General features: G+C 33.2%; 3 protein-coding genes across 13 annotated transcripts; 1 reads left to right on the top strand and 2 right to left on the bottom strand.

The window, feature by feature from the left end:
- Positions 1-32,664: 32,664 nt before the first annotated feature.
- LOC125823813 (fasciclin-like arabinogalactan protein 21) lies at positions 32,665-33,898 on the top strand. The gene has a single exon (XM_049503201.1). It carries the CDS (start codon positions 32,665-32,667, stop codon positions 33,856-33,858), a length of 1,194 nt encoding a protein of 397 aa, XP_049359158.1. The 3' UTR covers positions 33,859-33,898.
- A 2,012-nt stretch (positions 33,899-35,910) lies between these two features.
- On the bottom strand, positions 35,911-42,600 carry LOC125823800 (protein TIC 62, chloroplastic). Of its 11 annotated transcripts, none has more exons than XM_049503179.1 (16): positions 42,353-42,600; positions 41,088-41,199; positions 40,917-40,989; positions 40,778-40,826; positions 40,494-40,670; positions 40,235-40,316; positions 40,048-40,120; positions 39,841-39,951; positions 39,043-39,195; positions 38,692-38,819; positions 37,851-38,024; positions 37,596-37,769; positions 37,362-37,514; positions 37,085-37,258; positions 36,821-37,003; positions 35,911-36,239 (listed from the first exon to the last, which is right to left on the bottom strand). In XM_049503179.1, exons 1-16 carry the CDS (start codon positions 42,510-42,512, stop codon positions 36,185-36,187), a joined length of 2,031 nt encoding a protein of 676 aa, XP_049359136.1. In that variant the 5' UTR covers positions 42,513-42,600; the 3' UTR covers positions 35,911-36,184. The 11 variants fall into 11 exon arrangements, with proteins under 11 accessions (XP_049359136.1, XP_049359138.1, XP_049359140.1 ...); XM_049503181.1 differs by having other exon boundaries at positions 37,085-37,208; positions 37,465-37,514; positions 42,353-42,534; XM_049503183.1 differs by having other exon boundaries at positions 37,596-37,719; positions 37,975-38,024; positions 42,353-42,534.
- A 12,117-nt stretch (positions 42,601-54,717) lies between these two features.
- LOC125823802 (mitochondrial pyruvate carrier 1-like) lies at positions 54,718-59,080 on the bottom strand. Its single transcript, XM_049503191.1, has 5 exons — positions 59,023-59,080; positions 55,842-55,952; positions 55,633-55,687; positions 54,856-54,988; positions 54,718-54,763 (listed from the first exon to the last, which is right to left on the bottom strand). The coding sequence occupies exons 2-5, from the start codon at positions 55,932-55,934 to the stop codon at positions 54,724-54,726; spliced, it is 321 nt and encodes a 106-aa protein (XP_049359148.1). The 5' UTR covers positions 55,935-55,952; positions 59,023-59,080; the 3' UTR covers positions 54,718-54,723.
- Between the last annotated feature and the right edge of the window lie 13,009 nt (positions 59,081-72,089).

Below are 72,089 nucleotides of genomic sequence, written 5' to 3'. Positions count from 1 at the left end.
TTTTTTTTTGTTTTACAAATTCTGGAATCAACTGAAGTTGAATTTCAAAATTTTATGAGCAAACGTACTTTCTGAAGTTCAACTCTAAAAAAGTGAAAAAAATTCATAATCAACACCTTCTAATGATAAGAGCAAAAACTATATATTATGAAAAATGTTTTCTTGGAAAATAGTTTATAGGAATAAAAATGACTTTCTTACTTTTTTTTTTCTTGAGTTTAGTATGTGCAAGTAACATATATTATTTTTAAAGTATTTAAATATAGTCTAGACAAATTATAAAAGGGTAAGGGTGAAGAACATAGATAGATCCAAATTTTAAATTTGTGAGTACAAACTCATATTTAAAAATTACAAGTTCATAAGACAGAGATAGATCCAAATCTTAAAGAATGAAAATAATGTCTTTTATGGAAATTATTAGTTATTTTTTCTATTACTATAATAGAATTATATTTTTAAAAATAAAATTATTTAGTGAATCAAACATATAAAAAAACATTTTTTTCCGAAAAGATATTTTCTTAACCAAACACATAAGGTAGTTTACATTGCGTCGCACTAAAAAAAAAAGGAAACAAATTTGTTAGTAGAGTTTCCTTTTTGACTTGCGTGTTTCATTTTATTTTTTTTAAATCAGAGAGTCCACACCAAATAAAATAAGGAAATGAGCCTAATATATCTTTTATCATTTAAAATTGATATAATCCTTATTTTGAAAGTAACTTATATATACCCTTATCATTGTACAAATGGTTTACATATAGCGTTATAAAAAAAGCTCACATATATCCTGCATATAATGAAAGTGAAAAAAAAAAATAGTTTTAAATTTATATTTTTGACTCTTAATTTTTTAAAAATATCATGTAAGGGTATATATGATCAATTTTGCAAAGTTTAAGGTATATTTTAATATTTTTATACATAAATTATTTTTTTAACTTCTTTGGTTATCATTATTTGAGTTTTCTTATCCTTATTTTTTTTTAAATTTCATTCTTTGGTGTAAAAAAATAAATAAATTTCATAAAATTTTAAAATATATTTTAACTTGTGTCAAATTAAAATAAAATAAATAAATTAAAACGGGAGAACTAAAACTCTTGCTGGAGAAGTTGATACGTATACTTCTTTTGGTTTGGAGGATAACGAATACCACGTGTGGTCTGACTTTATGCCTTTGGTCAAATCCTCTCTTGTTCATCACTTTTACAAATGTTTTTTAATATTAAAGAATATTATACTATATGATTAATTTAATTGATTTGGAACTTCTAGGGAAAAGAGAAGAAAGGAGGAAAATAATTTTTTTTTCCTCTTTGGGATTTTATTGTTTATGACAGCTTAGCTTGAATTATGAGTATCATTTTACTATTCAATCACGCACCAAGCATATTTTTTCAAAGAAGAAAGAAAAACACAGAGCTTATAGTTGAAGGGAACTAGGATTTTATTTTAATATTTTATCATTTTAATTTATGTGATATAATTTAATTTGATATAAAATTTAAGAAAGTAAAAAGGTTTTAAGAATTTATAGTTTAAAATAAATCACATTAAATATTTGTGTAGTTTTAATCATTTTATTATAATGAATATTTTTAATTAAATTAATATTAGATGTTAAAATATAAATTATTGTTTAGACTAATTAAAAATTAAAGTAAGTTATATAAATTGAGATAGAAGTATCATATTCTATCTCTTGTTCAAAAATGAAAAAATTACCTAAATACACAATTTATTTTATCATGTTCTCTAAAATTTTCTAACATTTGAAAAAATTACAAAAATCCTACTCTCTCTCTCTTGGATACATCATTTTACGTGACGTATCGAGACGTACGCGATGTACCGGGAAGTTGACTGATATATTCGAAATCGAAACGCGATGTATCGAGATGTATTCAAAGCCGGGACACCATCTATCGATACATTTTGAGAAGTATCAAAATATATTCAGATTCCACCAAATTTAAGAGATTTTTGTAATTTTAAAAAAAAAACTAAAACTAAAATATAATTATCTTTTACACTATCAAATTTATATAAAATTTCCTTAAAAAATTCACCTCCTCTTTTTCCCCTCTTGGACTTTTTCGTTTGCTTTTGATTACTTTCACTTTTCAATTCCCTTTTTCATCAAGTATCCTAAGCAAAATGATAACGAACAAGGTATCCTAGGGAGCAAGAAAATCAAGTCTAACTCTAATTTTGACTTAATTGTAATTTGTGGTAAAATACTCAGTCTCATATTTGAAGAATTCGAGTAATATAGTGTATTTTCTTGGTGTTATATAGAAGTGTTAATGGTACGGTTCAATCGGTTATATTTTAAAAATTATACTATCTCAAACTTTCAGGTATTTTATAATATATAACCAAAATTAGATTTTTTAAAAACAATTCTAATCATATCGGTTTCTCTTCGATATCGGTATGGTTGGATAATTTTCGGTTGTTTTTACTTTTAAAATATCTCCTCAAAATATACTACTATTAAAATATTTTTTTCTCAAATATGTTCTTGAAGAAACACTTTAATTCTTCACCAAGAAGACAAAAATGTAAAACTTTATTGCCGTATTGTTTGATCTTAAATATTTAATAAGAGTGTTTGCATAGGTTTTGTTGTATTGTTTGATAGAGTATCTATTACAATATCTTTTAATTTTAAACATAATTAAGTAAATGATAATTAAAGAGCAAAGACCCAAAATCGTCTAGTCACCAGAGGCGTTATATTTATATTTGAAAAATGTTATAAAATATATTTATATATTAAGTTTAACATATTATTAATACAAAGTATATTCATATACATGTAAGGTTATTCAATTTGGTTAAAAACAATTCAATTTTTTTCATAAATCAAACCATCCCAATTGTTCGGGACGGTTATACACTTGCATAAAAAATTACGATTTTATTAAAAAAAAACCATAAATCAATTCGATTTAGTTAAGTTCGATCAAATTTTTCATATTCGTCACGTTACCTCTTTAAAATAAGTATTCATCGAAAAGTAAGATAGTACGGCTTTGTTGATCTTCAGTGGTTCAATTAAATTTTGAAAATGAAAAAAAGGTTAAACATATTCTTCAACAATATGAAATTGAATAAAAATATGATCTTTAGTGGTTCAATTAAATTTTGAAAATGAAAAAAGATTAAACATATTGTTCAACAATATGAAATTGAATAAAAATATCTTTTGTTAATAGTTAGATCAAAAAATGTCTTTTGCAGTTAATATTTTGATTCAAATGCTCATATTATTACTTTCGGGCGAAAAATGCTCCTTTACTAATAAACATATTTTTTATTTTTTATTTTTAAAGAGCCTTTTTTTCTTTTAAAATTCTTAAAACTAATAAAAAAAGTGGAAAATACTTTTTTTTCTTCTTAAACTCCTTTAATCAGTTAAAATAGAATTACCATATATACTTTTGAATATAAGATTATACTAACCTCATTATAAATTTTCATTTTATAAGATTTTACAATTTTAATTAAAAAACATTTGTTAATATAAAAAGGGTCCAATAATAACTCCATCAATGCTATATTTATATTTGAAAAAATGCAATAAATTTTAATATTTATGGCATTGTGATTTGCATCTTAACTTTAAAATAAATAATACAGAAAATCACGGCATATATTTATTTAAGACTCTATACTACAAGTCATAAATATATTTTTTGATAATTATTAATATGACAGTTTAATTACAAATCCTAACATATTAGGATTATTTTATATTAGATTAATTTTATGTTTTTATTTTATTTTTAATTACAAATTGCAAAAGTAAAAAAAATACTCAAATCTTTTTACTACATTTTAGGGATTTGAAAGGAATTCTCAAATCTCTTTTCATATTTTTCTCCAAAAGATCTCATATATGCATATTTTTGTGTCTCCCATTTTTTTTTCCTGATTTCAAGGCTTAATCGTGTTTGTTTCAACTTTCAACCATGTTTTCTTCAGAATTCTCTTCTTTTTCATCCACCGCTCATAATTTTCAATTGTGTTTTTTTATTGGGGTTTTATTTAATTTTATTTGTTCTTTGTTTCAATTTGAAATCATGTCAAAAAAATTAAAATTTTCATTTACTTTTCAAAAGAGTTCGAGATTAGTTGAAGAGAATAAGAGTCTGATTGACATTGTTGTTGGGAGACCAAAAACATTTATTTTGAGAAAAAACACTTTTATTGAAAAATTAAGTGTTTGACAAATTAGTAAAAGTGCTTTTAAATGGAAGCATAAACAATTTTTCTGTTGTTGGGAAGAAGCTAAAAATTTATGCTTTTTAAAAAAAACAGAAGCAGGAACAAAAAATTATTTTTCTCCAGACTAAGATATCCTTTTCATATATACATAATTACATAGTTACCAATATATTTCTTATTAATTAATTAGCATATTTCATAAGTTTGGTTAAATTTCATTTAAGAATTTTATTTTTTATTTTATATAATAAATTTTATAATTTATTGTACGTTTATATATTATTATTTTATATATTATTACGTATTATTTTGTAGAATTAGAAAAAAAGGTAACAAGAATATTTTTTCAAGATTAGAAAAAAGAAGAAAAAAATAACAATTAAAGATTTCAACCTCTCAAAAATGTATAATATTGATTGAAAATTTAAACATGTAAATTTTAATTTAAAAAAAATAAAATTTAATTAATTTTTTTATAAAATGATATTTAAAATAGTTTTTCTCTATAAAATAATTTTAATATTAGAAGTACATTAATAGTTGTCTTACATAGTGGCTAGGGAAGGCGATATATCACCTAGGCAACAAAGAAGTGGAAGCAACAAAAGCAAAATGAAGACACATGGAAGACACCATAGTTGGGACAGTAAAATGACTGAGAAGTTTGTTCCAAGGCACCTACCGATGCGACAGGCAAATCAGAATCATTTGACAGTATCAATAGGTTCAACAAGATCCAATAAATCCATAAAGAATGTATGAATTATCAAGTGTTGTTGGATAGGTTTGAAGAAGAAGACAAGAGAAAAATACTTCAAGTTACTTTTGATGAACAATTAATCTTTTTTAATTCATGCGTTTGTAATAAAAAGTTTGAGGTTGATAACTCAACTTTCTTCTTGATTGGCATATTTTTACATTATTTAAGCATCCTCATTTGTAATGTCATCATGTAGTTTGTTACAAACTCTGTGTTTATCAGAAAATACGTAGTTTTCTCTAGCTCTTATTTTCTTCATGCTTGTTAGGTAGTAGATGTTAGGTACGTCATTAGGATTAGTAAGGTAAGACCTAGCCCCCTTGCTTGCACTTATTCCTATTGATATTTTTTATGTTTAATAAAAGGCCACTAGACACTGTCTAGTGGTAGATTTGCAGAAAATAAATAAATTAATAGTTATCTTTTTTGTAATTTGACTCTTAAAAGTACTTTTTAAAAAGATTAGTCCAACGCAATTTGCTTATAAAAAATACTTTTCAAATAAATTAGTCAAACATTAATTGCTTTTTTCAATATCACTTTTCTAAAAAGTCATTTTAAAAAATGCTTCTAAAAATAAATTATTTTTATCAGTAATGCCAAACAGACTCTAAGTCTTTAGTTGAGCATCGTCCAAGCTTCAGATTTGATGGACTAAGAATTTCGAGAGAACATGTTCCCAACATTGAGAAGTTATCGAAGATAAAATCAAAACCAAGAGCGAATTAATAGACATTAAATGTGTTAGAAAATAGCTTGTTGGTCGTTTCTTTGTTGGGTATTTTCATTTAATTTTTAAAAGTGTTTTGGGAAACTTATCTTTGACAAGGCTATTTTTGTATTATTTTTTTACACTGGATCAATTACGCATAGCAATTTTTCATAGGGCGGATTTTTTAAGTATACAAATTAACAATTGTATTTACACCAACATAGCAATACTTTTTTTTTCAAAAGTAGAATTTAAATTTTAAAAAAAAGATTTTCCAAATCAGCCATGCTTATCCCACTTCCCATAAATTTCTCCAATAATTTTACCTTCCCTAATTTATTCAAATATGCTATATATTATCTCCCATAAATAAAGGTTTCCTACCAAAAACATAACTCCTTTCTCTGACTTAAAAAATCGGCCAAACAAAAAACGATTATTGAAAAAAATGCATACCAATAATTTCTCAATCCTAATTCAACACAACGGGCGATGGGACTCAGCAGGTAATTATATAAAAATAATTCTCATGATTTTTTATTTTGTGATTGAATTTGCTTTTACACAAATAACAATTTTGTACTTTTTGGTAGTTATTCGTTTTATATATTTTGTCAATTTTGGTGTAAATTAATTCATACAATTTGGTTGACGTTCGGGATCGTCCAAATTTTGGTGTAAGTTCAACAATTTCGTATGATTTTGTTGTACACTGATGTGTAAAATTTGTTTTTTGTTAAAGTTTATGTTTAATTAGCATGATGTGTTCCGTATGGTAGCAAATATTTTATATCAATAAGTTTTCAGTATGTATTTCTGTATTTGTTTAGGTATTTGATCTGGTATAATTGTCACTAATAGCTGACACCAAACAAATAGCCTGATGCATGATTTGGTGTATTGTTTGGTCAAATTATAGTATCTTACTTATGAACGTATATTAAAGTGAGTGTAGTTATAAATAATTTGGTGTAATTGGTGGTGTCAATAACTACAAGTTTGACAATCTATGGTATATAATTAGAACCTCGTAATAAAGTTATGTTACATATTTTAGTGAATTTTAAGTATGTGAATTGGTGTAAATAATAATGTGCAAAATAGTTCATAAATTTACTGATGGTAACCTAATAAAATCATAAATTTTAAAAATTGTTTTAAGGGTATGTAATCTTTGACTATTTTTTTTACGTTTATTATATGGCTAAAATATTGGTAAATACTTTGATATTTGTTTGACTGTTTTTTAAAATAATTATATGGTTAAATTTTTGGTAAATAATTTGGTATTTGTTTGACTGTTTTTTTAAGATAATTAAATGGTTAAATTTTTGGTAAACTATTTGGTATTTCAATAAAAAGCTTATATACCAACGAAAATCAATGTATGAACAAAGAATTTGTTATTTTAAGCAGGAAATTACGTGGATTACAATATTGAAGGAGTTATGTATGATCCAACCACCAAATACGAAGGCTTGCTTACAGCTATAGCTTCACAATTGGGAGTGGACACAACAATTTATCATTTGGAACTAAGGTATTTCGTGAGTGGTCCATCTCCACCAATGAAGATACATAACGATACGGGAGTGCAAGTTTATTTAGATCAAAAGAGATGCAATTCAGATTTCTTTTCAAAATATCCTTTATGTGTGACATGTGTGGACAAAGCTATGGAATCCATTGAGTACCAAACAAATGTCCAAACAATGCGTCAACATATTGTGGGATCCAACACACTATGTTTGACTAACATGGATCCAATTTTGGAATGTTACATTGAAGAATCACAAGGAACGGAAATAATTTCAAATCCTCAACACTATTTGGTGGCCGAGGATCAAGTTTATATAAACAAGCAAACTATATCGGAAGTTATGAAGCGATATGCATTTCTAAGAGAGTTTTGTTTCGTTGCAAAAAGATCAAGTCCTACCTGGTGAGTTATTATATGTTGATTTTAAAAATTATCAATATATTTTAACAACTTACCATGTATTAATATGCATGAGTTTTTGCAGTTACTATCTAAAGTGTGCTACAGAAAACTATTCATGGGTTTTTAAATCCTCATGTTTGAATAATTCAAAGTTATTCAAAGTGAGGAAATTCTATGATACACATTCTTGTCCATTGAAGGACCGGATTCAATCAAAGCGACAATCAACAAGTGGTGTGCTTGGGGCAATGTTGATTGAAAAGTATGTCGATCTGAAGACCGTTTACACACCAACAGACATACAAGCAGACATGCTAAGGATACATGGTATTTCATTAACATACATGCAAGCATGGAGAGGTAAAAAAAAAGCTTTCGAGACATTAAGAGGTGACCCTGTCGAATCATATGGAAAAATTCCAACATATCTATATATATTGGAGAAGACATATCCAGGGACAATTGTGAATTATAAAAAAAAGATGAAAATCATTTTTTATATTCATTTACAACACTTGATGCAAGTATAAGAGGCTGGGAGTATTGTCGACCAATAGTAGTCGTGGATGGTATATATTTAAAATCAACATACGAAGGCACAATGTTGATAGCTAGCACATTAGATCCAGGAGGTATTGTTTATACCATTACCGCAACTAGATTGATTTGTTTTATATATAATCAATATATGTTGTATTTATTTTGAAGATATTTGTTGTATAGGTCACATCTTGCCGCTTGCATACGGAATAGTTGATTCAGAAAATGATGATTCATGGTTATGGTTCTTTGAGAATTTTAAAAATGCATTCGGTGAAAGGGAAGATATGTGCTTTGTTTCTGATAGAAATAAGAGCATTTGGAATGCTACTGCAGCTATTTATCCCGAATTCAGACATTACGCATGTATATACCATCTATGGACCAATTTACTAAAGAAAACATATAGAGATATAGAAGAGGTTAGACCATTATTCTTCAGTTTAGCAAAAGCTTACACTATTCAAGAGTTTGATGAATTGATGACAAGGATGGATCAAATTAATCCAAAATATCGTGCTTATCTACAAAAAGCGAATTATGAGAAATGGTCACGCGCACATTCACCAGTAAAAAGGACTTGGACACTAACAAGTAACATTGCAGAGTCACTAAATAACGCTATTCTAGTTGGAAGAAAGTTACCAGTGGTACCATTGTTGGAATTTGTTAGAAAAACAATTGAAGCTTGGAATGAGAAACACAACGAAGAAGGTAGAAATACTACAACAACCTTGACAAGTAAATACAATGAAATGTTGGAGGACAATAGAAATTTGTCTCATCGTATGCTTGTAAGTATTAACAATTCTCTACTATGCATATTATGTTTTGGTTTTATTATTGATAATGAATGCTCTTAAATGAAGGTACGCGCATCAACAATACACCTTCATACCATTACAGATGGTGCAAAGAGGTTTACAGTATGTCTGAATACACGAATGTGTAGTTGTGGCAGATTTCAACATGATGAGATCCCTTGTAGTCATGCACTTGCAGCAATCAGACATAGGAATAAACATCGCAATGATTATTGTTCAGCTTATTATAGTAATAAGAATTATCAAGATACATATGCAATACCAATTGAACCCTTGTCTTGCGAAAGCACTTGGGATGTTCCATCACATGTCTTGGAAGAGGTAGTATTACCACCAATTACAAGAAAGCAACCTGGCAGACCTCCAAAAAATGATCGCAAAAAGGGATTCACCAAAGGAGAGGGGAAGAAGAGGAAAGTAACCTGTAGTGAATGTGGTATAGTTGGGCATAACAAGAAGACTTGCCCAAAAAAAACTCATGATAATTAGCTTTGTGATATTTTTGTTGTTATTTTTACTTTGCAGTTATACAGTTGAACTATATTACTTTTAAAATTGGTTTACTCTTGTTACAACTGGTACATAGCTTGGTATAAATGATGGTATATATTAAAACCAAATGTCATAATAATGATGGTATTTATTAAAACCAAATGGCATAATGATGATGGTATATTATCTTACATATGAACGTACATAAATTAAAATGAGTGCATTAATAAATTATTTGCTGTAATTGGTGGTGTAAAAAACTACAAGTTTGACGATCTATGGTATATAATTAGAACCTCGCAAAATAAAAATATGGTACATATTTTAGTGTATTTTAAGTATGTGAATTGGTGTAAATAATAATATGAAAAATATTTCCAACATTTATTGATGATAACCTGTAAAATCATAAATTTTAAGAATTGGTTTAAGGGTATGTAATCTTTGACTGTTTTATTTTAAGTTTATTAAATGGTTAACATATTGATAAAATACTTTGGTGTTTCTTTGACTATTTTTTAAAAATCATTAAATGGTTAAATTTTTGGTAAAATACTTTGATATTTCAATAAATGGCTTATGACTACACTCTTGGTTAACACTGAAACCAAAAAAAAAAAACACACTATGCTAAGATAAAAAATTGGTTTACAGATGAAAGAAAAAAAGTACCAAACTGGGTAAACACATTGGTATGTATACCAACCTGCAACTTTGAAAGAAATCCAAGCGATCATATAAAAGCATTTAATATAATTTTTCAATAATGATAAAACCCAATTTATACCTAAATTTATACCAAACTCATACATGTACAATCCAAACTCACACTATAAATTTATCACAATATTTAATCAAAAAAACAACCAAATAAATGCAAAATCACAGAAAAAATACAATATCCAACGAACTAAATACCATAACGCAACTAAAGTACTATCCAAATTACAAAAAAAATTCAAAAGCATAAAACATTCATGAAATTCTGTCTTAAGAAATGACACTTTTTACTCCTTGACCCTCCGATTTGACCGACGACCTTGGTTAGAAGCTTCATCTTCACTAACAGATTCAATATCAATTTTCATCTTTCCATATTCCCACAGTAATGCTCCAAATCTCAACCGAAGATTTTCAGCATTTAAACCCGACATAGATACGTTCCTATCTCCACGACACACATATTCAGCAAAAGCACAGGTATACAAACCACAATCCCTATAAATATTACCCAATCAGCATAATTAGTACAATACATAGTGTAATCAACAACAAAAAAGCCACATTATACTTACGTTGAATTGTCACATTGTTGTGGGATGTTTTCATGATTACCATATACCAACGGATCACCAACTGGCCTTCCAGCATAATGCACATCTGCATTCCAGTCAATGTCTTTCCTTAAAGCATAATAATCAGTAGCAACTAGGAACAAAGGTATCATTCTAGATATTTTTTGAACCAAACTTGTTACTGCATTGGTATGTTTAACCCCATAACCATTTAAAGAATCATAAATATATAAACACCTTTTTCTGATGGAAAAAACAACCAGAAACCAGTGGAATGCAACACTACTATTGACTGGAATGCATACATGATCAACATCCACCCATGGAATATTAGCAAGAATCCTATCACCTCTTATATATTGTGCAACCTCATGATGTATACTAATCAGACTTTCATCTTTGCCATTGGCCTCCCACGCATCATAAATTTGAACAACCCAACTGATGAAAAAAGGGTCAGTAGTAGTAACTCTTGCACTATTATCAGGACCATACTTGCAAAACTTGCGAAGATAATACATTATCACATCAACATGCTGCATATCAAGTTTTATTAGTTATCACCAAACAATAAAATAATATCACAACTTGATTGAAAGAATTACCATTATTTGATTATTACCTATTAGACTATATTTAAAATTATATGTTTGTGTCATTGTAACAATTAAACTATAATTAGGAGTCTATGTTTCTGTCAGTAGTTGATTTTCCTAACATACATACCAAAAACAACTGCCCCCATAGAACTAAATCACAGATTTCAGTGACTACAATGAAGCCAATTTTACTTACCAATCACTAAAAATCACAACAAAAAACAAATACCAAATCTTACTTTAATATAGAGTTACACAATAAAAAATTACCAAATCACTCCAAGGCTGCCCTGGATAAGCCAAAGGGTGAAACCAATCCATCAAATCCACCTTACCAACACCAAACTCAAAAGGAGGATCGATTGGATTTGAAGCAGCAATGAAGAAACTGGTTTTCCTATAAAACAAAATGAGTAGTTATAGCATATAAAGTGAATGAACAAATGGTAAAATACAATTACACAACAATACATACTTTCCACGTTTCTTGGATAATTTGCTATCAACCCATTTCTTAAATTGAAGGATAACTTCACTGTACATATCAAACCCCTTGTAATTTACAAAAGGATGCCTCCATAAACAGTACTTCACTGTGTTCACCGATGTGCCACCTGATTCACTTAAGTTTGTGTCTGGTGATTGGGCATACTTTCCTGGAATCTTCGTACGAACATGCTGAACTGGTGAGATAAATGAGTTTTCACCCTCAATAACACCAAACTGATTGAACTTTGTTTTTCCAGCTTTAGCAACTTCCAAAGGTGTGACACAAATATTTTCAGATTCAACATCTACCAGTGATGACACGTATGTTTGTCCAGTTTCAAGAGCAACCAACTGTGATTCATGCTTATTGGGCATAACAAAGTCATCCAATGTAGGAGTTTTTCTATTTATTTCAAAATCAACAGATACACCACCTATTAAGATATACAAACATCATTTATGTATCTATATTTTATGAAATTTTAAACACAAATCAGAAATGAACTAAAAATAGTTATAAAAAATAAATTTAAACTAACAAAAAAGAACTTACAATTGTTATCAATAACATGATTACGAAACGAAGATGGTGTCTGGACACCATCTTTATCTCCACAATCTTGCAAATGTTCATTTTGAACATCAACATTTCCTTTTCTTTGATCCTGAACAACAACCTTAATGTTCTCAATAAAAATAAAATTTTGAGTCATTCAACTATTACAATAAGACAACAATATAGCTAATTACGGATATATAATCAACAAGAAGATTAATAATATTTAAAATCAACACAAAGTATCCACATTAACATTTATAATAATCTTGATCTAAAAATTAGTTTATAAGTAAATAATAAGTCCATATATTAATAAGTAGACTAACCCGTTCACCACCTAAATCTTTGTTGGTTGAAACATCATTACGAAGAGATTTCAACTCTTGAATGATATATTTGAATGATGAATCCATAGAAGCCTTCATTTCAACAAACTTAGCATCTACATTTTTTTCAAGCTTTTCCAACTCATTACGAACCTAACAAAAATTAAAATGACATTAATGTTTCTTCAACCAAAATTCTGACAGAAAGTAAATAAAATTTATAATCATACCTTCACAACTTCTTGGGCAATTTTCTGCAAATCTTTATTAAATGACAAACTTGGATCACTTCCAACCTTTTGTGCAGAACTATGCGGCAAATCTTTAACATTCTGTCGAACGACAGAATGAGTCTGTAAATTCTGATTTTGCCTTACATATCTATCACGTTTACTCTTCTTATTGAATGGCATATCAGTCAAAACAGTAAGATTTTCCGACTCAATGATATGAAGCTCCTCATCCATGAACACAAGATCTTCAAATGTATACTAACACAATAATAATAAATTGTTAATATACACTACTCATAAAAAATAAAATTAATAAATAATAACAAAAGAACTTCTATTACCTGATTGCCGTATTTTCTGAACATTCCTTTCTGGAGATGGTCAAAATATATCTTGTTTTTGGATATATCCCAATTGAATATTCTAGGCGTTCGATTGGATTTACGAATTGCAATTGAACCATCAACTTTGTTACAACATTCATAAAACCAAATTTGCAATGCGAGAGGAAACTCTTCAAACTTCACATAATCCAGATCTTTTGCCATTTGACTCGATATAGAATGACGAAGATTAAAAAAGGAGAGATTGCCCCAGGGGTACGTAATGTACTGTCCCGACTCAACACATAAGAAGTGATCTTTTGGAATATGTGACAATTGTGGTGGAGATGACAAAATGAATGTGCTAATGAAATAAATCATAGACATATTAAAAAAATCTTCTTCCTGAATCAACCCATCTTCTTTAAACACTCTTATGAAATCAGCTTTCAAAACCTTATCAACAACATTTGGAAAGTAACGAGAAAGTAACTTAGATGTACTATTCTGATCATGATCAAAAACCATACACCCACCACACTTAAAACCAGTAATTACCAAAAATTCTCTAAGCCCAAAATGCATTTCTTTACCATTTATGTCAGACACAAACATGTCATCCCGATTGTTAGCTAAATGATGAACAAGACATCTAATAATCTGAGGTTGGACTTTCAATTGGGACAAGCCTAATAGATAACTAAAAGGAGACTCTTTAAACAAATGAACACTACCAATTTTTTCAAGTAGCTTTGTTATATCAACAAAAACATTGACATTTACATAAGAACACCAATGCGATTGTTTCTTCTTGATCTAAAAAAAATATATTAAAAATCAATAAATTGTAATAGTCATAAAATGCAAAATTTATAATATAAGCAAAGAAATATTTGCATAAAAAATTACATTACTTAACGACAGTAAAAACATACCTTTAGTGGTACTTGTGATGCATTTTTCCTTTTATTATTAACAAACCTAGTCCATTTTTGACTTAAACCATTCATGCCTTTGCTCACCGAACCCCCATCAACATTCTGAACATAAAAAATTAATTAATGTTACAAATCTTTCGATTCAGAATAAGATTCAACACTTGCATGTCAAAAAAAAAAAAATTCATAAAATAAATAAATACCTTTGAATACTGATCATTATTTACTCTTAATCTTTTAGAGAGGGGGATATCATCCTCAAAATCATTGTCATGTGGATAATGATCTTCTACCAATTTTTCTTTACCCTTCGATTTTGTATCAGCCCCATAATAATCTTTTTGTTGAACTTTGTAGGATGATGAAGAATTGATAACAATAAACTCATTAGATCTACCAGATGGTCTTGAACTGATCGGCGGGCTATCAACGATTACCACAGATTTGTTAAGTCTAGGACTTTTACGTGGAGTCTTTTCCATCGAACAATGGCAATTTTTTAGATTAGTTGTTTTGTGAAACGTTTCTGTGAGAGAAGATTAAATGTTAAGAAATTTGAAAAAGAAAGAGAAGATTAAAGGTTGAATACTTTAAAATCCGTCCGGTTGAGAAAGTTGAAGAAAAATATGGAAGAAACCCTTTTGACTTCCCAAAAGATTTTCAAGATTTTATTGAAACTATCACTCAACATTGAAAAGTACACCCTTTCTTGGTAAAAAATATTGCTTTATCAGAACAAAAATAAAAAACTAATTAGGATCCCAATGACTTCCACTATGCCTAAAAAACGAAAACAAAAAGGTAATGAACGTGTGAATTTGGAACTGATTAGGAGAGAGAATATTTGATAAATATTAATATCCTAATTATACTCCCTATAACATAGCACGAATTACTAAAAGTATGAGTGAGAAAATCTGTAAAATTAAATTAAATTAAATACAAAAATTAATGTTTTGTTATGTATGTAATTTAAAAACTTAGTTTGTAATTAAATATAAGTATATTGATATTTTGTTAATAAAAGACTTAAGTAGTATATTTCTGTAATTTTTCCTTTTTTCATATTGTAATGCTTTTAACTACAATACTTACATAGAGTGACTTTTCAGTATCTATCTATACCCATAAAAGGATGACCAGTTTTAAATTCGTAAAATTAGTATGATCAGTTTTTACCAATAAAATTAATATATAGAATTTAGTATCCTTAAATTTAGTTTAGTCCATTATACCAGCTTGAAATCAGTTTCTATAAGTATATCATACACAAATTTTGTTCACATCACATACAATGTTATGGATCAGCCAGCTCAAGTCAGTAGGGAAATTGAGAATGGGCCTGAGACAATTAGGAAAAGCCAACGAATTAAACAACCCAACAAAAAGCTACAAGACTATATCCTAGGCCAATGCAAGGACAAGCACGTGAAAAAAGTTGTTATATGTAGGAGTATGGCAGAGTAGTGGGTAAAAAAAGAGTGATAGCAACATTCTCTTAATTCTCATCTTATTTCTTCTAAGTTCTCTCACCTGTTTCTATCTTATTGTTTAGTATTTTTAATACTGCAATTGCTGCTCTTAGAGAGCTGAACTACCAAATTTCACTACTGTAATTGTTCTTCTTGAGTAATCAATTTAAGTGTTGCTATTGTTTCGTTATTTGAGTTGAAGATTGTTCCAATTGGTGCTTTAATTGCTTTGGACTTCATGGATACTTCTGAGAAATCGGATGGTGTTGTACCATCAGACTCTTTGACGAAACTTTCTCTTTTATCAACTCGTGTAGACAACTTGACTCAGTTAGTGCAGGATTTATCTCCACGGTGGTTGTTCAGTTAGCTGTTATTGATCCTGTTCATCCAAGGCAGATGGCTGTATGTTTATCTCTTGGATCTAACTCTTTTGGTCCGCTCACAATCCCACACAAACTAGCGGCGGTGGCTCTTAGTCGTTTTAATGGTCAACACGTTGAGGCACCCTACAACGCCGTCTCTTTTAATTCAATCTAAACCAACTGCTCCATCATTTGCCTTTCCCAAAATTCCCTTCAAGCGCCTGACGGCCTCTGAGATCCAGGCTAGATGAGACAAAGGGCTCTACTACAATTATGATGAGAAATACACTATTGGCCACAAGTGTAAGGCACTTCCTCAATTCCTCCTTTTGGAGGAGTCTTCTGAATCTTCAATTGAGTTGCCGGACTTTTTTTGTCCTGAGGATTTCCTGGCTGAAAAACTTCAATGTTTAGAGGTTCAAGCTCATTCTACTATTTCATATCATGCATTGTCAGGTGGTACTTCTCACATTACCCCTTGCTTTAATGGCCATGTCCGGGGTTCCCCTGTGCAAGTCTTGATTGATGGGGGAAGCACTGGTAACTTTGTGCAAGCACGAGTTGCCAAATTTCTGAATCTGTCTATTGACCCCGCACCTCCTTTTTCGGTGGTGGTTGGCAGTGGTCAGCGTCTTTGCTGTGATGGGGTGGTACGACAAGTCCATTTGTCGATCCAGGGTGTGATCTTGTGCTTGACTTATATGTTCTTTCGCTACATGGTGCAAATATTGTTTTGGGGGTATCTTGGTTGAGATCGTTGGGGCCAATTCTACAAGATTACTCTCGACGTCTCTTTGAGTTCTCCCTTAAGGGACAAAAGTACAACTGAATTGGAGAGCCTTCTGATAAGGCTCAACCTGTGCAATTACACACGTTACGACGACTTTTGGAAACTGAGGCGGTGTCTTATTACTTTTGCCTCTAGTTGTTTACGCGTGAGAGTCCCTGTCCGCCTCCTTATCCTTCTGATATGGACTCCCTTTTGGCTTCATATGAAGATGTGTTTTGCAAACTCCAAGGTTTACCTCCAGCACGCGAGCTAGATCATGCTATCCATCTCAATCTAGGGTCAAGACCTGTTAATGTTAAACCCTACATGTATCCCTATTTTCAGAAGAACATCATGTAACAATTGGTTGCTAATATGCTCACTGATGGAATAATTCGACCTAGCACTAGTCCTTTTTACTCACCTGTTTTATTAGTTCGAAAGAAAGATGGCATATGGCGATTTTGTGTGGACTGTCATGCATTGAACGTTATTACTGTGAGAGATTGATTCCCTATTCCAACTATTGATGAACGTTTTGATGAATTACATAGTGCAATTTTTTTGCTAAGCTGGATTTGCTCTCTGGCTACCATCAGATACGTGTTCGTCCCGAGGATATGGCAAAAAGGACTTTTCGCACTCATGAAGGACATTATGAATTTCTTGTGATGCCATTTGGCTTGTCTAATGCTCCTTTTACATTTCAAGCTACAATGAATTCGATTTTTCGGCCATTACTTCGTCGTTGTGTTTTGGTATTCTTTGATGATATCTTGGTTTATAGTCAGTCTTGGGGACATCATTTGCAGCACCTCACTCAAGTTCTCCAGATTCTTCGTTAGCACAAATTTGTGGCTAAACGTTCTAAATGCTTATTTTGGTAGCCTCAAATTGACTATCTTGGTCATGTCATTTCCAGCAAAGGGTTAACAGTTGACCCTTCTAAAATATAAGCTATTCAGCAGTGGCCAATTCCAACAAATGTTAAGAGGGTACGGAGTTTCTTAGGGCTCGCTGGTTACTATAGGCGCTTCATTAAGAATTATGCCACAATTGCTAGTCCTTTGACTGATTTACTCAAAAAGGTGTCTTTCAAGTGGGGAAATGCCGCACAGTTGGCATTTGAGACTTTGAAGAACAAGCTGAGTTGCACTCCAGTCTTGATGTTACCAGACTTCACACAGGAATTTCACGTGGAGACTGATGCTTCGGGCATCGGTATAGGGGCTGTCTTGTCCCAGAGAGGCCATCCTATTACATTTTATTGCCAGAAGTTGTGCCCTAGAATGCAAAAAGCTTCAACCTACCATCGTGAGATGTATGCCATTACAGAAGCAGTTGGTAAATAGCATCAATATTTACTAGGATGGCGTTTCACAATTGTTATTGACCAACAATCACTCAAAAATCTGACTGATCAAGTTATTCAGACACCTGAGCAACAACAATGGTTAGGGAAGTTGGTTGGGTTTGATTTTCATATTGTGTATCGCCCTGTGAAGCTTAACAAGGTTGCTGATGTGCTTTCTCGACCTGTTGAAGGGACTTTAAATGCCTTATCTATTCGAACTTTTGACTGGATTGATGAAATTCAAATGGCCACTCAATCCCATCCAGAATTGTTTGCCATTAAACATGGCCTTGAGCACTAGACTGCTGCTGACTCCGATTATGTCCTTCGAGAAGGATTATTATTTTTCAAAGAAAGACTAGTTATCCCATCTGATTCCCAGTATGCTTCAGTCTATTACAATAATTTCATTCTTCACCTATTACGTGGCATGTCGGGATCACTCGTACTTTTCATCGTCTCTTATCTAATTTTTATTGCCACCATATTCGGCGAGATGTGCGAGCTTTTGTTACTTCTTGTCAAGTGTGTCAACAAATGAAGGACATGAATCGCAGCCCTGCCGGCCTGCTGCAACCACTGCCTATACCGAACGTGGTGTTTGAGGAAATCGCTATGGACTTCATCACTTGCCTTTCGAGTTCTAAGGGAAAGGCGACAATCATGACTGTTGTAGATCGTTTGTCAAAATATGGGCATTTTATCCCATTGCCATCCACGTTCACCGCACATTCTGTTGCATTAGATTTTGTAGCCAATGCCATTAAACTACATAGACCTCCGCGCGTTATTGTAACTGACAGGGATCCGAGATTTCTTCACTCTTTTTGGCAGGAAATTAATAGACTCCAAGGCACCTCTCTAGCTATGAGTACAACGTATCACCCGCAAATTGATGGTCAATCTGAAGCCTTGAACAAGTGCATTGAACATAATCTGAGGTGTTTTGTTTCGGAGAGTCCTCACAAGTGGGTATCAATGCTACCTTGGGCTGAATATTGGTACAACACCGCCTTTCATTCGTTTGCCGGAGTGACACCGTTTTAGGTATTGTATGGGCGGGAGCCTCCTATTATTTCTCGTTATGTGTTGGGCAGTGTTGCAGATGATTTAGTCGAGAAGTACATGCTAAAGAGAGATGATGTTTTGGTGCTACTTAAGAATAACTTGTCGAAGGCTCAAATTCGTATGAAATTATATGTTGATGCTCGTCGAACGGATTTGCAACTGGAAGTTGGTGATTGGGCATTTTTGAACCTCAAGATGTACATGCAGCTTTCTCTCTGTTTGCAGCAGCACCACAAACTCGGCTGAAAGTACTTTGGTCCTTATCGAGTGCTGAAACGAATTAGTTATGTTGCATACAAACTTGATTGGCCTGCTGATGCACGAATTCACCCAGTTTTTCATATTTCTATGCTCAAGAAATGTGTGGGAACGCCTGCTGACAAGTAACACCCCTTCTTCAAGTTCTTGTCAAAGATCAACACCCATTGAACCTTGAGGACAAAGTTCTCGATTGGGAGGAAAGTATTGTTATGGATCAGCCAGCCCAAGTCAGTAGGGAAATTGAGAATGGGCCTGAGACAATTAGGAAAAGCCAATAAATTAAACAGCCCAACAAAAAGCTACAAGACTATATCCTAGGCTAATGCAAGGACAAACACGTGAGAAAAGTTGTTATATGCAGGAGTATGGTAGAGTAGTGGGTAAAAAAAGAGTGATAGCAACATTCTCTTAATTCTCATCTTATTTCTTCTAAGTTCTCTCACCTGTTTCTATCTTATTGTTTAGTATTTTTCATACTGCAATTGTTGCTCTTTGAGAGCTGAACTACCAAATTTCACTACTGTAATTGTTCTTCTTGAGTAATCTTTTTAAAAAAAATTAAAACTGGGCATGGCCCATTTATTAAAATGAAATCTTGCTTGGACCCAAAAAGGATCCAAGCCCAAGTCTACAAGACCAAACAAAATAAAAAAATAAAAAATAAAACAGCCCAGGACAGAAAGTCGATCAAAACTGTCTAAATCAGCTAGACAAACTTCAACAGCTTCTCAGTTCCACCATAGTTGATCCCTGATAAATCTTTTGTGGCCTTCTTCTTCCTAGCAGCTGAGAAACGACGAGGAGCTTGAGGGATATCCACTTGGGCACTTAACAAATCTCACAAATGCCATGGATTCATTCTTAGTGAAGACTTCTTCAACTCCGGGTGTACATTCGCCGCAATTCCAAAGATAAGGCTTCCGCTTCAATTCGCTGACCAAAATCTTGTTAGAATGATGAGCATTAATTCATTTTCTTGTATTGCGCAGGTTGAATTCCACTGAAATTAATACCACTGCCTCAATACATGAATTGTACATATGCTTAATTTGTCCATGTTGAGAATGTTTTTTGCTTGTGTTGGTAGCTCTTGGAAGTAGTTAAAATGAATCAAACTACAACCCTTGTCTGATAAAAAATTATTGATTTCACTAAGTAATTTCATGACTTGTGCAGATTGAACCCCAAGGGGTTGATACCACTGCAACAAACCCATGAAACTACCAAGTAAGATCTCTATTTTCAATCTAATAATTCTTATGATTTTCTGTTCCTTGTTGTTCCTTTTTTTTCGTTGTGATATGTTGTTCGATTGTAACTGCTCCCCTTTTTTTTTATAAAGTATTGTGACTGCTCCTTTTTTGTGCTTCTAATCAGTGATTGGAATGTTGAACCTGACATTTTGACACTTTCTCACCCTCAATTGCAGTAAGTTTTGTTTGTCAAATTGTAATATAGTTTTTGCTTGTGATGGTAGCTCATGTGTAGAATTAAATTGAATTAATTTTGTATCTGCAAAACTGAAAATATGGTTAGTTAAAAAATCAGCCAGTGTGTTCCCTTCTCTGTAGGTGTGCTTAATTTCCACCACCTTGTCCTTCATAACATCTCTAATCTACCTTATGTTTATAGAAATTACCCATGGGACTTCCCAGATTCCATCTAGAATCTTCTTGATGATGAGGGAATATGTCTCCATAATTAATGGAAGAAAATTATGATGGATGTAGTATCTAAATGCCTTAACTTCTGCCTCCAGAGCAGAACAAATCAATATAAGTGTTGCTACTGTTTCATTATTTGGGTTGAAGATTGTTCCATACAATGTATAAATATAACTTGTTCTTTACATGAGATTTTAAATTGTTGAAGTATATATATATATATATATATATATATATATATATATATATATATATATATATACACGACATATCATAGGGGAGGGATGTCATCAATGTTTAATGTTATAATAACGTATAAAAATTATTAAGTATGGTAACTCTTAACGAGTTATCAAGAGAAGCCATTATCAAGTCTCACTATAATAGATGAAGATAAGGTTTTCTTCAGAAAAAAGAAAGACTAATAAAAAAACGGAGAGAAGCTCACCGTCAGGGGGAGACCAAAAGAATCAACATCAATGAAATCAATGACAAAACCAGTCGGTAAAAGGCCTCAACAATCGTAAAATGGAGAAGTGATATAATTGTGGAAAGAAAGGACACTATGCTAGAGATTGTTGGTGTAAGAAAGTTAAAGGTAACATAGTTATTTCTATCCAAAACAAGAAAGGTGAAGAAGAAGAAGAAGAAGAAATCTAGGATTTTGAGACCTCTTATTCAATTGAAGAAAGAAATCAACAAAAGGATCTTGTCACTTGTCAATCTAACAAAGAAGAGAAGTTCACACTGGTAACTATAAGTGAGAAACTGGTCGATTATGAACATGAATGGATCGTTGATTCAGGATGTTCTAATTACATGACTAGTGATGAGAAAAAGATTATCAACATGAGCGATTATAAAGGTGGTCAAGTAATGGTGACTGTAAATAATTCAAAAATGTCAGTAACTCATATGGCAAAATGGTGTTCGTGCCTCATCAAAGCTTAAGACAAGTTGAACTTCAAAATGTCTACCATATTCCAGGTATGAAGATGAACTTATTATCTGTGTTGTAACTAACTGATTCTAGAAACTATGTCTTATTTGGACCAAATGACCTAAAAGTATATCGAAACATGAAAGTTACTAGCACACCAATCATGGAAAGAAGAAGATTAGAATCATTCTATATCATGTCAGCCGAGATAACTTATGTTGAGAAAATCTGAAGTAATGAAACAATTGATCTGTGACATGCATGTCTTTGGCACGTGAGCTACAATAAACTAAAAATCATGATGCAAAGTCTACTCCAACTTGAGATCAGAGGAGACACTATATGTGCTAGATGCTAATATATAAAACCACATCAACTTCCTTATAGAGAATCAAAGTATCAAGCGAAGTAGCCACCGGAGCTAATACACTCAGACGTTTTGGACTAGTGAAGCAGTCCTCCATTGTGGTTATCATTACATGGTAACATTCATTGATGAATTCTCAAGGTATGTATGGATTTACTTCTTAAAAGAGAAATATGAAGTATTTGAGAATTTTAAAGAGTTTTAATATGTTATGGAGAATGATATTGAAAGAAAAATCAAATATCTCTATATGGACAATGGGATAGAATACACATCACGTGAATTTGATGACTATCTTAAAGAAAAGAGGATAAGACAATAATTGACTTGCCTAAATATGTCACAATAAAATGGAGTGACTGAAAAAATAGACATTTGGCAGAGATATGCAAAAGTATACTTTCAAGTTTTTGATTGTGTATGTTATGTGTTCGTACCAGATCATCTTTGTAGCAAGTTTGACAAGAAAGTTGTCCGTTGTATCTTTGTTGGTTATGGCGAACAAAGAAAAGATGGAGGTGTTTTGTCAGATGAGTGGTAGATTTTCACTCATTTGAGGCCTTTTTAGTTCAATAATTAGTGTCTTCAATACCTAATTATGTCCTATCCTGATGATATTTTGATGTTTTGCAGCTATGAATGCTAAAGAACAAGGCAATGATGAATACATGAAAAGAGGCCAAAAAATTGAAAGGAGTACAAACTCCCAATTGATAGTCGACTAACCAAAAGGGCGGATCGCTCAATTGGCATGACCTCACCCAAATGAATAGTGTGCCCAATTGAAAATACTCGAGGTAGGTCGGTGGACTACAGATGAAACAAAGATTTTCCAAAGCTGAATGGTCAAACAAGAAGTCCATTGCCGAATGTGATAAAAGTCTGAGCAAAAATGAAAGTTGAAAGGGCGAACAAGGTGGTAATCAGCGATCCAGCGAATATGAAAGGCTGACTTGATCAAGTTCACCAACTGAGTTTCAAATACCTAAGGCTTGAATTGAAAGAATAGAGAGCTAAAGAGCAAACGAAGATCCACCGAATGACTTAACCAAGCCCGACTAACGTCGCTGAATGAGTCGCATATGGAATCTTGAGCCAATTTTGAGAAAACTATAAATAGTCCAAAGGGCAGAGAAAATGTATCATATTTTTGTATGAGAATTTTGGAGAATCAGTTTTGAGAGTTTTTCTTGAATTAGTTTGTTTTCCCTTTTGAGAAATGTTCTTAGTTTTGGGGGTTCTCGAATACGCCCTTGTAATTGACAATTGAGGGTTGAAATCGAAGTGGGTGTTGAAGATTGTTGCTTGATTTCAACCACATTAATAGTTGGTAACATCATATGTATACTTTCTTTGCTTTTTATGATGTGTGGCTAATACCCCAACTCTAGGGGTGTGACTATAAGGTTGGGTGTTGATTTAATGTAGTGAGACTTGTTCTATGCTCTATTTTATGGTTGTTCATGTATGTATTTAGGTTATTTAGCATGAGATTAACTTAATGGGTTAAGGTTGCAAACTTAGTCCTACTCTAGATTTTCGATTGATGCTCGAAAGAGATCAACTAAAGTGGGTAAATAACAAAATGCCTGCAATTTATATTTGATTTCTATTGTTTTCTTGAAAGAGAAATTATCGCTCACTTCTAGTTGTCAAATCTGCTTGAAAGAGAAATTTCAGTAAGGTAATGGGTTGATTTGTGATTCACATATATGAGACCGAAAAGGGATTCTATAACATGGTATCATGAGATCGAAAGAAGATTAATGTCATTGAAGATTACCTAGTCTATCCATACTTGTTTATCACTATTGAGCATCACTTATAACAATTCCCACACCCCTAGATTGTCTCTTACTTCTGAAATTCCTTCATTTTTAGTTTAATCGCTATATTTGATTACAAATCTCTTTTTGTAAATTTGGTGGAATCATCCACTCAATCGTTCTAAGGTGCTGTAAAGAGTTGGTTCGCATACTTAATTTCCTAGTTGAATTCTTACCCTTAAACCATTCCTTGTGGGATTCGACTTCGACTTATTTTGGTATTTTTATTGACAATGGCTGCTTACTCTTTTAATTATTTTTAGGATAATTTGAGCGATATCAGTGACCTTATCACAAATCAGACATATGTGTCAAGAAATGTGGTATTTGACGAAGCGTTAACTTTGTAACAACCCACTCGGAAGGATGCTACCACTTAAATGAGAAAACTAATTTAATACCTGCGACATTTAAAAGTGATTAACAAAGGGCATATTTATTTTAGTCTGGTAGTGGAATTAGGTTCACAGAAAAAAATATAGTTAAAGAAGTGAAACCTGCCCATTTACACATTAATTTGATGCCAAACTAAAACTGCCTAACATTTTATCTTATGGCGGAAGAACCCTTCCAAAATAATCTAAGCAAATAACTTACTAGGTTTTCGTGCATATTTCATCCTCACACTCAAAATAATATAACAAGATATTACCAACTTCCGAGTACAAACCTTTGCCGGTTCATGCTTCACACATACATCACACCCTTCATATGTGAGATTTTCATGCAAACCCAATCACTAACATCGAATTCAAACTCTCTCTTTCTAACATTTGCATAAGACGTTTGTTGACTTTGAGCCATTTTCAAACGATCCTAATTAGTCAAACCTTTTCTATAGCATCATGCACCAACTCGGGTGCTATCAGAACGACCTCACCAACTTCAAAACAACCAATAGAAGACCTACACCTCCTACCATAAAGATCATTAAACAAAGTCATTTGGATACCTGAGTGATAACTTTTATTATACACAAACTTAATCAATGGAAAATGATCATCCCAATTACCCTTGAAGTCAATAACGCAAGCCCTTAAAATTTCTTCCAAAGTCTGAATGGTACGCTCGGCTTGACCAACATCATTGGGATGAAATGTTGTACTGCAACAACCCACTGGGAAGGATGCTACCACTTAAAAGAGAGAACTAATTTAATACGTGCGACATTTAAAAGAGATTAACAAAGAACATATTTATTTTAGTCTAGTAGAGGAATTAGGTTCACAGGAAAAAAAATAGTTGAAGAAGTGAAACCTGCCCATTTACACATTAATTTGATGTCAAACTGAAACTGCGTAACATTTTATCTTATGGCGGAAGAACCCTTCCAAAATAATCTAAGCAAATAACTTACTAGATTTTCGAGCATATTTCATCGTCACACTTAAAATAATATAATAGGATATTACCAACTTCCGAGTACAAACCTTTGCCGGTTCATGCTTCACACAAACATTCAAAACAAATAGTAAATTTAGTGTATTACAAGACTTGGATTTACACACCCCAAAAAGAACAAAACATATAGCCGTACTTATATTACAACCCATGATGACATGATCAAATTAGCCTTCAAAATTTCATGTAAATGTACAACATATGGATCATGTACAAGTCCCAAGATTTATGCAAACTATAGATGCCTATATGCAAATGTGATCTTCCCATAAAGCTCGCAAAAACTCTGCCTCCAATGGCCAGCTTCAAGTATCCCCTCGAATGCTCTCTACAATAGAAACAACTATCCTTAAGCATAAAGCTTAGTGGTGTAAAAATTATATGTGTGGAGCCACTAGATTCACCAAGTTACCTTTCAAAAGTCATGGACAACACAATTGAAACATACTAAATAAATCAAGTAAATAATATATTAAGGGTATCAAGTTCTATATTTAAAGATCCAAGTGTTCAGAATGCTCATAGCACCATTTCCCAAGAGATCCAATACCAAGGCTCGCCCAATATATACATTATACCGTCACACCCAACATAACCAAGTATCAAGAAGGACTAAAGCCCTGTATCAAGAAGGACCGAAGCCCTGTATCAAGAAGGGTCAAATCCCAATAATCAAGAGAATCAAGAACCATATTAAAAATGGCATCCTAGTTCATAATTAAAATGGACAACATCCATACTTAAGACGAACCAAAAATCCAGAGTCGAGATGACAAATAATCCGAATCAATAGACATGCCAATAGTGACAAAGTCACAGCCACAAGAAGGACAACGTCCCAACAAGAATGCCACGTGATCAAGCAATCCGTACAAGTGGGCGAGTTACACAAGTGTCTTGAAAGTCTTAGAGAATATCAATACGACAATACAATGTGATAAGAAGTAACCAAGGTATCGAGATAACCCTTCAAATATACAAGAAGATAACAAGAGTACAAGTACAATTTTATACCCAAACCTCGGGCTTTAGCATAGAAACAGTCCAACAAAACTTCAAGAATTCAAACCGTAGCCCGACCAACGTATCAAGGTTCTCAACTTGTACACGAGTATATATAACCTTAAAAATACAATTAAATAAATTCTTTAACTTCTATTAGCTCATTAATGTTGACATAAAACAAGATCATCATCACAAGTAAGCCTAGCATGTACAAATACAACTATGCTCCCAGAACAGTGAATCTGTCCAGCCTGGTACCTCAAGTCGCAACTTAAATTTGTAAAGGAAAAACGCAAAACTAGACTTTATATCCTTCATGAAAGATGTAGGTACATCTCTAAAGGTTGAAATTAAACAAGAATCACCGCAAAATATATTTTGTACAAAAAGATATATTCAAAACACTAACAGTTGATCATACAGGATTTCAAATTCCAAAATCTGGACAGAACTTGCCCTATGTTGCGTCCCATATTCCGAATCTATAACAGATAAATTAGAGTTTTACATAAACATAAGAGTTGTAGGTATACTAATTATCTTTCCAAATAATATTTATTCACTGTAAACGAAGTTCTAGAGAACGAGATATGCATAAATTACCAAACACTATCCAGCTCAGAAACAAATTTCATCACTTACCAAAGAGAAGGGTGTGTCTCGAATCCCAGCCAAAAGGCAAAGTTTTCCTCTTGTGATTTTGAAGAACAATCTGTTTAGATATGTTTCTATGGTTCTAAGACTTGAGGAAATCAAATTTACTAAAGGAGGTGTGAAAATATATAGTCACAAAAGTGATGTTTATCACTTGTACAACTGTCCTTCAAAGGTGCTGCCCAAATAGTTGTGTGCTGCCCAAAATGCATACATATACACCTATATATATATCCTTCACTTCCTTTTAAGTGATAGATAATTCCAACTAGAATATTATGTAAATACCCCAAAACAATCCCTTAAATGACTGTCTCAATTTATGTTAAGCAAGTTTGCAAATATGACAAAATTTCAAGTTCCCGAAACGAGAATAAAACATATCGTAGTAATTAAGCAACTGTAAATCAACATGCGACTCTTGGTTAGTACTTCGGGGTGTTACAAACTTGGTGGTCCAAAGAAGTCTCCCTGCCAGACTCAATAGCTCTTGAGCAAAAGTTGCAAGATAAGTTCAACGAAGTAGAACAAGGGAACAAGATAGAATCCAATCATGATGTATCTCCATGATCTTAGGCATATAAAATAAGCCTAAGTTGTCAATATTTTCCTATGAATTAATTAGTTTAAAGAATGATCTTTAGTTATTAGCTTGATTTTTGGTGTAACTTGTGATGATTATGCACTCACACACATGATTAGATGTTTCAGGAACTCTCGAAGGGATTGGAGTTGGAACGAAGAAAGAAGGAACAAAGACAGGCAAAAAAATGACTAAGGATGAAGGCCCCAGGGCCAGGCGCACTGTTAGGTGCGAGGTGCCAAGGGCCAACAGTCAGAGAAGTATTGCAGGCGTACTGCTGGGCGCGACGCGCCAGCACATGAGGGACTGAGGTGCTCTGCAAGCGCACTAAGAGACGCGGCGCGCCAAAGGGAAAAAATCACCCATGCTGCTTGGCGCTCTGTAAGACACGACACGCCCATGTGGATACTTTAGAGCTGCTTTCCATGTGCGATAGGAGGCACTACACGCCATTAAAGTCCCGACATTTTCAAATAAAAAAGCTTAAAATAGGATTCCTAATTGTAGTAGGTTTTGACTCCAACTTTTCTAACTCTTATAAATAGACCCTTAGGGCTCTAGTATTAGCGTTCGACTTTTATTGGGTGTGCAAGAGAGAGAATTCACGTTTGTAATAGGTTTCAATTTTCTAACTCTTCTATTTTCCGAAAATCACATGAACAATTGTATTTTGTGGTTTTCTAATAGCATGAGTGGCCAAACGCCCTAGTTCTGGGGCTGTAGCTATGAATTGAATGTTGATTTTTAAGGTTTTTGAATTAATTATCGGTTGTCATTATAAGTTACTTCTATATTCTTGTTTTAGTATTTTGTGCTTGATCACCATAAGATAAATATATTGTCTAATCTTAAAATAGGGAGAGGAGAGGTTAGATAGACCAGAGAATATAAAGAGCTCAGTCCACCCATTAGATTGAGGTGATTAGTGTTCAGGAGTGACGCCCGGACGAACACCTTGCTTGGTTACGAAATAGGATGAAATATAAATGCTCGCCAGTTAGTCTATTAATCCCCGCTCAATGATGTAGTTTGATAGCTAATTGGAGTAGGTGACGAGAGATGTATAGCCCGACTCATATAATTAACCGTATAAATCAGTAACTTGACAACTGAAATAAGTTCTAAGCCGATAATATGATACATGAGATTTGTTATATGCTGCAACCTTGGAATTGTCTTTTACTTTCTTGAAACATCATATCAAAGTCGTTCACAATTGGTTACTTTTATTTAGTGCATAATTAGTAGTAGTTAACAATCATCACAATCTCTTAAATGATTACTTTTGCTTTTATTTGTAGAATTAAGTGTTAGATATAAATTGATCATAAGTCCCTTGGGAACGATAACTCGTTTCTTTAAGAATCTATATTACTTGCGTGTATATTGGGAGCAACACTCCACAAAAGGAATGGAAGAGCTTATGGAAAATTGGAGCTTATGAAACACCAGATGAGTTGCAAGAAGAAGGCTGAGAAGCATTATAATCAACTAAGGATGTCTACATGACTGAAGGGTCCAAACACCAAGTATATACATACAACATTAACAGTGGTGGTTAACATCAAAGAGGCTACTACCTTTGAAGAAGCTTAAAAGAGTAGCAATCAAAATAATCTGACGAGGGCGGAGATCCTTAAAAGGAGTGGTCGTCATGATGCTTGCAGAGTTTCAACAATTGCTCACAATGAACGCAAAGAAAAAATTAAGTTGATGTTGAGGGGAGTGTTAAGAATCCATCACCAACTTAATTATTTATTTAAGATAAGTCTAGAAAAATCTAGAATATTCCGGAGTTGAAGAGAATTGAAGGAAGATCTCTACAATGGTATTCTAGAAAGAAAAATCTAGAAATGTTTTAGAAAAAGTAGTTCTAGAAAAAAATAGCTAGGAATACTCTAGAAGATAATAGTATGTATCTTTCTAGATTCTTCCATGACCTCCTATAAATAGAGATGATGCATTTGATTTGTAGCTAAGTGCAAAACACCAAGTAGGAAAGCAAGAAAGAAAGTAAGCAAGATATCAAACAACAAGTGAGTGAGAAATAAAAAAGAGTTGCTAGAGCGTGAGTGCAAGAAATATTTGTGTATAAGAATTGTATGACTGAAGCAGGTTCTTACTTTGCAATTATAAAATTCAAGTTGTGAGCAACCGATTATGTCTGTCACCAATAAAATATTCAACAAGTGAGAAATTGACTTGCTCGTCTCCAAATTATATTCAACAGTATATAGATTTTGAACCTCCTAAACATAAGATTAGAGATTGACTTAGTGGTCGAGGGAGGTCGATATTTATTTTGAGATCCCAATTCAAATCTCAAGCACTACACTAAAATGAAGACGAAACATATTGTCATACTTAGAGCTATCAAATGAGCAGGTTAAATTAAATTTGAGTGAATTAAATTATCCTGAGTTAATAAATAAATGGATTATTAATCCATCTAGAAGCTACTTAAGCTTAAATGATCAATTAAATGCTGATTATAACTCAACTCGTCAAATCGACTAGTCATTCTCCAAGCAGTTTGTTCACTCTCTCTCTATAGAAGTTTTTTTATGTACGAAAAAATGTTAAAACTACCCTTAAACTATCCTAAATTGGTTAAATATACCCTTGAACTATATTTCGGCTAAAAAATACCCTTCCCGTCAAACTATTAGGTCAGACCTACCCTTTTAGTTAACGAAAGTATCCATGTGTCTGTTAAATGTCACGACGCCACATGGATGCCACATATGTACGCCAAACAGACCTTACCTCCACATAGATGGCTACGGCAAAGAGGTCAAAACTATCCTTAAACTATTCGAAATAACTTAAATATACCCTTTAACTATATTTCGGCTAAAAAATGCCCTTTCCGTCTAACTATTAAACCATAGTTGCCCTTCTGTTTAACAGAAGCATCCATGTGTGTGCTAAAATGCCATTGGACTTCACATGTGCACGCCAAACACACCCCACTTCCGCATAAATGACTTAAAGCCTTAATTTCACTCTTTTCCCCTCATTTCATCCTGAAAAGTATATATTGAACAAAAAAAAGAAAAAATATTTGCATAAACTTGTTTACGTAACCGAATGAGGTAGAGAAATTGCAATTTGATGACCATTTCAAATACAATAAAAATATGATCTAAGGTGTAATATAAACACACTCAATTTAATTAATCAATTAACATTAATTTATTATTTTAATTTCTCTTAATAAATTAATTTTATTTAAACAAATCTTAGCGAAGCTTTCTTGTTGATTCAACTCATGACCATGACGCAAAATAGCAGCTGCCGTAAGAGACTTAATATACTTATCACCGGAACTCCAGGCACAGGGAAGACGACTACGGCGGCTTCCATGGCGGTGGTGAGTGAGCTCTGCCACATCAACGTCGGTGACTTCGCTAATGAGGAAAACTTGACGAACGGCTGGGATGACACCTTCAATTGCTACTACAGCAACGAAGAACTAGTAAGTCTTTATAGATTTCTTAATTTAATTTTTTTTTTACCAATTACCCTATTTTTGTTCAAGTTTTGAGCTTTTGTGGTCCCAATCTAGAAGATGCTCTAAATGATTGTTAAGGAAGTTTTAGATTTTATGGAAAGTTAAAAAAAACATTCAATATAATAGATGATTTAAGGATTAGATAGCAGAATTAAGTTGAATTTTGTTTGAGTTGTGATCTTCAAACTACAACATATTAGTATCAGAATAAAATGGAATTGAATTGAGTCAATGTATATTCTATATTCATATAGATATACCCAAATAAGGAAAGGATGAAATTAGAGGGGGGGGGGGGGGGGGAGTGAAATTAGGGATTTAAGTCGTCGATGTGGAAGTGGGGAGTGTTTGGTGTGCACATGTGGAGTCTATATGACATTTTAGCACACACAATGATGTTTTTGTTAAACAGAAAGGCAACTGTGGTCCAATAGTTAGACGTAAATGACATTTTTGAGCTGAAATATAGTTTAAGGGTATATTTAAGCTATTTCGAATAGTTTAAGAGTAGTTTTGACCCTTTTTCGTAGTCGTCTATGTGGAGGTGTGGTCTGTTTGGCGTGCACATGTGGCGTCCACGTGGCATTTAACACATGGATACTTCCGTTAACTAGAAGGGTAAGTGTGACCCAATAGTTTGACGGGAAGGATATTTTTGAGCTGAAATATAGTTTAAGTTTAAGTTATTTTGGATAGTTTAAGAGTAGTTTTGACCATTTTCCATTTTATGTACGTTGATATCCATTTTGGAAGGTCTCAAAATGCCTTTTCTTATCACTCCACCAATAATATTGTTTTATTCTAACTTTCAGAATTCTCATAAATTCTAGTAATTCATTAAACTAGTCAAAATTTTCAATATTTCCTCTATTAAACTAATTAATTTTTTCAACCTATTTTAGTATTCGACGATAATTCACTAAAATAATATATACAAGTCAAAATTAGCATTTTAAACTTTGTGACTGAAAATATTAGTAGGGGCAAATATGTCAATTCAGTGGAGGAATCTCATAACTGACTTGTCTAACTGAATTGGGTTTCCCGCCCTGTGAGTGACAAGTTACAGCTACATATAGACCTGCACGGACCTCTCCTTACCCCATTCATCTTTTTCACACCCGTTTTCCCTCTCGAGAGAGCAACAACAATGGCGATTTCTCACAATCTCCTTCTGGTTCTCATTGCTCTCTTCATGATCTCCGCTGCCACAGCAATTTTCCCTGACTCACCAACACCGTCGCCGGTGATATCTCCTCACGACCACACATTTTCCCCTTCTCTCTTCCCCAATGTTCTCTCTTCACTCGGTTTCCAGCAGCTCTCCGCCGCTGCTTCTTCCGCCAATCTCTCAACTACCGGCACTCCAGTCACCGTCTTTGCTACAGCTGACTCTTCTCTCATCACTTGTCCTACTTGCTCTCTCCCGTTGCTACTTCAGGAACACTCTGTTCCTGGACTTTATCCGCTTCACTTTCTTCGCTCTTTAGCTTTTGGTACTAAGCTGGAAACTCTAGCTCCGAATCGATGCCTCACCGTCACTTTCTCCGCAACTTCTCGTGATCCGAAGGTTTTCATCAACGGCGTTGAAGTTGCTCAGCCGGATCTGTTCAATAATGGAATGATCCTCGTACATGGATTGCGTGGCTTTGTATCGCATCTCTCTCCGCTTTCCTGCAATGTGGAGAGAATGAGTTCTCTGTCGTTTGAGTCATTTCCTCTTCCTAATTCGGTTTCTACAGTTTCCTCTGCATCGCCTTTCTCTGTAATGCGCTTCATGTTAAAGGATGCCATTATCAGGTTGAGGAACAGCGGTTACAGTATTGTAGCACTAGCGCTGAGGGTGAAGTACGCTGAGCTTTCGGAGCTTAAGGCGATGACGGTGTTTGCTTTAGATGATGTGTCGATTTTCGCCAGTGGAGGACATGCGTATCTCCCGCATTTCAAGTTCCATGTTGTGCCAAATAGGAGGATTATGGCTGGGGAAATGGTGAGTTTGCCTGCGGGGACAGTGTTGCCGACTATGGAGGGCGAACAGAAATTGGTGGTAACTACTGCCGGTGGAGGAGGTGTTTTAGCTCCTATGAAGATTAATTACGTGAGGGTTGTGCATTTTGATCTGCTGCATAACACTAGGATTGTGATTCATGGAGTGTCGGTTTCATTTCCTCACATGCATCATCATGTCACAGCTGATCAGAAAGGCTTCGCTCAGATGGAACAGTCACACGCACACTGTGACGTCTCTGGAAGTGGTGGAGTCTGTGACGTTCATGATGATTTTGCTCCAGCTAACATGCGATCATCAGGGATGGGGAATATTGAAGAGCATGAAGGTCTCTGAAACTTGACTACTGTTTGTTTGTTGAGTAATAGTATCAAACTATAGCGTAAATAATTGAATTTCACTTGATCATTCTTCAAATCCCTGGTTTCTTAGCTTCTTCTTGTGTTAGCTACTTTAGTGTTACTATCTTTTTTGTAAAATGAGGTTATCATTGCTGATATATGAAGAACATTTGTAGTTTGTTTGGCTACTGATTTGTTGGTTCCTATATTTTTCTTGCCAGTTTTGGGTTCAAATCAGAACTAGAATATATTGCCAGTAAAGGAATAAGAAGAAGAAACATAGATATTGATTGATTAATCAACCAGAAAGTTGAGTCTGGAACTACCCCCAATTTGATGATTAATTAGTGAAACTCTTTACTACAGTTAGATATTGTGTCATGAAATGATCAATATTCAATGGAACTCGATTGTTCCATTGAACACAGAATGAGAGATACTTGATAGAGTAAGATTGATTGAACTTGAAAGTCTTTTAACTCTTATTAGAACAATGAAGTTCTACGTGAGTATGGTCATAGTTCTCTCTTACTCCCAGTATTTTCCCCATTGGAGAACTCACATCTCATCACTTAACAGTACTACCCGACTGTTCACTCCATGTAATGCTTGCTCATTAGGTTCATGATATATCAAATGCCTCAAGGTTCATAGTCTTTAAGCTAAAGGAAAGATCCCAATGGGAGTTGGGGAATTCAGTGATTAATATTCGAAAAAATATTCAAGTGTTGTAGGCTTCTTTGATTGATATATGCACTTTTGGTATTATGAATCTGATTGTTAATGCAAGTTGAAGTTAGCACACTTGCAGTTTCCTCAAGTTCTTGTTTGATGTTTGGAAACGTTTCCAGTAATTAAGTATGACATTGCATTTACCTGATCCTTAGCTGCTTGTTATCTTTTCAAGAGTAACTAGCTTTTGTTAAAAAGAAGAAGAAGAATTAGGATTTCTAAGGACAATATCTGTAACATAGACATAAAATCCGAACTTGGGAAATAGCAGTTCCCAGCTTGCAAGTTGCTATTTTCTGGTTACCATCTCCAAAGATTTATCACAGTATATATTATTGGACGAGTCAAGAAAATTAGTTGGCGATGAGAAAGAAATAAAAAGGCCAGAGACAGAAGCTGGAGTAGCTCAGTTGGTTAGAGCCGGTGGCTGTTAACCACAAGGTCGACTTGTGTTAATATCCGTAAAATATTATATGACTTCTCACTTTTCTAAATGCTTTGAAATAGTGAAACAAAAAAGGTAATGAGAAATTGCATCAATAAGAGAAAATATAGTATGGAATTTCTGATGTTGATCAAATTACAGACTTGCAAAAGCTACAACCTACAATTACAAACTAAAACTAAAATCAAATAGTCCAACAAAACTTAAACTAAAATCAAATAGCTACAATTGCGAACCCTTACTTTAGTCTTTAGATTTGAGTAAATAGTAAAGACTAGTAAAGCGGCATAGTGTGAAGTGGGTAGAGTTTGGGTTATCGGTTTATCCAATAACCCAATAGTAAAAACCAAAACCGAACCAATAACCCAATAACTTTTTTTTGACAAAACCCAATAACCCAATAACATTTTTTCGGTTCGATTTTTACACACAGCTAATTAGGGTTTCAAAGTTGATGAGGGTAAACAAATAATCTGCTAAATGACAATTTGTACAAATCTATAAGAATGGTAATTCAAGATTCTAGTCTTGTAGAGAATCACATATCCTTAACTTTCACTCATCTTGACAAAATAAATGAAGCAATACACAATGTGCCTAAAAGGCCCAATATGTACTTACATCTCCATAATTGGAAATTAAATTTATCAAATCCGATATTTCCAGAACCAAAATTACATTTTGACCATAATAGAGGGATCAAATTAAAATTTATTTTCTTCCGCAAACTTTGATGCTCAGTAAATATTCTTTTAATAGTTAAATTCAACTAATATCACTGTCTGTGTCCCAAATCCAACCTACAACCTCCATCAAAATAACTATTGCCCCAAAAAGTGATTGTCCTCATCCTTTAGCCTTAACTTACTACTTTCGTCCAGAATTGGAAATTCCTCTACTTTTCACAGATAAACAAGGAAAATGTGGTCTCATTTTATACAATAACATGTGAATGCTAATAGAGTTAACAGTTGACAGAATGTGAGTTAGCATCAACAAGTCAAATAAAAGTGGAAACAAAATAAAGACATCATCAAAAATTGCTCCAACTGTAATGCTTGAGTTGATGCATTACGGTATAGGCTTGCCGAGATACAACTAGTTATTAATTCCTTGAAGCAAAACAGAACTAGATTCCAGCCCTTCACATTTTATTGAAAGATGGCGTTGGAGAACTTGGAGGCTTGAGGTCCTCATACCTGTTCAATGCAAGGAAAGACAGTAAGTTAAGTTTCATACCATAGCTTAAAGAAGTGACAAACATGGCATGGATTATGTCATTCCTTCAATCTTCAGGAGGACGTACTGAAGATATCTAAAACATAAAACCTTATCAACTACTACATTGGCTACTATCACTAAAGGGCTACTATATGCAATTAGAGGTGAGTCTTGTCTTTCTGTGACAGGGTTGGTGCATTTGGTGATGGTGATATGCGAGGGGGTTGAGGTTCACATAACTGATTATGGTGTAGCCTTGAGATAAGTCGAAAATTGGTCAAACCACATAATAACATCAAGACAAGAAATGAGACGGGGACTGTTATGACTCAACATCGAGAATTTTACTTTACTCATTTTTATCTTGATTTTTATTCTTTCCAGGACAAAGATCTTGTCAAGAAACTGGACCCAAAGTCTGAATATGTGGTCAAGTTATTGAAAAAGATACTTCCACTTATTCTCAAATAGGAAAAAATGAAGGAGATATAGCTGATATCCCGTTCCTATCAAAATTGATGCAGTGCAATCTATCAAGTAAAAAGCTAACTCTACTTACGCAGGGTAGGGAGAATGACAGAAAGCTGAATATTTTGACGAATCCTCCTTGGTGGAATTGGTAGCACTATCGATTGCCACATCATTGCCTCCAGTAACTGGTGATGTTACTTCCACGGTTGCTGAGGATTTCGAACCACTGGGTCTTGGACTTGGAGATGTAGGTGGCTTTAAATCTTCATAACTGCAAAGATTGAATCAGTCAGCAAATAAGATACAGTATACTTGCATGTAAGTAGTCGGACTAACTCAGGAATGACTTAACTCAGTGTATGGAGACAAAGGCCTTGTAGTCAGCAATTCTGCTTTCTCAAAAGTAAATAAATAAACAGAAGAGGCTTCCTTAGTGGGTTTGCTATTTTCTGCTCCACTTGCACCTTCTTGACGACCTCCAGGAGTATTTGTACTAGGGGATGTAGGTGGTTTTAGATCTTCATAACTGCCAAGATTTGAATCAGTCAGCAAATAAGATACACTATGCTTGCGTGTAAGTAGTTGGACTAACTCAGGAATGACTTAACGCAGTGTATGGAGACAAAAACCTTGTAGTCAGCAATTCTGCTTTGTCAAAAGTAGAATCAACAGCAGAAGAGGCTGGCTTAGTGGGTTTGCTATCTTCTGCTCCACTTGCACCTTCTTGACGACCTCCGGGAGGATTTGGACTAGGAGATGTAGGTGGCTTTAAATCTTCATAACTGTCAAGATTGAATCAGTCAGCAAATAAGATACACTATGCTTGTGTGTCAGTAATTGGACTAACTCAGGAATGACTTAACGCAGTGTATGGAGACAAAGGCCTTGTAGTCAGCAATTCTGCTTTGTCAAAAGTAGAATCAACAACAGAAGAGGTTGCCTTAGTGGGCTCGCTATCTTCTGCTCCACTTGCACCTTCTTGACGACCTCCGGGAGGATTTGGACTAGGAGATGTAGGTGGCTTTAAATCTTCATAACTGCCAAGATTGAATCAGTCAGCAAATAAAAGACACTATACTTGCGTGTAAGTAGTTGGACTAACTCAGGAATGACTTAACGCAGCATATGGAGACGAAGGCCTTGTAGTCAGCAATTCTGCTTTGTCAAAAGCATAATCAACAACAGAAGAGGCTTCTTTAGTGGGTTTGCTATCTTCTGCTCCACTTGTACCTTGTTGACGACCACAGGGAGGAATTGGACTAGGAGATGTAGGCGGTTTAAGATCTGCATAACTGTGGTAATAACAGTAATTATGCAAGATTTCAGTGAAGTCTGTAGGTAAAGTTTCAAATATGATACTTCAAATGAAAAACAGGAGTTCATATTTCCCTTATTTTGCTTAGATGTATTCCTTAATAAACATCATTATATCACGTTCCATGAGACAAGCACACACTGAAAATACAAAAAGCATATTCTTTGCATTAACAAAGATTAACACATTCATATACACTTAATGTGTTTTCTGAGTGCATATCAGATTCTGTCACCGTGAATCGGAAATTTCAGAATACTGTGGACCATGATGATTCTACTTGAAATATTCTGGGATGTCTAACTTTCACATTTTGTATGCAATCAACAACAGTGAAAATTAAAGTGGAGAGGATGCAGATGAGGTTACAATGGATAAGGTGAGGAAGAAGTTTTATTTTTGTCTGTCTGTTGAGTATTGCTATCAGTGTCAGGGATTGAGTTTTCTGAAGAGCTAATTTCGGAAGAAGGTGGTGAGCCTGGTTTGCCTTCTTTGGTCGAACCTGTGCCTATGCTAGAGGTTGGAGTAGGAGATATTGGTGGCTTTAGTTCTTCATAGCTTCCAGAAAAGTATAAAAGAAAAGAAGCATAAGTTAATTTGAAGAAGAAACATGCACCTAACAGAAAATAAATAATCAAGCTTACGCAGTATATGGAGAGAGTGGTGCTGCTGCTTTCAACTTTGTTTCAGCAGGTTTCTTCTCGAGCGAGGCATCAGGGATCTCAGACGTAATACTGCTTGGAGTTGCAGATTTCTGTAAATCACCAGTTTCCTAGAAACAATTGGGTTAATAAGACTTAAAATGAAGTGATTCTAAGGTCCTCTGTATGAATTTATTAGGAGTATCCGAGTATATTAGTCCCTTATATAGACAGCATTGAAAGGTTCTCTGTTTTAAAGACAGTTGCATGAATGCCTCATTTATCCTAGTTCTGTATAAAAGCCATTTTGGGCAATATCATCTCTGTTTTCCATGAAGAACTAAATGAAATTACCTTGGGTGGGGAAACCTCAACACGTTGGGGGGGAATTTTTGCAAGAAGGTCCTCCATGGGGGTCAACGGCGCTGTTGTTTCTGCAACTACTTCAACCACTTTACAGTATGAAAGGCTACGGTTTTTGGCAATAACCGCCATTAGTTCTGCCACCTGATCAATCAGAGTTGTCTTAGCTGCTGACTGTAAATTACTAGCTCTTGATATAAATAAAATTTATGAGACTTAGCAAACACTTCAACCATTTTTCTTTATGCCAATAGGTCTCATGTGACTTTGTAAAATGTCCAAGAAGAGTAAATGATGCTGATAAGAGAAGCCACCCCTGACAGCCCAGATAAAATGCTATCGGTTGACATCAGAGATAGCAAAATGCATAGTGGTTTCAACTCATAATTGTTCATCGCCCATTTAGACATTTTGGGTCCTGTATGTAACAAGTATTTCTGTGCACCAGTGGGAGTATTCATTATGTGATGTCGGACTATTGCTCTCATGGAAGTTGAGCCACAAAGGAACCTTTTAACTTTAAGAAATTAATGCAAACTTTTAGTTGAGACACAGAACTAGAAAAAGAAAAAAGAACCTTTCACAGAGCAGAATATAAAACAGTAGCTAGTTTGATTTTCAGTATGAAAACTACTCAAGGAAAGTATTATTTATCTCTGAACAGTTAACCATTGAATTACATGCTGGAATGTATTTTCATATCATGTCAAATTTTGTTAGTGTAGATAATATATCAAGTTACCTAAAGAGGTGAAGAAATTTTAATTGCAAATAAAGCTTTGTAGGAACCTGAAGGTTAGACACGAGACCACCAAATAAAGTATCTTCCTCCGAAATAGTAATATTGTGAGTTTCTTTGAAAGAATCAGTGGGACGTTCCATTCCTCCAGGTCTCACAATCTGAAATAGCAGAGTGAAATATGAGCACCATATTGCAGTTAAGACACATATCACCTCACTTTGTATTTCCAACGCATAATACAGAGAAGAACTCACAGTATAAGGAAGCCCACTGGCAAGCAGTGCCTCTTCTGCTTTCCTTTTCCAAAGGAGGACTCCCCAAAACAAACTTTCATACCAGAAGAAAATGGAGAGTCAATGAACTAAAGAAAGCATTTTCACATTTAAAGCCAAATACATCTTCCAAGGACGCTAATGTGAATCAGAATACTCCTAGACTTACTTGAGAATTGCTGCAGGAAAACCGACCTTGTTTGTTCCCAAAGATGTGAGCAAGATAAAGTGGTCAACTTTTGCAACGGTTGCTGCACAGAGGAAGCAATCAACTTTCTATCACTCATTTTATGTGAGTTTGAGTAATTTAATGGCACTGCATCTGATTTTAATCAATACCAATTGCTTCTGAAGGAACGAATTGTAGAGGACAATATGACGAAAAAAGATTGAGTAACATCTACAATTTAAATCAGAATTCCTTTTACCTGCATCAATAAGGTTCTTAGTGGCCAGGTAATCAATTCGATATGGTCCAGTAACATCAAAGATCTCCTTTTCACTGGCACCAATGCAACATATAACAATTGATGCATCGCCCAGTGCAGGCCTAATCTGATCACTTTTCTCCAAATCGCATTCCACAATTTCAAGCTTCTCTATAGCTGGGCTAAAGACCAAATGTAACATGTGATGTTCCAAAGAAGCACATTTACTCTAAACTGCTAATACCATAATCAGACATGAGAAGTCCTTTCTGCATCAATCTTACCTTTTGCTCCTCCATCCATAGTATTCTCAATTTTTATCTGCTCAACACTCTGTAACAAGGAACAATTTATGAGTCATAACAGATCTAGAAGCACGTTATCCAGTAAAATCAATATGTTTCCACTAATCAGAATTTTTACTTTGACAAGAGGTTGAGCTCTTTGAGCACTTCGAACTCCAGCTCGAACTTTAAAGCCTAATTTCAGAAGCTCCCTGAAAACATTCTGGTCTTTCAGCAATATATACTTAGTAGCAGGCTTAATGGATTTATATACTAAAGTCTAAAGTCAAGATCGAAAACAAAATACAACCTTACAGTCCGAGAACCAACCCTACCGGTTGCACCAGCAACAAAAACAAGATTTCCATCTTTTGATTTGACATCTTTTGCAGTTCCTTGAGGTTCCAATGAGCTAATTTTTGCTGCACATTCATATATGATATATCCATATAATTATAACACTTCTTAGAAGATTGCTTATTTATCAAGCGCCTTTAGACCACAAGAGAGAAATGAATAAATTTGTTTCCATGTAGAGATGGTTCCACAGGTCCAGCCATAGAAGATCATCCTACAAATGCTTTCCAAATCATGCTTGTAAAAGCTAATAGAAGCAACAACAACAACATCTAGTCCCACAAAGTGGGGAGGGTAAGGTGTACATAGATAGACCTTATTAGTCCTACCTCAAAGGTAAAGTGACTGTTTTGACAGACCCTCCGCTCAAGGAAAAACAGTCCAGAAAAAAATGTAACGGAAGTACAGAAAACAATAGATAGATAGTAACAGAACAGTACTACAACAAATAGTAACAAAAATTGAAGGACAAGACTCTACAGGAGCAAAACTACGACAATTAATATGAGTGTACAATAAGACAACCCAAAAAAGCTAATTGAAGATCATCCAAAAAGGCATAATAATACATCTCAATAATTCATCAATATGAAGGTTTTACATTGAAGGACTCTTCATAACCATGAGAGATTACCAACAACTACAACAACAACAAAAATATACCCAGTGAAATCCCACAAGTGGGCTCTAGGGAGAGTAGAATGTATGCAGACCTTACCATTACTCCGTTGAGGTAGAGATGTTGTTTACGAAAGACCCTCGGTCCATGAGAGACAAACAGAAAGCTATAATACAGCTAACTAAATATGATCCTCCACTCACTCTTCAAAATAGAACATGTAAAGAGTGAAAAAGAATTAACTCCAAATGTTTTTAAGCATTCAACTACTTCACTAGAGAACATGCTAAACCTTATACAAACCCCATCACTCAAACTGAATTTTTTTTTACCTCACTCCACCAAAAAAACCCTTTTTTTTTTCTTTTACGATAGCAAGGTTCAAAGTCACGGAAAACCTCCGAAATTATTTCAATATTAAACTTAACAATGGGTTCGTCCCCGTATCCTTCTCCACTTAAATAACAGGTATAAACCCATTAATCCTTCACTCTTTTCTTTTCTTGATCATTTTCATTTCTTTCTTTAAAATGTGAAAAGAAATCCAAAAGGGTGTGAAAATTTCAGAGTAACAGTCCACATGATTAAAATTGCATTACCTGAAATTTGAGCTCTGAAACGAAGGGGCTTAAGGTTCTTGGAATTTGGGCCTCTTTTAGTGCTAGTGTGAATCAATGTAATTGGCTGTCCACACAAAAATGGCTTCTCTGCTAAACCAGTTGGAGGTATATTGAGTGACTGCAAACAACGCAGCTCCATTATTGATTTTGTTGAAAATCTGTTGTGTTGGAGTTGTGTGTTTAAGGAGTTGGCGGCTATAGTCCATGTGGACTGGATGTTGTTAGGATCTCCCAGTCACCACATTCTGACCACATAGTCTATATCATATATACCAACTCTTTCAAAACAAATTATTCAGTATTATCTATAAAAATAAAAATAAAAATATTATTGACTTCTAGATTGAATATTATCTACAAAAATAATAATTAATATTGACTTCTAGATTCCGCATTGCATAATTTCTATGACAAGTTGTTTGTTTATAAAAGTACGCTTCATAAGTGTAAATAATGTGAAAAGTCAAGTATAGAAAGAGAGGTAGAGATAACATATCCCACTACTAATTATTAATCTTGATAAGTAATCTCAAACTTTGTAATCAAACAAGTAATTATGAGATACAAAAAATTTATCTCAAGATTATATTCATTTATCTATCATACCAAACGTGTCCAAGTGTCATTTGGTATCCAATATAAGGTTTGATATGTAGGTAAAATATTATTATTATCTTAAAAATATAAAAATTAATCTTTTTGAATTTCTTAATATTTATTAAAAGTTGGTCAATTGAAACTTTGTAGGCTGAACTTGAATTTATTTCAATGTTCATTGGACTCATTGATCCCTCAGTTGAGATGATGCCCTGCCCCAACACAATAGTGATTCAAAGAGGCCCTTGTTTAACCACTATAATTCAATGTATGCCACTGTTTGATAGAATACCTCACAGCGTAAGGCGTTGGTCCAGAAAACTACTTATATGTTGGGAGATTAGAATTTATAAAAACTATGATTTTTGAGGTACAAACTTTGTTAAAAAATTTGTGAAACAATGGACATTATATAAGAGTTACATTGTCAATACATATAAGTTTAAAAGAAAAGTTTCAACTCATGCTAATTGACATGATATGAAAAATTATTAACTACTCTTCTTTTGAACTTTACAACTTTTAGGCAATAGTTTGAGTTAATAAAAGGGAGTTGAAGTAGCTCAACCATGCATGAGGTCGACATATTTGCCAAACAGTTTTGGAGAGTAAACTAGTAATTTCAATTCACATGGAATAATATTATTGGTCAACAAAAAATTTACTGATTGTACATGTGGTTGTAGACACATAAATTGTATTGGATTAAATTCATATGAAATTTGAATTAAATCCATGTTCATTTGAGCTGAATGATTAATTTGGGCTTTACAAATAAATAAGTCCATCTTATTAAATTCAAATCCAAGGTCCATTTCACCTTGATGCCCAAAACTAATGTCACATGTCACAATGACTAGGCGTCCAAGACCAATAAGGCGGCATCACGTGTCCAAATGAGGTGGTAGTCCCAATCAAGTGCAAGAACCAATCACAACATGCCAAGTGTCAAAATGACATCCTTTGACCAATCATATGCAACCTTGTCCATCCCCTACAACTATAACTAGGGGATGGACATAACATTCTTGGGGTATCAAGAAAACTCTTCAACAAGCATTCTGCAAGGATTGGAGAAAGCTACAACACCAACTACATAGCTCTTCGAAGGAGTGGTCAACAGAGTTCTTCCCGGAGATCGACTTGAAACAACGAACTGCTTCCTGACGTTCCTAGAGATCAAACACATCTCAATGAGGTCTACATCATCCTGCATTTGAGAACTACGCTACTGACATCCCTCAAATCACGGAGAAACATAAGAGAGAAGAATAAAGAGAACAACAGAATTGTACTCACAACGATTCATCAATAAAAATAACATTTTCTTTTATTTATTTTGCTTGCAGTCAATTTTCAGCGCTTCACCCAGTGGGACCGATTCTGCTCTTCATCTCTTTCTCTTGCAAATCAAAAACTACGAAGGCAACTACTGCAATGGCTTTCAGAAAGAGTAGTGATTTTTCATACAAGGACTCTACTGATGTCGTATCTGCTGATCTCAGTCATGTTGGCCCGATTACTCGGCGTAAGTTCAAGAATAGTGGGCTAGATGGATCTAAATACTTCACTTCTTTGGAGGCGATGAAAAACAACAACTCTCATACAATGGTTGTAAGTGCAACACCTGGGGGCAATCTTGCGTCTGTGTTCATTGGAGAATTTTCTCAAATTGGCTTCAACTTTGGTGAATCTCAAGATTCAATGGATTCTCCAACTTCAATGAATGTCAATGCTTTGATGGTTGACTCAACTGACATGGACGAGAAGTTTGCGATGATGGAGAAAACCATTGAGGCCTTTAAGAAATTTGTTGATGCAAAAATCTTCATATTTCTCAACTTATGAACAAGTTGGAGGCCTTCACACCTGGAGAGTAAAGTCATGTCCCCACTTGTCCATCTAGTTTTGATCAACAAAACAAGGACGTTGAGGAATCTCTAGCAAAGTAAAAAATTCAAAAGGAGAAACAATCTGCTTTATCAGTTACTGCATTATCTATCCAACAGTTGCAAGACATGATAACGAACACTATTAGGGCTCAATGGCGGAACACCACAAAGTTCCTTGTATTACTCCAAGCCATATACTAGACGTATTGATCGTCTATCAGTGCCAACAAACTATCAACCACCAAAGCTACAACAATTTGATGGCAAGGGGAACCCAAGGCAACATATCGCTCACTTTGTTGAAACTTGTAGCAATGTTGGAACACATGGTGACATTCGACTGGTATATCGACTTGGAACACGAGTCCATCGATTGTTTGGAGCAACACGAGAAGGAATTCCTCAATCGTTTTTACTGTACTCGTCGAACTGCTGTAAGCATGATAAAGTTGACTGGCACTAAGCAAAGAAAGGACAAGCATGTGGTGGATTACATCAATTATTGGAGATCATTGAGTTTGGACTGCAAATATCGTCTTTCTGAAGTATCTGCTATGGAAATGTGCATTCAGGGTATGCATTGGGGACTTCTATACATACTACAAGGAATCAAACAGCAAACTTTGAGGAACTTGCTACACGAGCGCATGGCATGGAGTTGAGCATCACAAGTCATGGGAAGGCATCTCCTTTTGCTGATCTGACAAAGGAAAAGAAGGAGTTCAAGAAAGGTATGACCTCAAAGATCCAGACTAAGGAATCTATGGCGGTGAAATCAACTTCTGTAAAGGTCACCACCAAAAAGAAACTAAAAGAGGAGGAAGCCCTAAGTCAATATCTGAAGGAGAAGAGGCGACGTCCAACCTTGAAGGATTTAGAAGACAAGGTTTACCCATTTCCAAATTCAGACGTACCTATGATTCTTGATGAATTGCTAGCTAAGAAAGTCATCGATCTTCCTAAATCAAAAAGGCCTGAAGAAATCAATAAGGTTGGTGATCTTAAATACTGCAAGTTCCATCGCGTCATTGGCCACCCGACAAGTAAATGTTTTATCTTGAAAGAGAAAATCATGATGTTTGTAAGCGTAAGGAAAAATTATCATTGACATGGATGAAACAACGGAGGCGAATCATGCTAGTGTAGCATCCGATCAAAAGAAGTGTTCAAGGTCTCAAATTATGCCAAACACCATTTTCTTGCAATTCGGTAGTTTCACACCTATTAATGTTTATTTTCCAAGGAAAACCCCTGAAGGTTCACTAGAGATAGACGACAATGAAGTTGATGGTTGCAATCTAGTTTCTCATAAGAAGCAGAAACATCAAGCAGTTCTTAGGATACGACTTCCTAAGACAAGAGCAGTAAGGAGTGATGTGAATCAACTACAACCATCAAAAAGCGTCAAGCCTTGTACTAGCCAAAAAATCAATGGTTCTTTATCGCAGAGGGTTCGAAGGCCTATTACGTTGGATGAATTCTTTCCTAAAAAATTCTTTTACGATAGTCAAATTGGTGCAACACATGTTGTTTCCAGTACAGATGAAACAAAGGAAAGCAAAAGAAAAAATCATGCAACAATAACACAAGAACATCAAGCTACTGGAAATGTTGCCCCATGTTGTGCTACAATTACCTTCACAGATGATGAATTGTTGTTAGGGTCTAAGCTACATAATAGGCCCTTGTTTGTTGTAGGATCTATTCGAGAACAACATCTCAATCGCATTCTAATCGATGGTGGTTCGGCAGTCAATAGTATGCCAAAAGTTGTTTTGAAAAAACTCGAGTTCTCTATTGATGAATTGTCCAAAAACAATCTAATGATCCAAGGTTTCAATCAAGGAGGACAATGATCCATAGGGAAGATTCACATAGGATTTTCCATTGGCGACGTGAAATCAAACACTTTGATTCATGTCATAGATGCCAAAACATCATACAACTTGTTGCTTAGACGTCCTTGGGTTCATGAAAATAGAGTAGTGTCATCTATTTTGCATCAATGCATGAAGTATATGAAAGATGGTGAAGTAGTCAAAATTGATGCAGACATCAATCCTTTCACTGAGACGGAGTCATATTTTGCAGGTGCAAAATTCTATTTAGATTCTAGAAGATCAAATATAGAAGAACATGTAGAAGCCGACTCGATTGATCTCAAAGATAGTAAAGTTCAATGGGTTGCTATCAATATGTCTAAGAAGAGAACGGAAGAGGTTTCCATTAAGCTTTCACCATCTAAATGAGACATGTAGACCAATATTGATGATGAGCAACCAATTTTTTGCTACATTCCACGTGAACGTCGAAAAAAGGACAACCACTGCTAGAGGAATGTACTCAACAAGATCACCCACCGAGGAAAGAATTGAGTCGCACAACATTCCAAGATTTGAATGAGAAAATGACTATCCCAGTTGCACAAGTCCCATCTATCACTTTGGAGCCTTCCAAAGAAAATACCCAAGTTAGTAAGATAAAAGGGAACTTTGATCAAAAGGTCTTCACAATATTTGAAAAATCAGGTGACAACTTCTCAAATCCAGCAAAGTTAGGAGAACTCGCGGAGAAAGTCACTGGCGAAAAGATACATTGGCTTACAAAGTCTCAAATGCGGTTGAGAAAACAAGAATATTATGTCGCCACTCCTAAGTTTGGGTTAAGATTCAGCTTGCCGGAGCCTCTTCGGATTTTATCTAAGAAGGGGAAAGAAATAACTTCATCCAACTACACTTCTATAGAAAAGACAAAAGAATCTAAGGAGGGTAAAACACCATGACAGACTTCGGTGTTTGAACGCATTGGAAGATTAACACCCTGTGTCTCTGCATTTGAAAAATTGGGGTGCAAGGATGAAATAGGATCCTCTAAACAAGTGGACGAACATGCCACCACTTCAAAGACTTCTATATTTCATCGTTTGGGAACTAAAATAAAGTCATTATCGGAAAGGAGGTTGTTGGAGCATGAAAATCAAGGTTCTTGTGATGTAACTGACGACAAAGATATTCATAGTGTTTTCCAATCACGTATGAAGAGAAAAGTTGTATTGTCAATCACCACCGATGATTCTTTGAAGGTGAAAAGAAGCACAATTATTGTCACCAACCAGTTTCATGGAGAAACTAAGAAGGAGAAAGATGAAGCCATCACAGTCTTCGTGGGAAGTCAGATGGAAGATTCAAACTTGACATAATTATCCTATCACATAATAGTGGAAGAAGGTCCAGACATTGATGATACATATGATGATGTCCAAAAGGCTCCCCTTCAACTGGAGGATGGTGTACAATCAACCATAGACAACCTCAAGGAACTAAATCTAGGCACTCTGGAAGATCCACGTCCAATCTTCATTAGTGCACTTCTTACACCAGAAGAAGTGAAGAATACTTCAAGTTATTAGTTGAGTACAAAGACGTTTTTTCTTGGTCGTACAGAGAAATGTCGGGCCTTAGTCCCAAGATACCTATTTATCATTTGGGGATAAAAAATGGAACACGTCTTCTAAAGCAGTCATAACGAGTGTTTCACCTTGAGTTGGTAACACAAATTGAAGTGGAGGTCAACAAGCTCATCGAAGCTTGATTTATTCGAGAAGTGAAGTACCCATTGTGGATCTAAAATATTGTACCTGTTAAAAAGAAGAATGGTCAAATACGTGTCTGCGTTGATTTTTGAGGTTTGAACAAGGCATGTCTGAAAGATGACTTCCCTTTGTCAATCATTGAGCTCATGGTTGATGCTACAACTAGGCATGAAGCTATGTCATTTATGGATGGGTCTTCTGGATATAATAAAATCAGAATGTCTCCAAAAGATGAAGAATACACTGTCTTCCGAACTCCAAAAGGGATTTATTGTTACAAAGTAATGCCCTTTGGTCTAAAGAATGCTGAGGCCACCTATCAACGTGCAATGCAAAACATATTTGATGACATGCTTCATAAGAGGGTGGAATGATGTAACATCTGGCAATTTGAAATAGCTATGAAGAAGCTTAGAATTGAAAATAGTCATTTTTGGACAGAATGAAAAATCTGGAAATTGGGTAAGTATGGAAAAAATGAGTTTTTGGTCAACTTTGAACGGACATAACTCCTGGCTCAGGATGATTTAGGTGTATTTCCAGTTATGTTTGCAAATCTCGTGGAATAATCTTTCCAACGCCGCTGAGTTTGCTCGATTTCAAGTTCGTATGAGTGAGTTATGCCCTTTGAAAGTTGGGTTGTTGGTATAGGGAAGTCAGCCCGAATTTGTAAGGTTATTTTGGTCTTTTCCCTAATCATTTATTTTGGTTATATTAAGGGTCTAGACTGATTTTAAATCAGTTTTCCCTTTTAAAAAGTGAGAGTTAGGGTTCTTGAGAGAAGAAGAGAAGAAAAGGAGAAGGAGAAGAAGAAGCAAGGTTCGTAGAGATCGTCGTGGATTTTGTCGGGGGTGATCCCTATTAAGGTGTGTGAGATCATAGTGTTGGGTTGGTTCTTTCCCCCACACGCCAAACTCATTTTAATTTCGAGACAAGATTGGTTGTGTTTGTTGAAGTTTGTGGTTGTGTTTGTTGAAGTTGTTGGTTGTGTTGTTGAAGTTTCTTGTTGTCTTGGTACATGTTTCTGATTGTGATTTCAAGTTGAATCTAGTGTATGTTGAGGGGTTTTATGATTCTAAGTGTTTGGGGCTGGAACCTTTGAAGTTAAGAAGGTTTAGAGTTGGAAAAATGAAGGAGAAAAGTCGGAGTTTTGGGGAAAAAGGCTGGGGCGTCGCGCCAGCCAACGCGCTCCAAAAGGGATTCTGAGCTTCCACCCTTGGGGCGGCGCGCCTAGCAGAGCCCCCACCAAGCCCCTCTGAAGAATGAGGGCTGGCGCCCCGCACCTCTCAGAGCTCCAAGGACGCCAATCCTTCCAATTCATTCCCCATTTTTTCATGTATGTTCCTTGGTAATGTACCTATGTTTCATAGTTGTTTTCAACACTTCAAGGTACGTCTAAACGTTAAGAACTCATCCATAAACATGTGATCATATACATTGAATCTATAATCCAATTCAAGGCGAGTTAGGATCAAAGTCAAGTGAAGTTAGAAGTCAAGTGAAGTACAATCAAGCTTAGAAGTTAAGAGGTAAGTCAAAACAAGTCTTTAAAGTTTTGCAAGAGTCTTTATTGAACGTTTTAACTTCATTTTAAGGCTCAAGTTTCAAGTTGAATAAAGAGCATAGAGTTTCAAGTTAAGTAAAGAGAATAGAGTTTCAAGTTAAGTAAAGAGCATAGAGTTTCAAGTTAAGCCAAGAGTAAAAAGTCAAGTTCATTTCTCAAAAGTTATTAGGGAACTAAGTATTCCCAAAGAAGTTTATAAATGTTTTCACATTTAAGATGAGAGGAAACTGAGATTTCTAAAAGGAGTTTTGAGCGGTTTGAGTACTATCTCTTTTTAAGAAAAGATGAGTTTTGCGAAAGAGTTTCTAAAACATGATTAGTATGATAATCGAGTATGTCATCAATGTTTAAACAGTATGGTCTCTAGATATACCATCAATGTTTATGCAGTATGATTTCCCGAGTTATCAATGATCATAGAAAAATATGGTTTTGATATGTTCTTTTTAGAAAGAGTTTTCAAGAGCAATTACCCCTTTTAAGAGGGAAGTTTGAGCAATTATTTCAAACTAAAGAAAGATATGTTTAAAACACTTACGAGCTAAAGTATTTTTGGGAGTAGTCTTGAGCACCGAATTGGGGACACGAGTTCATATTAACTCAACTCTCCATAAGAACCATGTAGCCAAACATAGGATTTGAAGGGTCATACTTTTTAGATGATCACGTAAAGTTAAGCTAGTGGATCCACTAAGTTAAAGTTAAAGTAAGGTCCTATATCACGGCAAGGTATAAGATGGTCCTTGGGCAACGTGAGGTAAAACGTTGTATCACCACTTAAGCATGTAGTGGTGGCTTTCGGTTAAAGGAACTCCCACAGAAGAAATTGCATGGTTCCTCGAGGGGTTCTGCTTAGTATGGATGAGGGTATGAGACTTCATTCATGCATTGCACAAGTAGACTTTGAGAGGAAGCATAGTATTTTTATGATATTATAAATATGATTTTGACGTCATGTTTTAAATAGTTTTACAAGCTTTATATATATTGCATGTGTGCTTTATATTGAGTTCAGTTATTCTTGAGTTGAACAGAGCCAAGGTAAGTTCTCTTTTGTTTCCCTTTCAAGCTTAAGTTGTTGTTAGCGGTCCAGCTCGCATACTCGTACATTTCATGTACTGATGCCAGTTGGCCTGCATCTTATTATGATGCAGACGCAGGTACCCAGGATCATCATTCAGCAAGCCGTTGATCCAGCTGAGCACTCCAGAGTCAGTGGTGAGCCTCCTTGCATTCCGGAGGACTCTGTTATTTTGTGTTCCTAGTTTTGTTATTAGGATGTTGTGGGGTCTGTCCCAACATATATCTCAGTATTATAGAGGCTTCATAGACAGTCAGTCAGTTAGTGTTGAGTCTCTCATCTGTATATATGTAAATATTCTATTTTGAGACTCGAGTTGCCTTTTTGGCCAGATTTTATCAGTTAAGTTGTCTTATGACCTTTTGTTGCATGGAGTTTTCTATTGAGTTAGGTTTCCGCTGAGTTAAGAAGCCAGGCCAAGGGTTCGCTTGGGGGCCAGAAATGGTCTTCGAGTGCCGGCCACGTCCAGGGTGTAGGCTCGGGGGATGTCAAACTTGGTATCAGAGCACAGAGTTCCAAAGTCCTAGGGAGTCTATGGAGCCGTGTCTATAGAGTCCTAGTTATCGATGTGAAGCGCGCCACATCTATAATTAGGAGGCTGCAACATTTAGGAAGATTTCTCACTTCTTTCACACTCATCTCGTGCGTTAGAGTTTATCTCCAAAAAGTTTCTTTCTAATTAGTGCTTACGCGTGTTTTCAGAGGATTTTGCCTCCACGAAGAATAGTCAGAGTTTGTCCAGCTATGAAGAGTGTTGAGGAACAAGAGTTACCAAATGCCCTAGAAGTGCAAACCCAAGAAGAGATCAAATATGCTGATTTTCGTGAAGCTATCCGGATGTTAAGTCAAGTTGCGACCTTTCATGTTGGGCAGAGATCTAATCGACACGAAGTGGTTGATACTTCAAGGATCCGTGAACTCTTAAGGATGAACCCACCAAGCTTCACAGGTTCAAGTATTAGTGAGAATCCAGAGAACTTCATTGAGGAGCTTAAAAAGGTATTTGATGTGATGCATGTTGCTGAGTCGGAGAGGGTGGAACTAGCTGCATACCAATTGAAGGTTGTTGCTAGAATCTGGTTTGACCAATGAAAAAAGAATAGGGCTGAGGATGCGCCAGTAGTGAGTTGGGTTGTGTTTGAGAGTGCTCTCATGGGGCGTTTCTTTCCTCGTGAGTTGCGTAAGGCAAAGATAAAAAAGTTTCTCACCCTTAACCCGGAGTCTATGAGTGTTCATGAGTACAGTCTGAAGTTCACTTAACTTTCCCACTATGCTCCGGAGATGGTTGCGGACATGAGGAGTAGAATGTGTTTATATGTTACTGGGTTATCGTTAGTCAAGCAAGGCAGACAAGGCATCTATGATGATAGGGGATATTGACCTAGCAAGATTTATGATCCATGTACAACAAGTTGAGGATGATAAGTTGAAGGATTGAGAAGAGTTTAAGGATAAGAGAGCTAAGATAGTAGGGGACGAGTTCAGGCAGCAAAAGAATGATGCTAACCAATCATCCCTCCCACAGAAACAAAAGGGACCTGCTTCACCATTTGCTAGTGCACTTGCACCTGAGAACAAAGATGGGTACAATAGAAATTCCTATAGTTTCAGGGCTAGACTTGCCTATCCTCAAGGCAGTATGGTGCCAAGGGGTAGTAAGCCTTCTGCCTGCGCCAAGTGTGGTAGGAACCACTCAGGTATTTGTCGTGAGGGCTCCATTGGTTGTTTCAAGTGTGGTCAGAGTGGACATTTCATGCGAGAGTGTCTAAAGAACAGGCAAGGTAGTGGAAATCTGAGCAATAGGGCCCAAGCTTCATCAGTTGCTCCCCCAGACATGATGGTACCTAGAGGAGCTACTTCTAGTACTGGCGGAGGAGCAAACCACCTCTACGCAATCAACAGTTGCCAAGAGCAAGAGGATTCATCAGATGTTGTCACTGGTATGATTCGAGTCTTTGACTTTGTTGTTTATGCTTTGCTAGACCCCAGAGCGAGTTTATCTTTTGTAATTCCTTATGTTGCTATGAACTTTGATGTTATACTTGAGCAACCTAGTGAGCTAGTCATAGAGTGGAGTAGTAGTTCAGCAGTGCCTAGGGTTGTTTCATTTCGTACCTCAAGGCGAGAAAGTTAGTTTCGAAGGGTTGTATCTATCACTTAGTCCGAGTAATGACTCTAGTGTTGAGATACCTCATTTTCAGTCAGTTCTTATAGTAAGAGAGTTTTCAGAAGTTTTTCCTGATGATCTACCCGGAATTTCTCCTGAGAGAGAAATAGACTTTGGTAATACATCATTCCAGATACTTGTCCTATCTCTATTTCGCCATATAGAATGGCACCAACAGAGTTGAAAGTGTTGAAAGAGCAGTTAAAGGGATCTAGTAGAGTAAAGAGAATAGTTGTCCATCCCCTACAACTATAAATAGGGGATGAACATAACATTCTTGGAGCATCAAGAAAACCCTTCAACAAACATTCTGCAAGGATTAGAGAAAGCTACAACACCAACTACATAGCTCTTCGAAGGAGTGGTCAACGGAGTTCTTCCCGGAGATCGATGTGAAACGACGAACTGCATCCTGACGTTCCTGGAGATCAAACACATCTCAAGGAGGTCTACAACATCCTGCATTTGAGAATTACGCTACTGACAACCCTCAAATCACGGAGAAACTTAAGAGAGAAGAATCAAGAGAACAACAGAATTGTATTCACAACGATTCATCAATAAAAATAACATTTTCTTTTATTTATTTTGCTTGTAGTCAATTTTCAGCTCTTAAGGAAATTTATTGCGAACAGTGGTATACTTTTTTTTTAGAGTCGTTATGACTAAATTGTCCATCATATCTCACATAACTTTTGTGTTACATCCTTCTTTCACCTTTTTTTCCCTTTGACAACCACGTGGTCTTCTAACAATTGTCTTGAAAAAGGAGATTAGATTTCTATTGGTTATATTATTAAGTAAAAAGTACTATAAATTATAATTATTAGTAACTTAAAATATTTAAAAGACATAAAAAAATGATTCACTCTCGAAATCAGATCACAATGATGTAGATCATAATAACAAACATCGTAAAAATTCAAAGGGCATAAGTTTTTTGAAATGATTCTTGAAATTTTATAAGTACAACATAAATTTGAATAGAGGGAGTAACATACATTATTCAAAAATTATGTAAAAGATATTATAAATCACAATAATTAACAATTTAAAATATTTAAAAATCATAAATAATTTGATTGTCTCTCAAAATTTTATCACTACCACATAAATTGAGATAAAATAAATAATATATATTATTTGAAAATGACATAAAAAGTATTATAAATCATAATAATTAACAACTTAAAATTTTAGAAGACATATAAAAACTAAGTTGACTCTTGAATTCTATCAGAGTGGTGCCAGATAGAGAGAGGGCTATTTAAATTACGTAAAGTACCATAAATCTCAATAATTAACAACTTAAAATATCTAAAAATCATATTAAAAATTTGATTGTCTCTTCAAATTCTTTTTATGTCACATAAATTATAATAAAAAAATGATATATATTGAGTCCGTGCTAGCACGAGCACATATATCTAATACTACTACAAGACTATCCTTCCGCACTAATCAGAAGCCGCTGCCTCTTCCTTTGGTTGGAGGTTCCTAAAAATGATAACAAAACAAAAAATTATTATGTTTTCATGATTACCAAAATGATGTAAAAATGATTTATTTGTCTAAGTGAGTAATGAAACCTATAGCGTAGCCAACGAGAAAGTTGGTAGAGTTGGACAGATTCATTAGCAGCATGGCAAGCTAGCAACATATGATTTCTAGGCCTCACCATCCATGCAAATCTCATACACAACATCGAATAAATACACAATACTGCAACCAAACACAAATTAATATTTTATATATAGCTTATCAAGTGACGTGCATCAACAATTTATATTCTATAGATATTTTAATACTCTTTCTATTCCGTTCACATTTATTTGTCACAATTGAATTTACTATAGTTTAAAAAATGGCTCAAAGTTTGAATTCTGACATTTTCTTGGGCTGAAACCTGAATTTGCACTTACGGGATTCAATATATAAAGGGGTAAATACAGAAAGAACATATTTTTAACCATATATAAATAATAGTATAAATTTTTATTGAAGGAGGTTTATCTAATCCCTTTAGCCCTACCTAGCTCCACCCCAGCCAATATAATTCTGCATTGTGTGACCCTGCAGAAATGAATCTACCATGCTTTGGAAAGACACTATATACTCCCTTCGTCTCATAAGTTATAAGATACTTTTTTTTTAGTTTGTTCCAAATAGAATATCATTTTACTATGATAAAAAATAATTTAATTCTAAAATTCCTCTTTTTTTCTTAATAAAATAATTTACAACCACACAAATATTTAATGATTGTTCTAAATCACAAATTTCAAAAATCTTACTCTTAACCATCGTATCAAGTCAAAAGATATCATATAAAATGAGACAGAAAGTATATGTTATAGCTAACTCACCTGCAGTCATGTTGCCAGATATCGCGTCTGGGGGCTTTTTTGTATCCATCATTCCCTAACACAATCATTTGTGAATATTAATTTCAGAAATTTTCTGTTCAACTTTAATAGTAAGATCGATCGAGATTCGCTTATGGATCTCGATCGATCGATCGATTATCAATATATGTTACATAAAAATGATGATCCATATAGGAAAGGGTACATACAGAGATGACAAATCCCCAATTGGCCATAGGACCCCAAAAGTGAGTTGTTTTAGGACCCATTGGACTATTCAAGTACGCTCGGACGGATTCCATCACATATATCTATGCTTTCTGCATATACACAATTCAAATTATTCACCAAAACACATATACGCTGTGGGAAAAATTATGAGAGACCAATGTTCAAATTTCAGCAAAAGATTTAAAAAAATATTTTTTTAATCTGTCTAAACCTTGGTGTAACCTAAAATCCATGGTGGTGGAATACATTATGTACCTGATGAATTAGTCAAGATGTGTCCAATCTAATAGTTGTTGAATCCTGGATATAGAGAAAATTAAATTAAATTGGAAAATCTTGCAAGGAATGGTACGAAGAAATTACTAATTAAGGAAATTGAATTGCCTAAAGTACTAATATAAAAAATAAAAAAAAGACACGTTCTACTTTTGTGGAAACTTAATTTGATAAAACCAAAATAAGATGAAAGGGCTTACCAAATTGTGTCAATATGCATAAGAGACGTACAAGGAAGAGCACTTGAAACGATGGTTGATTAATTAGTATCAGTGAATATATAGTAGGAGACGGAGAAGCATGAGGCTATTTTAATTTATATGTTGGGATTTGCGAAGGTAGGCTCTACTCAGTGTTAATTACTCCTATATTCCATACTGACGGAACTTTGGAGTCTTTTTTACTGGTCAAAATAATTAAAATTTTCAAAGTTCAAGATGGATGTTTAATTTCTTTTTCATAAATGTCCTTTCATTTATCAATGTTTTATATTTTCTAAAAGAAAAATTACACTATTTACAAAGTTATGATTTTACAAAGGACAATAGTGTAAAATATGATTTTAATTATGTCCTTGAATGTTTTTTCTTAATATGTGTGCATTACCTTACAAATTCAATTAATACGGAATAGAGGGAATATTAATTAGCAGATTCTGAATTTAAATGTTTTGAGTTCTAAATCAAACGTGATTTTTTTAAAAACATTTATAAATATATACTCATATAATTTTATTTTTTACGTAGTTTTTTATTTGGCATTATACATAAATACACCCTTTAACCTGGCTTCAGCTGACATCTATTGCCTTTAATTTTGGGGCACACAAGTAGACACTTAAATTCGTATAAAATTGAACAAAATAGGCATATGCGTCCTACGTGGCATAATACACATTGGACACAAATTTTCATTTAGAACGCTACATATAATGCACGTGTCTATTTGTTTAATTTTATACAAATTCAAGTGTCTATTTATATGCACTCAAAATTGAAGGACATAAATATCAACTTAGACCAAGTTAAAAGATACGTTTATTTATTATGATTTTATTCGAAGCACTAAAGTTAGATTTGCTACCCGGGCTATACTCTATAGTAGAGAGGAAGAGGCATGAATGAATCATTCATTACGTTACGGCTGCCTAAATCAGAGGGCGTATCCAGGAATTCGTCAAGATAGGTGCACGAATACGAAAAAATGCATTTTAAATATAAATTTGATAAGATTGACTTTTAGGTTCTTAATATGAATCATTAAATTTTAAAAATTATAGGTCCAAAATATATAATACTATTAGTTTTAAATTTTAATATATACATTTGATTTAATTATATAAAAATCTTATAGTGCAAAGTTTTTTAGGAACTTCCAATGTAAGACACTTGAAAATTTTGAAAGATTAAAGTGAAAAAACAAAAGAAAAATTAGTTGAAACGTCAAAAGTATAATCGATAATCACTTGGGGGGGTGTTACTCAAAAGGACAAGATAGATATAAGACTTAAATTTTTATCATTACTTAGAGAGGTGCAAATCATTATTATATTATTATATGATACTTTAAACATGGATTTACACATTTATATTTAAATATTTTTTAAAAATATAACACTATTATATATGATCTAGAGAGGAAAGCACGTGAACCACAGCAGCCCCTCTGAATACGCCCCTAGCTGCCTTGGCCTAAAAAGTCATCCTCATGACTCAGACGTTTTTTGTTGTTTTGTAATTGGAAATATCTTTGGTCGTCTATCAAGATATTATAACCACATATATATATAAAACAAGGAATTAATTTTTCTTTTCTGGTAAATTGGGAGGCAAATTTCTAGCCTAACCTTTATTTCATGTTTTTCCAAATGGATTACATTGCCAAACTTTTGGCCAAATCTCAACATCTTTCTTGTTGAACTGACAAATTATCACCCAATTTTCGATAAGTGGATTCAAAATAATAAAAAATAATAAATACATGAATAAATCAAGAAATTCAACAGTTATTATACATAACACATATAAGATAATTTAACCTTTATATGATAACTTTTTGTCATTCAACATTTATTATACATAACACATATAAGATAATTTAACCTTTATATGATGTAATTTTTTTGTCAAACCTTTTAATTCATGTATAGGATAAAAATAATTGTGACATGTGGCCCAACTGAATCATAATACGTGGATAGTGATAAGAATCACACATGGTAAAGAAGGACGAGATACATAGACGAATCACAGAGACACATGGAAACAAGTCAAGACGGTGACATTGTACCAAACCCGGGCGGAGCTATGACATGGCAAGGGTGGTCAGATAAACAACCTTCGTCGGAAAATTTTTATGGGTATATATACTAAATATCGAGTTTTTTTGGATATATACTAACTGTTAAACAACCTTGACACAATAAAGGTTGACAGCCCAGCGGTTAAGGATGTGCAAAGATGCCTCAGCGTTCCGGGTTCAAGCCCAAGTGTTGGCGTTTTCTTTAATTCTTTTCATTAATTTTTCCGTTTGTTCTCTTAGAAAAGAAGATCGGTGTTCAAATTTCAAATAAGAGATTCAAAAAATATTTTTTTTAATCTGTCTAAACCTTGGTAGAATCTAATATCCGTGGTGGTGGAAGATGTCATGTACCTGGTGAATTAATCAAGATGCTCCAAACCTAATAGTTGTTGGATCCTGGATATATAGAGAAAATTAAAATTAATTGGAAAATCTTGCAAGGAAGGGTAGGAAGAAATTACTAATTAAGGAAATTGAATTGCCTAAAGTACTAATACAAAAAAAAAAGAAAAAAAAAAAAGACATGTTCTACTTTTGTGGAAACTTAATTTGATAAAACCAAAATAAGATGAAAGGGCTTACCAAATTGTGTCAATATGCATGAGAGACGTACAAGGAAGAGCACTTGAAACGATGGTTGATTAATTACTATCAGTGAATATATAGTAGGAGATGGAGAAGCATGAGGCTATTTTAATTTATATGTTGATTTGAGAAGGTAGGCTCTACTCAGTATTAATTACTCCTATATTCCATACTAACGGAATTTTGGAGCCTTTTTTACTGGTCAAAATAATTAAATTGTTCAAAGTTTAAGATGGATGTTTGAATTTTTTTCCATAAATGTCCTTTCATTTATCAATGTTTTATATTTTTTTAAAGAAAAATTACACTACTTACAAAGTTATGATTTTACAAAGGACAATAGTGTAAAATATGATTTTAATTATGTCCTTGAATGTTTTTTCTTAATATGTATGCATTACCTTACAAATTCAGTTAATACGGAATAAAGGGAGTATTAATTAGCAGATTCTGAATTTAATTGTTTTGAGTTCTATATCAAACGTGATTTTTTTTTAAAAAACATTTGTAAATATATACTCATATAATTTTATTTTTTACGTAGTTTTTATTTGGCATTATACATAAATACACTCTTTAACCTGGCTTCAACCGACATCTATAACCTTCAATTTTTGGTGTGCACAAGTAGACACTTAAACTTGTTAAAATTGAACAAAATAGACATATGAGTCATATGTGACATAATACACGTTCGACACAAATTTTCATTTAGAACGCTACATATGATGTCTATTTGTTCAATTTTATACAAATTCAAATGCCTACTTGTATACACTCAAAATTGAAGAACAAAAATATCAACTGAAACTAAGTTAAAATATACGTTTATGTATTATGCTTTTATTTCGAAGCACTAAAGTTAGATTTGCTACCCGGGCTATACTCTATAGTAGAGAGGAAGAGGCATGAATGAATCATTCATTACGTTACGGCTGCCTTGGCCTAAAAAGTCATCCTCATGACTCTGACGTTTTATGTTGTTCTGTAATTGGAAATATCTTTGGTCGTCTTTCAAGTAATCATACAAGGAAATAACTTTTTTTTTCTGGTAAGTTGGGAGGCCAATTTCTAGCCTAACCTTTATTTCATGTTTTTCCAAATGGATTACATTGCCAAACTTTTTGGCCAAATCTCAACACCTTTCTTGTTGAACTGATAAATTATCATCCAGTTTTCAGTTTTCGGTAAGTGGATTCAAAATATAAAAAATAATAAACACAAATAAATTAAGAAATTCAATATTTATTATACATACAATTAAAATAATTTAACTTTATATAAGATGTAATTTTCTGTCAAACCCTTTAATCTATGTCTCATATAAATAATTGTGACATGTGGCCCAACTGAATCATAACACGTGGATAGTGATAAGAACCACACATGGTAAAGGAGAGCGAGATACATAGACGAATCATACATAGACACGTGAAACAAGTCAAGACGGTGGCATTATACCAAAAAGCCTATGATATCCATTCCATAGAACTTACATTGAACTAAGACTTGAAACCCCCGACGGAAAAACTAACAACCGTTATAGCCTTTTTCAAACCGTCTCACAAGCGAAATCGGACTTTATTCTTTGCTCTTCTTTGCTCTTTAATGTCATTAATTACATGGTTTATCATGATGAGGATTAATCATATGTAATTAGCTTCTTTAGAAAATGATCCATACATAAGTGGTGGTAGGATCATCACTTTGTAAAACCTCTAATTATACTTCATTGAGTACTATCATTTTCTTCTCTAGCTATTTCATGACTTGTTTCACATAATTATAGCGTGACTTAGCTTGTACAGAGATATCTCCAATATCGATATAGCTGAAATCAGGCCAACACACGCTATCTCAATTTTTTATTTGTTTATTATATTTGATTCATCATTTAACTTTATCTTTCAATTGTTTTTTGTTTATCTTCTTAGAGTATACGTTTAATAAAATTTTCTGGAGAAATTGTTTAACTGATAAATTATTGTTTATGGAAAAATGTAATGAAAGGAAGAGTACCCATAATCTAATTATAGGGAAATGTGGAGGTCCTCTCTTTTTTGTTTGAATCCTTCGAAGTACTTTTTATGTAATTTTTTTTCAAGTGATAGCTAGCACATAACATGTTCTACTTGTTAATTTTATTTGATTTTATAATAAATATCATGTAGAACATGTACTATATATAAAAAAGGTTTATCTGAAAGTTATTTAGAAAGCAATATATTTTTCCTTTTCTATGAAAAATAATAGCATATAAATCAATATGGGTTTGTGGTGCATTGGTGGGAGTGTTTCACCCTTGACCAAAGGTCTCGGCTTCGAGCCCTGAGTATGGAGAAAATCATGTTGGGAGCGTCATCCCTGAATGAACCCTGTAGTGCGCGATCCCAATTTAATTAGAAATCCAATGTGGACTTCGAAACCCGAGTGCGAAATCAAAAGAAAGAAATAGCCTATGAAGTGACTTTTGATACCATTTGTTTTGGGGAACGTATTTACATCAAGTCACTAAGCTGTTTTATATCTTTTTTATGAAACGATGATAATAAGACATTATATTATTTTGGTGGTAACCCAAATTAATTTTCATTCCTAACTTTAATATCATATGTGAATATTTGTGTAGAGATCTATTCACGAATTTCTTAAGGATACTGATTCATTATTGTGATTTGATTTCAATTTAAATATGTGTAAAATTTGATGTTTGAAATAATTTTCCTCTTAGCCTTAAATTTTTTTAAGAGACTTTTCCCTTATGCAAGAAATTTGTGACATACGTTGTCGCATTAAAATGTATTAATCATATTTCTTATTTTTTGTTCTCGATATGACTAAACGGGAACATGCTTATATTGCTCTAAGTGAGAGTAATACTGAAAGGGGAGCAAAAATGAATTATAGAATAGTGTGTCGTAAACGGATCAAAATAAAAAATAATTTAGATTCTGAGCCTAAAGTGATAAGAAATGACTCGAGGACGCTACAAAATCTGAATAGAGATTTTAAAACAACTTGTGAAAAGGAAGGAAAGAGATTATTTAAGGAGTTCGAAAATATCAAAATGAACTCATACATGACCTTGTACCATATTTTCTTAATCTGTTTTGGATAAAAATAAATGAGATATATGATTGTTACATCTATGTTAAAAATTGGAAGGATTAGACATTTTGTATAGTTCCTTATCAGATTATTGGAGCTGATATTTATCATGATTTTTTCCCCAATGAACCATTACAGAGGTTCATAGTAACTCTTGAAGCTAGATAGTATGACTCCATAGATAAATAGTCTAGTATTTTAAATCTTGTTTTGTTTTTGTAATGACTCTAAAGGTCTATTTTTGAATTTTTTAGAAAATTATCAGGTTACCCCTTTCGGTAGTTGCCCCAAGTTCAAGGTGTGAGTTACTTTAATATTGACCTTCAGACAGGTTATCACCAATTGAGGGTAAGAAAAATGACATTCTAAAGACAGATTTTCGAACATGGTATGATCATTATTAGTTTTTAGTAATGTCTTTTGATTTTATTAATGCCCCGATGACGTTTATGGATTTGATGAATAGGGTCTTTAAGCAATATCTTGATATGTTCATGATTGTGTTTATTGATATTTTGGATTCATGGAGTGATGATGAACATGTTGAGCATTTGAGGATTGTGTTGCAAATTCTCAAGGATCGTGAATTGTATGCCAAGTTTAGCAAATGTGAGTTTTGGTTGAGGCCGCTGCTTTTCTTGGTCATATTGTCTCCAATGAAGGTATTCAAATTGATCCTAAAAAATCAAGGCAATTAAGAATTGGCCTAGGCCTTTGTCCGTCAGATATACAGAATTTCTTGTGTTTGACCAGTTACTATAGAAGGTTTATGGAAGTATTTTCCTTTATTATTTCGCCTTGGAGACATTGGCTCAAAAGAAGGTGATAGGTTTAAAGGAGCTTTCAATGTTCCTAAAAGAATTGAAGCAATGGAGGAGTTATCTATGTTTCAGAAAAATAAAATGGATCATTTTAAATTCAAGATGCAAATGAAGCAGAAAGACATGCCAAAAAGATTTAGTACTCAAGAATTGCATTCAAAACGAGAAGTAAATTTAGTTCACTACAAGCCAAAAGATGAATCTGCAGATTTGTTCGCAAGGTCAATTTTGGTTATCAAGTTCGGAGATCCCAAGATAGAAGACCAAAATTTTGTAATTTCTAAAGCAAGGAGGAGTGTTGAATATTTGTTTTAAAATTGTAAAATTCTTACTGCAGTAGTTTTATTAAAATAGATCTAGTCAACTAATTTGGTCTTTGTTATAAAATATTTGACTTAACAAAACTAAAGTAAAAAGGAAGAACAATAGAGAGAGTATTTGAACATAAACAAAGAGAGAGTGAAATTGCTGTGTATTTTTGTTATATAAATTTGATGCCTATTTATAGGTCAAGGGCATGTGGCAAAGTGTGGCTTGCCAAGTTAACCACACTTTGGCATGAGTGAAACATTTCTACCATGCTAACTCCACATGGCATCCACAATTTTATAACACTCCCCCTTGGGTGTCCATACAAAAGAAAAGTTGAAAGAACAAAAATATACATAGACATTCATAATATGCATTGTTTGTTGCCTCGTTAAAAACCTTATCAAGAAAAAATCCAGTGGGACAAAAATCTTGATTAAGGAAAATAGAGTGCAGCGCGTATTTACTCCCCCTAATGAAAACATCATTTAATATCTAGAAGACGACGCATTCCAATTTTGTATCTCAATTTCTCGAAGGTAGAAGTTGGCAATGCCTTAGTAAACATATCTGCTAAATTATCACTTGAGCAAACTTGTGCGGAACTAGTAGTTGGGGGATTCATGAAAGTGGTAGTGTGGTAGGTGGTAGTGTGGTAGGTGAGTATTTTGTTTTAAAGATTTTATTGTAGTATTCTTTTGCTAAGTGTCTTAATCTTGATATCCCTTTAATTTATTTTTTGGTAGTGTGAAATTCATGGTAAAATGTAATAATATTTATTGTAATATTCTTCCGATAGTTGTTTTAATCTGAATATTTCTTTAATATTATTTATGATGTATTCTAGATATAACATATCTTCGGTTCTTTGGTACATATATAAATTTTCCTCCATTAATTGTTCTAAGAGTTTTATATCTTCCATAGATTTTATCCGATATTGTAAATATTCGTAGTTCATTTTAATCTGAATTTATTTCTAAATCATACCATTCTATTCTTTCGAAGTCTAAATCATGTAGTTCTATTTCATACCATTCTTGATTTAATATATCTTCTGATTCGTAATCATTAAATATTTTTTCCCATATTATTCTTCTTAATTCAATTATTTATATACCGTTAAGTATATATAAGATTAAAGTTTCATAGTTTTTTATCATTTCATTATGCACGTATGTAGTCATGTTCTTTATTGTGCAGGTTTTTTATTTCAAATTATTCCTTCCTATCATATTCATAATTGATTAAATTCATATTAGATCATTATGAACTAGATTATCTTTATCATGTATTCCTGTCACTACTAGCATCGTACTTTAGCGGATACTTCCTTCTTATCAGCACCTCAACTTTGTTTACTCCCCTAAACGGCTTTCCTCACCTACCGATTTCAACATTAGGATGACATAGTATAGAAGTTTTCTCCCTGTTTCCAGTGTGCTAATAAACTAGAAATCATGATTCAAATAATTCTAATACATAATAACTAACATAAATTTATTCAATCATATATATGATATTCAGGAATATATGAAATTAATTCTACATATTTTTTGAACAATATACATTTGCATCTTGCTTAGCCATGCTATCTGAAATATCTGAGTGGATTTCAAATTTCTCCATATTAACTTTTAAGTATTTTTATATCTGAGTGGAGAGAGTGTTTTCAAGAAAGTTTTAAGTTAGGCATTGCCTGCCATTATATTTACATATATCCTCCCTTATATAGAAGGAATTCTCATGTACTACTTACAATAATATGCTACTTACACCTACCATTCCTACTACTTACACTTACCCATATTATTTTTACACTTGTCCATACTTGCCCATACTCTTTATTACATTTGTCCATCCTACTTTTAATATGCACATGCACACACTACCTACTTTATTGACTATTTTACATTACATTCAATAATAAGACTAGTAGATTTACAAGTGTCTTTTTTCTCTTATCTCCTTCCGTCCGTATCTTCTTTTTATTTTCTTTTTCTTGTCTTCTTCTTCTTCTTATCTTCTTCCATCTTTATCTTATTAGATCATTCCAGCTGGACATCTGGAATTATATTATCTTCTCCGTTGCACTTTGAACATATATGGTCCGGGTATTTATGACCAATTAGCTTGCAATATCTGGTTAATAATTCTACTGAAATAAATCCTTTTTTAGTGCTCGTGTCGTAGGTCGTTCTTCTGGCTTTAGTAGTGATAAAATCCATCTTTGGACTTCATCCATATCTGCTTTCCTTAGCTCCCTTGAATTGGAATAAATCATTAGCTGGTCTCTTGTATAGTAGCTCCATATAGCGTTTCCGTTTAAATAGTTATTTGCTAGCTCTTGTATAATCGTTGATATACCAATTATTCGTTTGTTGGCATAAAAACTTGGTATCTCTATTTTGCATATCTCTTCTTGTTGTCCGATATCTTCGGGTATAATCATATCTTTAGTTAATCCTATCTTGATAACCTGTATTGGAGGTTTTATTTCCTCGTATAATATCTCCGTTGGTGCCGTATAAAATTTTATATAAAATAAATGTCCTTTCGTAACTCTTTTGTATGTGACGAATGCTTTGTGTAGTTCTGGTATTCCACTAACTTCTTCTCCGTCGTATATGTATACGGTATTTAACAGTCCGTAGTTGTAACATGTTCTTACTAAATTAGCGTTAGTTTTCGGTTGTGCAATTAACTTGTTATATCCTTGTAACTTTTGTGTCAAATAATCCTAGTTTGGTTCTTTTGTAGTTGGTCTGGGGTTGCGGTTTAAATAGGTTTGGATTTTGTGGATATTTTCAATATAGGTTTGTGTGATGTAGTTATATGTCTTTTTCTCATTTTGGTTTTGCAAACTATCTGCGTATGTAGATGTTTGTGGTTCTATGGACACATGTCTAGGTGTCCTTTGGGTAAATGGTTTTGCGAATAGCTGGTTTAAGTTAGCATTTTTATGTTGTTTATCGCTAACTTGTTTCCTTGTACCTGCAACTGTATTTAAAAAACATTATGGGTTTTAAGGAGTTTCCCATCGTCTCCTTTTAGCTCTGGGTTTTTTCCGTCTTCCGATCGACGTAGCTCTGCATTTTTATAGTCATGCTGCTGACTAGCTTTAGACTTTAGATTATTTTCATCAGTCTTTAGCTTTTGTATCTCGTTGTCCATACTATCCACTTTTGTGCAAAGTGTAGTAATGGCTTTGAGTATCTTTTCAATTGTATCTTCTTCCTCAGTCTCAGTTTGAGTAGCTTTGTCGTGATAGGTAATTTGCAATAACATTTTTATCAGTTTTTATTACTTCAATTGTAAATGCAAAATTTAATATATTTAATACCAATCTCCTTATTTCTTTTGTTGTTACCAAATCTTGTATTTTTCTTGTTAGCCACCATTTTACTTGTGTATTATCTGTTCTTATAATAAATTCGTTGTATACAATATATGGTTCAAATGATAATAAACACTTATATACCGAATATAATTCTTTCCTATTTATTTCCCATCTTACTTCTGCATTAGTAAATGTTCCTGAATAATATCTACAATGATGTTCTATTTTTCCTTCTCCATACCTATATTTTAATACTCCCCATAACTCTTTTCACTAGCGTCGGATTCTACTATATAAGTAAATTTTTTATTTTCATCCGGAAAATATAGTTTAGGTAGGTTTTACATAATAATTTTATTTTTTGTATTTGTGTTTGGTCTTTCTTATCAAACTGATATTCTACATCTTTCTTTAATTTTTGTTGTAATGGTTTTAAATTCTCTGCTAATTTTGGTATATATTCTCTTACTTGATTTACTAGTCCTAGAAATGATTGTAATTTCTTTTTCGTATCTAGCTGTTCATTTGAGTAAATTATTTTTTGTACTATATGTGTTTGCATTTTTATTCCATTTTTATCAATTTGTATTCCTAAGAATTCTATTTGGTTTTTCATTATATCTGCTTTCTTTTTACTTAGAATTATACCTGAATATTTATGATATGTATAAATTTTTCTAATAATCTTATATGTTCATCTTGTGTTTTGGAATATAATAATATATCATCTATGTACACTGCACAATTTTCTATTTGTTTAAAGTAATTGTCCATAAAGTGTTGATATCTACCTGGTGCGTTTTTATATCCAAATGGTAATACATTTCATTCATAAAATCCTTGTGATACAGTGAATGCTGTTAGTTTTTTAGATTTTCTTCTATTTTAAGTGATAAAATCCTGATTTACAATCAAATTTGCTAAAATAATTATATCATTGTATTTGTCTTATCTTTAGTATTTTATTTGGTATCGGATAATTATATGTTTTAGTTTTGCATTTAAATTTCTATAATCAATAACCATTCTGCTTTTTCCTCTTTTTTGTTCACTATGTTTATTTACGATAAATGCCGGGCTTGTATGCTTACTATTGCTTTCTTGTATATATCCTTTTTCTAGTAATTCATCTATATGTATCTTAAATTCGGTTAAATCATTAAAATTATACTTTAATGGTTTTTGGGTTATTATACTATTATTATCAATTAGCTCAATTTTTATTTTTATTTTATGTTTCTCCCATCCTTGTAAAGGGTCCTCACTATATAATAGTTCTAACTTATCTTGAATTATTTTTATTTTATCTATAGAGAATATAATTAATTCTATTTTAGGGTCTTCTTCTTTTATATTTTCTAATTTTTGTGTAATTTTTTCACTTCCTTTTATCCATTCTGTTGTTTTTCGTTTTTTATTATTTACTCTTTTTGCTCCTATTTTTTGTTTACACGGTGTCGTGAACCACCAGTGTGTTTTTGTTATTATATGTGGGTATAATTTTTCTAAAAATGGCATTCCTAATAGCATATCTTTTGTAGTTAATTCAAAGTTATATATTTCTTCTATAGTTAATATTTATCGCATATTTGTATTTTTATATTTTTTGCCTTATATGTGATCATCCTTCCTTCATTATTAAATCCGTTACTACTATCGGTGTTTTTAATTTTTCCCATTTATCTTCTGGTAAACAATTGTATTTACATATATTAGATTCTGCTCCCGTATCTATCATTGGTGTATAATATCGGTTGTAATATCGTTCTATTATTATCTTTGCAAGTATATATATTTTCATATTTTTATTATACTAAAGCCGTTTTTATTATTACCTTTTATTTTTATAATTTATTGTTAACTGTTTGTCTTCTAGATTATATGGTTGTACTTGTTCTAGCCATTTTATTCCTAAAATGATATTTTCATTTCCTTGATATATTTTGAATTTTATCGCTATTGGTACTCCTCCGATGATTATTTCTTTTTCTGTAGTTTCTTCGGTATACATTAATGCTTTTGGTAGTTCGGAGCATGATTGTTCAATAGTTATTATTTCATCTTCCGTCATATTCTCTTGTAATATAGTTTTCTTCTCGTCCTGTATCTATTAATATTAAATATTTTCGTTGTTCCATTATTCCTGTTATGTAGTAATGATGTGGTTTTATATCTTCCTCCATTGATTTTTGTAGAGTTTTATCTATTTTCTTGATGTACTCATTTTTTATGAGATTTGTGGTATTCACAGTTCATGTTTATTCTTTTTGATGTGATCCTTAATCTTTCTTTTACTATTTCTAAATCTTCTTCTATATCAATTTCATTATAACTATAGTCATTCTTGTCTATGACTGTGACTATTCTTTCAAAAGGATCTTCTATTTTTATTTTATTTATTTTATTTTTTGCTGTTACTTTATGTTTTGTCGTTAAAACATATAAGTTTTTACATCTAGCTGTAAATATTTTACTTCCCGGGGCTAGTTCTATTCTTGACATTCTCCAATATAATACTAATGATTTATCTATATTTCTGTCATTTATTGCTACTGAGTAGTTAACACTTATTATAAATTTAAATTTTTGGTATATGAGGTTACCTCTTACTGCACTTATTATATTTTTTCTATGGGTTGTATAATTCTATCATCCGCTAAGTATATTTCTATGGGTGTATCTATTCCTTCTCTAAAACATGCTTTTATTAATATTTTTGTTCCTCCTAAATGTACATATTTAATTGGATTTTTAGCCTTAATATCTTGATTTCTTTATTTATTATTCGTTTATTTATTATTGGTATTTTGGCCTTTCCTTTAGTGTATTTGCAATCTATGATATGTTCTCTTTGACTTACTATATAATATTCTTCTTTTTGTCGTTTAAACCAGTTTCTTATTGTTGGTATTTCGAATATTTTTGCTACGCTTAGGTCTAATTCTTTTCCTTTTATTTGTTCAAATATACTATTATCTAATATTACTTTATGTTCTAAAGATTCTTCGTCTTGATGTTCTTCTTTATTTATTATTTGTATGTCTGCTTCAGTCATTTGTTATATTATAGAATTCTTTATTGATTCTATTTCTATGTTATATCTATTTAATTTTCTGATATTTCATATATGCTATCTTCACTTTCTAATTCATAATCTATGTATTCTATTTGTGTATATTTTTCATCGTCTATTATTATTTCTGATATTTGTTTTTTCTTTGGATTTTTAGGTAATTTACAATCTCTAGTTATATGTCCTAATTTTCCACAATTATAACAAGTACATTCCGTTAATTTTCTTTTTGGTCTATATGGTCTTTTGGTTTTGTAGTTTTTTACATAGTACCTTCTTCTTGGTTTTTTATATTTATATTTTGATCTATATTTTTTATTATATTTCTTTCTATTTTTATAATACCTATCCGTACAACTAAATTGGGGTGCTGTTTTATTTTTGCAACATGCTAAGTTTTTTACTAATATTTTTTCCATTTTTATTTCTTCTTTATGCTTTTCACATAGTCCATAAACCATCGTTGCAATAATTTCATTCTAGCTCCTAAGGTATCCGTTAATTATGCTTCATTCCAACTTTTTATTACTTTTGAATTAAAGGTTCTGGTAATTTTGTAAAATATAATTTTTTTATTTCTTTACTTTCTTCTATGTTATATGTTCATTTATAATAATATTCTCTAAATGCACATGTATATTCATCTATGTAACACATATTACATATTGCTAATTTTGTCATTAGATTCCGATTTATGATTTTTTCTTTATTTTGTTCTTCTACCTCTGTTGTAATACTACTAAATTCATTTCTTATAGCTATTTCGTATTTATATAATATTTCCATGGTTGTAGTGGCTATTCCACCATCAAATTTCTTATTATTTCTTAAAGTTGTTAAGCTTTGACTTGTTAAATTTTGTAGCCATAATTTTACTGTTCCTATAAGTGTTCTTTCTATGTATCCTGGTGCCTCTGCTATTACTATCTTGTTATCTATTAATTGTTTTGATATGTATCCTATCCATAATTGAATTGTTCTATTTATATCTGTTACATAGTCTAAATCTAAAAAATCATGTTGTCCAGTTATTGGTTTGGGCGTCCATTTTCTACTTAATCTTTTATCCCATGTAGTTTTTTCTTTATCATATTGTTCATAATTTTCATTATAATATTTTAGATTAAAATTTTTTGGGTTTTTTACTCCTGATGTGCTAGGTTTTTCGTCCATGTCTACATCTTCTGTATTTACTTCTAAATTCTTTGTATTATCTATGTTTGCTAAAAGTTCCGTATATGTTTCGCTTGTTTCCGAATGTTGTTCTAGATCATCATCGTTTATTTATCAACTCTTATTTCGGGTAGATTATCTTGGTTATTTTCTTCTTTTTCTCCTAATTCATCTTGTAATTGCAATTTTTCTTTAAATTTAATTATCTCATTTGCTAATTTTGTTTTTTGTTCTTTTTCTTTTTGTTTAATTTCATACATTTCTTTTAATATTGCTAGCTCTTTTTCTAGCTCTATTATTTTAGTATTTTTTACTTCTTCTAATTGTTGTACTTCATTTTTTGCTTGTTATTTTATTTTTTCAATTTCCGTTCTTCTATCTATTTCTTCATTTTCTTTTGTTATTCTTACCATAGCAGTTAAACTATCTTCTTGTTTTACCGTTTCTTTTTCTAACATTAAACTTATATTGTCACCTATTTTCTTATATCTTCTTCCTAGATTAGAAAATATTATCTTTATTTTTAATCGGTCATAATTTTCATATGTTTTTTCATCTATTGCGTATTCTTCTTTATTCATTTATAAATTATGTTGTAGTTTATATTCTAAGTTATTTATTTGTATTTCTAGATATAAAATAGTCTTTCTTTGTGCTACTATAGATTTGTGACAAATTCCTGCGAATATATTATTCTTAAGTCTATTTTGCCTATGTTCTAATTTTATCGTTTTTCTATAATTATTTCATTAAGTTTTTGTCTATATTCGTTATTCTTGTTATTCATTGTATTTTTAAATATTGAATATATTTATATTCTATTTTAGATATATTATCTATTAATTGATCTAATTTTTCATTATCAGTCTTTGTGATAATAAGTTGTTTATATTCCGGAGATAATTTATTTAATTTTCTTCTTATTTTTCTTAATTTTCTACTCGTATGTTTCTTACCGTGTTTCTTATTATCCATAGCTCTGATACCATTTTTCGGTGCGGAACTGGTAGTTGGGGGATTCATGAAAGTGGTAGTGTGGTAGGTGAGTATTTTGTTTTAAAGATTTTATTGTAGTATTCTTTTGCTAAGTGTCTTAATCTTGATATCCCTTTAATGTTATTTTTTGGTAGTGTGAAATTAATGGTAAAATGTAATAATATTTATTGTAATATTCTTCCGATAGTTGTTTTAATCTGAATATTTCTTTAATATTATTTATGATGTATTCTAGATATAACAT

The sequence above is a fragment of the Solanum verrucosum genome, unplaced genomic scaffold (assembly GCF_900185275.1).
Source record: "Solanum verrucosum unplaced genomic scaffold, falcon-dt-bn FXZP01000237.1, whole genome shotgun sequence".
In the NCBI taxonomy this organism is placed as follows: Eukaryota; Viridiplantae; Streptophyta; class Magnoliopsida; order Solanales; family Solanaceae; genus Solanum; species Solanum verrucosum.
This window is presented reverse-complemented; position numbering and strand designations above follow the sequence as displayed.

What these genes read in the sequence shown, in the direction of transcription:
- LOC125823813 (XM_049503201.1), top strand. Translation starts at nt 32,665, where the DNA reads ATGGCGATTTCTCACAATCTCCTTCTGGTTCTCATTGCTCTCTTCATG.
- LOC125823800 (XM_049503179.1), bottom strand. Translation starts at nt 42,512, where the DNA reads ATGGAGCTGCGTTGTTTGCAGTCACTCAATATACCTCCAACTGGTTTA. An exon ending in GCAGAATTGCTGACTACAAG is followed by an intron (nt 37,259 to 37,361) that starts GTTTTTGTCTCC and finishes AAATCTTGGCAG; the next exon opens with TTATGAAGATCTAAAACCAC. An exon ending in TGTCATTCTCCCTACCCTGC is followed by an intron (nt 36,240 to 36,820) that starts GTAAGTAGAGTT and finishes TGCATTGAACAG; the next exon opens with GTATGAGGACCTCAAGCCTC.
- LOC125823802 (XM_049503191.1), bottom strand. Translation starts at nt 55,934, where the DNA reads ATGGAATCCGTCCGAGCGTACTTGAATAGTCCAATGGGTCCTAAAACA. An exon ending in ATCTGGCAACATGACTGCAG is followed by an intron (nt 54,989 to 55,632) that starts GTGAGTTAGCTA and finishes GTTTGGTTGCAG; the next exon opens with TATTGTGTATTTATTCGATG. An exon ending in TCTCGTTGGCTACGCTATAG is followed by an intron (nt 54,764 to 54,855) that starts GTTTCATTACTC and finishes TATCATTTTTAG; the next exon opens with GAACCTCCAACCAAAGGAAG.